This window comes from Myxine glutinosa, chromosome 6, assembly GCF_964187855.1.
Source record: "Myxine glutinosa chromosome 6, kmMyxGlut1.1, whole genome shotgun sequence".
NCBI lineage: Eukaryota > Metazoa > Chordata > Myxini > Myxiniformes > Myxinidae > Myxine > Myxine glutinosa.
Genome location: NC_136266.1, coordinates 96,432,123 through 96,493,070, shown reverse-complemented (window position 1 = coordinate 96,493,070; position 60,948 = coordinate 96,432,123). Strand labels below are relative to the sequence as shown.

The window sequence follows — 60,948 nt, the reverse complement described above, 5'->3', positions numbered from 1 at the left end:
TACATAACTAATAGACATAGTTCTGTACAGACAAACAGACAGACAAAAACAAACTAACAAGAAAGTTGTCGTGCATAACATGATACTTGTGAAATCCAAATAAACAACAGTTGCCATAGAAACAGCAATTCGGTGATTTGGAAAATTTGAACTATCAAGTGTTTTACATGATGGAATGTTGTGCTCCACAACAAATTTGGTTGATACATTTTCTAATTGTCTCCTAGTAGGTGTTTTACATGTTTTGGATGGCCTTGACCTTTGACTAGTTATGACCACATTTTACATACCTACAGTATAATACACATTTGTACAAATTAAAGTACGAATGTAATCTCTGTTCACCTTCACTCCTTCATTCCTCTTTACTCCCGCCTCTGGAACAAACTCCCTCACTCTCTTCAATCTCACTCCTCCTTCCAGGTCTTTAAAACAGCTGTTCACCACCATCTCTTATCTTCCCCCATCCAAAACCTTGATCTTTTCTACCCCCGTTAATTCACCCCAGATACACTTTTTTGAAATACCAACTTCTTTCCTGGAAGTCCTTGCAGTGTCCATGTGTTTTTGTTTTTTTTACCTCTCCCACCTCTCCCCCCCCCCCAAGCCCCCCCCTCCAAACCCTCCCCCCAAGCCCTCTCCCTCCCACAGATCTCCCGATGTCCCTGCTCTCAAATGTTGTGTTTATGCCTCCCCTTCTCTCCCCATATTGTCTACCACTACCCTTATTACATGTTTTGTGTGTCTGTTTGATTTTTCTGTGTGATAAATGTTAGCTCTTTCACGAGCAAATGTTCCATGTATACAATCCTGTATACAAAAAAAATTAAAAAAATAAAAATCGCTGATTTCATCACTATATTTCATCACCAAACACCAACACCAAAGGCATTATACATATATATATATATATATATATATATATATATATATATATATTATGAGATTTAGACATGAAATCCAAGTATCATGAGCTACAGTCACGTAAAAAAGTAAGTACACCCCATGTAAAGTTTTGACTTTTTCAACATATTTCAACATACAGCTATTTGATCTTCATTTCAACAATATTGATAGATAAAGGTGATATAATATAACAAATATCATGAAACATTTACATTTTGTAGTCCATTGTATCTATCCATAATTCCAGTAATCTCTGTGTGTGTGTGTGTGTGTATGTGTGTATGTCTGTGTGTTTGTCTGTGACCGCTGTTTCTCGACAACCACGGGTCCGATATACTTGAAACTTGCCAGGTATATTGCTGGGGACCCGAGGATGTGCCTTTTCAAGGTTTCATATTAATCGGACAAGTAGTTACCGAGCTATGTCCAAAAAACGATTCAACCAATCAGAGAGCAGCGAGTTATCACGTGTGCCGAACGTGGCGAACAGACTCTGCCTCGGACGGCACATTTGAGAGCGTATTCATTTATTTCACGTTGGCAAACTATGTTGGCGTTAAACTATGTTTTAAAACTAATTAAAACTAATTTGCGATTCTTTCGCTTTCCTGCGCGTTTGTGCACGCTATGGCGATTTCTTTACCAAACTCCGCAAGCCGTTCGCTTTGGACCAAACCATTTCATGTAAATAGAGGGGGGGGATTGTCACCGTACTCGCAAGCCGTTCGCTTTGGACCAAACCATTCCATGTACATAGAGGGGGGGGATTGTCACCGTACTCGCAAGCCGTTCGCTTTGGACCAAACCATTCCATGTAAATAGAGGGGGGGGATTGTCACCGTACTCGCAGGCCGTTCGCTTTGGACCAAACCATTTCATGTAAATAGAGGGGGGGGGGATATAATTTTAGATATACAGTATATATAGTACGGGCATGCCCTAGTAATTTAAATAAACATAAATGCAAATTTCGCATGTGGAAAAAGTAAGTACACCCTTGGCTCTAATAGGTGGTATTGCCCTCTTTGGCAGAAACAACCTCAAGTAGGCGTTTCTTATAACTGTCTACCAGTCTCTGACGTCGACTGCGAGAAATTTTTGCCCACTCCTCCATGCAGAATTCTTTCAGCTGTGCGATGTTTGAGGGGTTTCTTGCATACACAGCTCGTTTCAAATCCTCCCACAACATCTCGATGGGATTTAGATCCGGGCTTTGACTTGGCCATTCCAGAACCCTCCATTTCTTTCTTTTCAGCCATTCCTTGGTGGATTTACTGGTATGTTTAGGGTCATTGTCATGTTGCAAGGTCCACCTTCGGTTTAGCTTCAACTTTCCGACAGATGGCCTCACATTATCCTCAAGCACCCTCTGGTACAATGAAGAATTGATAGTGGATTCTATGATGGTGAGCTGCCCAGGCCCTGATGCAGCAAAGCTGCCCCAAACCATAATATTTCCACCACCATGCTTTACAGTTGGTATCAGGTTCTTGTGGTCAAATGCTGTCTTTGGTTTTCGCCAAACATATCTTCTGGTACTGTGGTCAAATAGCTCTACCTTTGACTCATCTGTCCAGAGCACATTGTTCCAGAAGTGCTGGTCTTTGCCTAGGTGTTCATTGGCAAACTTTAGTCTTGCCCTGATGTTCTTTCTGGACAGCAAAGGTTTCCTCCTGGCACACCTCCCATGTAGATCAAATTTGTGCAGCCTCTTTCTAATGGTAGACTCGTGCACTTTGACATCAACAGTGGCAAGAGCTACCTGTAGGTCCTGTGATGACATTCTGGGGTTCTTAGAGACTTCTTTCAGCATCTTGCGGTCTGCTCTTGGGCTGAACTTGCTGGGGCGGCCTGGCCTGAACAAGATGGCAGTTGTTTGGAATCTTCTCCACTTGTAGATGATCTTCCGGACAGTTGAATGATTGATTTCAAATTGTTTGGAGATCTTTTTAAATCCCTTCCCAGACTCGTAGGCATCTATAACCTTTTTTCTGAAGGCCTCACCGAGCTCTTTTGATCTAGGCATGGTGACGCCGCACACTTCAACAACAAAGAGCAAACCAAACGAAATGTCTGAGGTTTAAAGAAGACAGGTTCCTCCAAGATCCTCTCTAATGATGTTCTAATCATTTGCACCTGAGCTGGTACACCTGATTCTAATTTTAGGTATTTGAAGTAGTGATAAATGTAGGGGTGTACTTACTTTTACCATGCAAAATTTGCATTTATGTTTATTTAAATTATACAATGGACTACAAAATATAAATGTTTCATGATATTTGTTATATTATATCACCTTTATCTATCAATATTGTTGAAATGAAGATCAAATAGCTGTATGTTGAAATATGTTGAAAAAGTCAAAACTTTACATGGGGTGTACTTACTTTTTCACGTGACTGTATGTGCTTAGATGTGAGTGCCAAATAGGCAAAGCCAAATATATTATAATTGTTGGTTTTTTATTATTAATCTAAGGATTTCGATTTCGTGGATGATTAGTTTGATCTTCATTGGCTTCATATATCAATCATGCCAATCGGTGACATTTTAATATCCTGTTTTTCACTTGGCTTTGCCTTTCTACCATACTTTAGGAAATTTTCTGTTTGCAATTCTTTCGACATCTCTGGCATACATCTGCCTTTCCTTACTTGGCTTTACCTATCAGTTATGTTTTTTATTTCCTCCTCCCACACCACAGGGAACGAACATTGCTGCAGGAAAAGCTTTGGGCGTCGTGATAGCCACAGGTGTGTCCACCGAGATCGGGAAGATCCGTGATGCAATGGTCGGTACGATTCAGGAGAAAACGCCATTGCAGCAGAAGTTAGATCAGTTTGGGCAACAGTTATCCAAGGTCAGCTTTTTATGAGGTTCTTCCAAATTCATGATCAAAATATTTATCATCTATCTTTTCCATTAGAGTCGTTACCTTGGGAGGGAATAAAGGTGCACACGAAGTTTTATTTCACTATTCTTTCACTGTTGTTGTGACTTTAGTGTTTGCAATAATTGTTTTTAACTTGCATTTTGAACAGTTTTTTGAAATTCAACACTAAGTTTCATAGATCGTTCATTGTTTTGAATTATTCCAGTTTTCGTAAGTTTCGTAAATTATTGATGACTGTTTTGTTAAAAGAATATTTGCTTTTTTTCCCCCTTACATCTGTTTGCTCTGCTCCAGGTAATTTCGTTGGTGTGTGTCGCCGTCTGGCTCATCAATATCGGCCATTTTGCCGATCCAGTGCACGGCGGGTCATGGTTGCGTGGTGCTGTTTACTACTTCAAGATTGCCGTGGCATTGGCTGTGGCTGCTATCCCAGAAGGCCTGCCCGCAGTGATCACAACCTGCTTGGCACTTGGTACACGGAGGATGGCCAAGAAAAATGCCATCGTACGCAGTCTGCCATCCGTGGAGACACTTGGATGCACGTCCGTCATCTGCTCTGACAAGACCGGGACCCTAACCACGAACCAGATGTCTGTCCGACGAGTGAGACTGGGCAAATGGGATAAACCTTTTTTTGGGGCATGTGCCAGGGTTTAGATTGTATCTTTCCTGATTTCCCAGTTTGATTCTCCACTTGCGTAACATGCATGCCTTCCTTACACACTGCAACTGTGGCCTCGTTGGCTTTCGCCTCGTTGAGCAACATCATTACCTCTGCCACCGAAGGTGGATGGAGGTTATGTTTTCACCCCTGTCTGTCTGTCTGTCTGTTTGTCTGTTTGTCTGTTTATGAACAGGATATCTCAAAAAGTTGTGGACAGATTCGGACGAAATTTGGTGGAGAGGTTGGGTATGTTTGCCTTTGTTTTGTTGCCCGGCCTTCTTGTAGGAGATACATAAGATTGCAATCTAACTTTCATGGCAAGACTTGCTCACCTACAGGATGGCGTATAGAATGGTGACATTACATTTACACTTTTTCTCATGTTCCCCACCTGTAGATGTTTATAATGAAAGACACCTCAAAACTTCCCGCTGAACTTGAAGAGTTCATGGTTACCGGATCCACATATGCACCCGAGGGAGAAGTGTATGTACAGACATCTGGACAACAGCTGTCTTATCACTTGTCATTGCTTGTGCCCTCCCTGAATGCAGTTTGCAATTGATATGCTATTCTCTAGTCTCAAATCTCAATGACAAGACTGCAGTGAGTGTTTCTCATTCGATGTATTCAAAATCTTGTTGGTGTTAATTTTTTGGGATAGGGATATTTTGACTTTCTTCCCCAAAAAGACCTATGTGTTGAATACTGTATATATGGGCTCTGCCCACTTCCAATTGGTCTTTCTTTTGGAGGGAATCTTTTCTATGGCAGCTTGGTATTTGACATTGTTTAGCAGATAATCTTATCTGCTGAGCACTGCCATGTGAATGTTCTTTTTAGCTCACCTGGAACGAAGTTCAGGGGAGCTTATGCGATGGTGCGTCATCCGTCCGTCAGTCAGTCCATCCGTAAACAGTTGAAACTTCTTCTCCGAAACCGCTTTATGGGATTGCGACAAAATTTGGCACAAATTATATTTGTTGTGTTGTGACTAAAGTTTGTTCACGGCATTTAAAAAATCGTGGTCTAAGGGGGTCTACCGGGGGTCAATGTGCATCCAGGTTTGACCCCCAAAATAGGCATTTGCTTTTTTTCTCTAAAACTACACGCAATATTTCGATGAAACTTTACCACAACCTTCATCACTCGTGATGTAACAAAGTTTGTTCACGGCATTAAAAAAAACTCGGGCTCTGAGGGGGTGTATAGGGGGTTTGTCCCCCAAAATAGGTATTTGCTTTTTCTCAGAATATACACACGCAATTCTGATGAAACTTGACCACAACCTTAATCGCCCCTGTTGTACCAAAGTTTGTTCACAGCATCAAAAAAAATCGGGCCATGAGGGGTATATGGGGGGTTGCTTCTCAAAATAGGTATTTGCTCTTTTCTCTGTAAGAACATACACAATTTCAATGAAACTTCACCACAACCTTCATCACCCGTGATGTACCAGTGTTTGTTCAAGTCATTAGAAAAATTGGGGTCTGAGGAGGTATACAAGATGGGAAGGGTTCCCCCCCCCCCCCCCCCAATATATATATATATTGTTTGTTTGTTTAAAGTCTTATGATTATGCTAGTATGATTCTACATGCTGCGCTGTCTTCTAGAAACAATTCAAATTGGTTTAAAATACCTTTAGTCAGTGTAGTATACTGCTTATTCTACCAGGTGAGCGCCAGGGGTATTGCCCCCTTTTTAGCCGCGTCGCAGACGCTGGTCATAGAGTGCCCTCTGCTGTTGTTGTTGTTCTTCTTGTTCTTGTTCTTGCAGAGAAGACAAAACCTCAAAGCTCCACCCATTCTGGGAACCATAGCTCCACCCATTCTGGGAGAGGCTTCATATAAACAAATATCCACCATTTTGTTAACTCGCATAGCTTTGAGGCCTGTTTTGTAGGCCCGTGGTGTCTTCCTCTCTCACACAGTTTTATTTCAAATCAAATTCGATATATCATTTCATTTTTCACAGTCGCTAACATAGTTTTAGACTCGGTTGAAAAAAAACGGGAAGAAAATCCGATGAAAGTTGCCCTTTATAGAACGAAATGAATTCTCAAAGGCCTGTAACTTCAAGTCCATTGAGATTTTTTTTTTTAAATCGCGGCATGGTCAGTCATACACCGCCCGAAATAACAGACGGGAAAATGCCGAGATATATATATTTTGTTTAAATCGCGGCATGGTCAGTCATACACCGCCCGAAATAACAGACGGGAAAATGCCGAGATATATTAAAAATTCGTCCATTTGATGACAATCGTCACGATGAAATATTTAATTTATACGTCGTCACAATAATGTGGAGAGAGGAGCATAGCTTCGTTCACGTGTCGCCACACACAGGAAATTGCCGAGATATATATATTTTAAATCGCGGCATGGTCAGTCATACACCGCCTGAAATAACAGACGGGAAAATGCCGAGATACATTAAAAATTCGTCGCCACACACGGGAAATTGCCGAGATATATTTTCACTTTGCACAAAAATAACATCAAGTAATCGAATCAATAGGAATGTCCTGTGCCTATAACGTCGACGTTATAGGCACAGCTGCATCTAGGCATTGTGTAACATCGACGCGGCTTTTGTTTTAATTAAAACTTTTTGTACTTGTTTTTCCCTTAGATCGAAGAATGACCTACGAGTGAAAATTTCTGACTACCATGCCCTGAGAGAGCTTGCTACCATCTGCTGTCTGTGCAATGATTCTGCTTTGGACTTTAACGAGGTAACGGAATCTGGGTTTGGGGGATGCCAAGAGAATGCTACCTGCCCGAATGCATAGTGCCAACTGTAAAGTTTGGTGGATGAGGAATAATGGTCTGAGGCTGTTTTTCATGGTTCGGGGTCGGCCCCTTAGTTCCAGTGAAGGGAAATCTTAACGCTACAGCATATGACATTCTAGATGAGTGTGTGCTCCTAACTTTGTGGCAACAGTTTGGGGAAGGCCCTTTTCTGTTTCAATATGACAATGCCCCCATGCACAAAGTGAAGTCCATACAGAAATGGTTTGTCGAGATCTGTGTGGAAGAACTTGACTGGCCTGCACAGAGCCCTGACCTCAACCCCATCAAACACCTTTGGGATGAATTGGAACACCGACTGCGAGCCAGGTCTAATCGCCCAACATCAGTGCCCGACCTCACAAATGCTGTTGTGGCTGAATGGAAGCAAATTCCGACAGCAATGTTACAACATCTAGCGGAAAGCCTTTCCAGAAGAGTGGAGGCTGTTATAGCAGCAAAGGGGGCACCCACTCCATATTAATGCTCATGATTTTGGAATGAGATGTTTGACGAGTACATACGGGTGGGATGTTCGGGTGTCCACATACTTTTGGCCATGTAGTGTATATATTATATATATATGTGTGTGTATACTGTATATCCTGTATATTAATCAATGGGAAAATTTTATCTGTAATGCTTGTGTCAATACGTGCACCTTATGAAACTCTTTGTTTTCAAAATTTGAGACTAATTCTTATCAAAATGAATACAGTGCAGGTTTCTAATTGTTGCTGCTTGAATGTCTTATGCCATCTTTCTTTTTAATTGATGATCTCTGTTTCAACACCCTTTGTACATGAAAAAGTCTAAGAAGTGTTACGAGAAAGTTGGTGAAGCAACGGAGACAGCACTGACTTGCCTGGTGGAGAAAATGAACATATTTGGGACCAACACGGCAGGTTTATCGAAGATCGAGAGGGCGAGTGCTTGCAATGCTGTAAGTGCCTGCCCATGTGACCTGATGTTCATGCTACATGCAGCTGTTAATTAGTTTTGATATTTTTGGGGTTGTTGGCAGATTATAAAGTATTCAGGGAAGCTTATGATATGAGGCACACATTGACTGTCAGCATTCATCCCTCCCTCCTTATGGGTGCACAAAAAAACCCAAAGGCTTTGCCTTTCATCTCCTCAGAAAGAACTCACCTACTGCACTCCCACCTCCATTTGAGCCTGACAAAGAAACATTATAAGCGCAACACCAAAATTGGGTTTATTACACTAACTACTTGGAGAACTATGATGAAAATAATATGTTATTTTGTGTTGGTGCAGGATATAAAGAAACACTTAAATAAAGAGTTCACGCTGGAGTTTTCGCGGGACCGGAAGTCCATGTCTGTGTATTGCACTCCCAGGGATCAGGAGCTGGCTGATGGTGATAAGATGTTTGTCAAGGTCAGTTTACCAAACTGCAAAGAATCCTAAATTTGATGTGCTACCTTTACCTACGTGATTTCATTCAATTATATTATGCTTAATTGTTGAGTCATTTCCTTGTTATTTGGTCATGCTTTCAGGGTGCACCAGAGGGTGTGATCGAACGTTGTGAGTACATGCGTGTGGGATCAGAACGTGTACCGCTAGATCCACAATCGAGGCAAACCATCTTGGCTAAAATCAAGGAGATGGGAACCGGTCGTGACACTTTGCGGTGTCTTGCCGTGGCAACGAGAGACTGCCCTCCAAGTCCTAAGGATATGAAGCTTGAGGAATCCTCGCACTTTGCTTCTTATGAGGTTTGATTCATAATACACTAGCAGGAGTACCCGGCGTTGCCCGATGATGTTATAATCCTGTCGGCATTTTGAAATCATGAATTTGTTTTTTTTGTCTATTTCTCTATTTTTTGTAGGTACCTAAAACACTCCACTACCTACACCCAATAAGAAAAATATATATTCATTATGATAATATTACACACATACACACACATACACACCATGCACCACACACCACACACCACACACCCACACACACTAATCGGCGATACTTTAATATTTCCTTTCATATAGCTACAAAGGCTCAAGCACTATAGAGATTCTTTTTTCTTTTTTAATTTCCTAAAACACTCCCCGGCACTCATTGATGAGCCTCTGAAAGTTTGATGAAGATCCGTTCAGCCATCTGAGAAAAATGGCGACGTACAGACAGACAGACAGACAGACAGACAGACAAACTGCTCTCGTATAGCGTAGATACTTTTTCGTGGGGAGGGGGCAGGAGTGCGGCAGTTCCCCAGGCTATACAGATACATACTTACTGAATACATGTTGTAAAACATTATTTGTATATTACAAGTCATTGTCCGTCTACATGTATCAATCTCAATCAATAGCTTCCTGCTTAGACCTTTTAACCAATGGCACGAATTATACAATATATCTATTACACTGAAAATGTTTCGGCTGGATTTTATACTTTTTTCGCATGTTTTTATACTTTTTTATACTTTTTTCGCATTTTTCGCAAAATACCTAAGTATTTTGTTCATGCATGGGAAGGAATGGGGGGTAGGGGAGGTGTCGTGGTGCATAAATGTTTTGGAAAATGCCACTGAGTTTTTGTTCTCAGCTTTGACTTGGTGCGGCCCTTTGTAACGATATATGGGAGGCTACCTATCATAACCGTAAGGTTGTGTTTATTTGTCTTTATCCGCCCCCCAACCTTCTTTTTACGATTGAAACCCCGTTCCCCAAATCCAAACACCCCCACTGTATCTATTCCCGTCAATCCATTTGGGCCTGATCCGACTGGTGCGCAATTAGCGGGATTATTTAATAGGTCGCATGGACATGCCGTGGCAGGTGATGCGAGAGTACACCTTATGGGTTGATTTTAGAAGGGAAGCCCGTGGGTGTGGAGAGGGAATAGGAAGGGATGCCCAGGAGAATAAAGAGATGGATGCCTAAACAGGATGGATGATTGGCAGGCATGCTCTGTTGATCGGGACCTTTGCAGCAAGTGGCACATGATTCATGGTTCCCCAACAGTGAAGACTGTATACTAGTTGGATGTGGATTTTTTGGAACTGACAAGAGGCTCATTTGGATCCGTTTTCATTCCCTTTCCTTTGATTATTCCTCCGTCTGGCTCCCCTCGCAGAAAGAACTCACCTTCGTGGGATGCGTAGCTATGCTGGATCCTCCACGCAAGGAGGTGACTGACTCCATTCGTCTCTGTGGAGACGCTGGTATTCGTGTCATGATGATTACTGGTGACAACAAGGTAAGCGGATACATTGTTGTCTGTCCTTGCCCCTTTCTTCGAAGCTTCACTTTTTTTTTGCAGAATCCAAGATCTTTGTTTTATCTCAAATCATTGTTTTATCAGCTGAATACATTCTGAGTCCTGTATTGCAATGCGAAATCCTCCCAAGGCCGACTGAATTCGGTAACCCTTCATTTTAACCCCTATTATTTAACAGGGCACAGCTATCGCCATCTGCCGGCGGGTGGGCATTTTTGACGAGGACGAAGACGTCACGAACAGGGCATTCACAGGCCGAGAGTTTGATGAACTTTCCCGGAAAGAACAGAAGGAAGTGTGTCGCCACGCTCGCTGCTTTGCCCGCGTTGAACCTGCGCACAAGTCTAAGATTATTGGCTACCTGCAGGAACACAACGAGATCACCGCCATGGTGGGTGTGCTGTTAGTGGCAAGGAAGTTTTTGAATGTCCACTGATATACACATTTTAAAAATCGGTGAAGCCACTTCAATATTTGCCTATTCCCTTCCTTCCATCTGTCCATCCGTCCATCGAAAATGAAGAAGAACCTTTCTAACCCACCATGTTTAATTGTAAAGGTTCTAAAGTGTAATTATAGAGGGTTCTAAAGGGTAATTCTACAGGATAATTCTAAAGGGTAATTTTAACAACGGTTCTAAGGGGTTCTAAAGGGTAATTCTAAAGGGTAATACTACAGGGTAATTCTAAAGGGTAATTTTAACAACGGTTCTAAGGGGTTATAAAGGGTAATTCTAAAGGGTAATACTACAGGGTAATTCTAAAGGGTAATTTTAACAACGGTTCTAAGGGGTTATAAAGGGTAATTCCAAATGGTAATTCTGAAGGGGTTCATTCGTTTCTAGGTTTGGCCTATTTCATATTAAAAATGCCAAATTGAACCGCTTCCTTCAGACATGGGTGCGATTTTTAATTTCTGTGAAGACAAGTAAAAGTGTAAATGCTTTTCAATTATGGTTTCTGGAAATATTATATTATTTGAAAATCTCATTGTGGTGTAATTCTGGTGATCACTGATCGTTTTAAGGCCATTTTCCCCGCTAGAGTGGGGGTTGGCCTTGCGGGCCCCATGACAATCATGGTTCCTTGTTTGAGGCAATGTTTTTTTTATGGCCGGATGCCCTTCCTGATGCCAACTCTTGGTCACGCTATTACGATGCACAGGGATACCGTGTACCTATTCTAAATCGGGGTACACACTGTGGTCATTCATCCCAGCAAGCTGGTACTCAATTTGCCGACCTCGGAAGGATGACAGGCTGAGTCAACCCCCCTGGCGTTAATTCAGCGATCGACCGGGATTCGAACCCAGGATCCTAGGATCCCAAGCCAGCACCCTAACCGCTAAGCCAACACCAGGCTATATATTATATACATATATAAATGAATGATCGTTTTAAGGCCATTTTCCCCACTAGAACGGGGGTTAGCCTTGCGGGCCCCATGACAATCATGGTTCCTTGTTTGAGGCAATGTTTTTTTTTATGGCCGGATGCCCTTCCTGATGCCAACCCTTGGTCACGCTATTACGATGCACAGGGATACCGTGTACCTATTCTAAATCAGGGTACACACCGTGGTCATTCATCCCAGCAAGCTGGTACTCAATTTGCCGACCTCGGAAGGATGACAGGCTGAGTCAACCCCCCTGGCGTTAATTCAGCGATCGACCAGGATTCGAACCCAGGATCCTAGGATCCCAAGCCGGCACCCTAACCGCTAAGCCAACACCAGGCTAATTCTGGTGATTAAGATGAGTTAATTTTGATGATTTGGGAAATTTTAGTTTTAATTTTTGCTGAATTCTGCTTTGCTGAATTTTTACTGAAGGAGGCTGGGTAAGATAGCTGAGAGTTATGCACACTCGCTTTTGAGCTGTCTATTATGAGTTTGAATCTCGATAGAGCTATATACTGCCCCCCTGCGTGTTTCGCATGCAGGGTGAGGCATCAATGTGTGTGCCATCGACCAGAAGACGTTAAGCCGGAGGACCAGTCTGCAAGGACTGATTGATGTTAAAAATCCCTCGTTGTCTTTTGCAAAGAGTAGGCGAGTTATCGCCGGCACAAATTACAATTATTGCTCCAGCGCTCACTAACCCACACTTGGAAAACCTCGTGAGTTTACCAGTACCCCAAACGGAAGTTGAGGAAGGCCTTCATCCTGCAGTGGACTGAAAACAGGCTGATAATAATGATTATGTACAGAGAAAACAAACCATTCACATCATGCTTTGAGGAAGAAAATGATTTTGAGAAAAAAATTTATATACGAGATCATAATGACATTCCCACAGTATTTGTGGAATATCAAGTCTCTCCGTCTACGTGTGGTTTGGATGAAAGGGAATCAGAATATAAGTATACCTGTTTGGGCTGGAGGAATATAAAGAACCAGTAAAAAGCCCATAAAATATGATGGGTAGGCACAGTTTATTCGATGGTGCAGCCTCGTGAGCGTGCCAAAATCAGAAGCTTCAGCTTAATGTCAGGTGTACTTATATATTCTTTATTTATTACACATCATACGGATGTAAATGAACATTCGTTTTACTCTGTGCACGTTGCACATCACGTGCAGTGAATTTCACCTCCCTGTGCCATGTATTTATTGTTATAAAAAAAAAACACTTCTGTGCACCGCCCTTGAGGCTCGGTTTGCAAGCCACCGTCTACATATTCAAATAGAAGAGATATAATTACTCTTTTATGGAAAATCTTTTTCGAGTTTGTTTTATCCTCAAAAATAGACCTTAGTGAACAAACAGTTGTGCTAAAAGATTGGCCTTTAAAACCCACCATCATGAAGGGGGACAGACATCTGTACAAAGATACAAACATAAAAAACTGACATTGTGTTTCATATGGTAAATGGGGTATTTGCAAATGACAGGAAACGTTTAACTTCAACTTTATTGCAGAGACAGAGTCCATACAGGCTGATGAAATAGACATTTTTGTAAAGAATGCTTGAAATAAGTAATACTAATAAATAATATAATAATGATATTAATAATATTAACAATATTATTAATAATAATATGGTAATATAATCAATAATAAATGATATGTACCTTCTCTTCACACTGCTGCAACCACAGACAGGTGATGGCGTGAACGATGCTCCAGCTCTCAAAAAGGCTGAGATCGGCATTGCGATGGGCTCGGGGACAGCCGTTGCCAAATCAGCTGCAGAGATGGTTCTGGCTGACGACAACTTTTCTTCTATTGTGTCGGCGGTCGAGGAGGGTCGTGCCATTTACAATAACATGAAACAGTTTATCCGCTACCTGATCTCCTCCAACGTCGGTGAAGTTGTCTGGTACGTCTGCACCGATTGGAAAACGCATAAGATCCAGAATCGGTTTTCTTACAAAAACCTAAAGGAACAAAAAGTGTTTTTATTTGTTTGTTTGATTGATTATGCTTAGTGGAAAGTTTGATTCTGTTGTGCATCTTCTCCTATATATCTCACCAGCATCTTCTTGACTGCGGCCCTCGGTTTTCCGGAAGCTCTGATCCCGGTACAGCTGCTGTGGGTGAACCTCGTCACCGACGGTCTCCCAGCTACTGCGCTAGGTTTTAATCCCCCAGACCTGGACATCATGGAGAAACCACCCCGCTCTGCCAAGGAACCTCTCATCAGTACCTGGCTGTGCTTCAGATATTTTGCCATTGGAGGTGTGACATTTGCACGAAGGTTTAATCTGTTAACCTTTTGAGGGAATTGATCTTTTATTGCCGGCTTTAACGAAGAATCAAAAGGTTTCATGAATGGGATGCAAGCAATAGTCCAAGACATACAAAGGTCGTTTATTTTCAATATATGTGCATATAAACACTAAGCTTAGATATTTTTTTTATATTCCTACCTATACCATCTGAATTTTGAATGCATGATCAAACGAATGGTTAAATGATGCCTGTTTTGCATGACGTTCACATTGGGCTGGTATGCAGCCCACTTGATGTTCATCCAGAGCCACCAAACTTACTCATGACTTCTTCTATTGTTCCTCTTTTCTCAGCGTATGTGGGTTTTGCCACGGTCAGTGGAGCCGCTTGGTGGTTTTTGTATGCAGAGGATGGACCCCATCTAAATTATTATCAGTTGGTATGTTGCTGGCACATACGACCAAAGAACGTCCTTTGATTTTGATTGCATGTCATTCTGATTTTCTTCTCTTCCAGTATTTTGAGCCACGCTATTTTGATGGAGGTGTCGGGTGGTAGGAAAGGAGGGGAAGTGGTGGAAATTCTGAGAGAATAATTAAAACACACGGGAAATACCCCTGGCACTCACCTGGTAGAATAAACAGTATACTGCACTGACTAAAGGTATTTTAAACCAATTTCAATGTTTGCTAGAAGACAGGGCAGCATGTAGAACCATACTAACATAACCATAAGACTTTAAACAAACAAACAAAAAAATACCAATTTTGGGGGCAACCTCTCTGCCTACCACCTACTATTGTCCCCATTTGGCAGTACACAATTTTGATGAAACTTGACCACAACCTTCACCACCCGTGCTGTACCAAAGTTTGTTCACGGAATTAAAAACAATCGACCCCTTTGAGGGTCTACGGGGGATTTCCCCCCAAAATAGGTATTTGCTTTCTTCTCATAAAACAACACACACAATTTCGATGAAACTTCACCACAACCTTCACCACCCGTGATGTACCAATGTTTTTCACAGAATAAAAAAAAAATCTACCCCTTTGAGGGTCTACGGGGGGTTGCCCCCCAAAATAGGTATTTGTTTTCTTCTCAGAATCTACACATGCAATTTCGATGAAACTTCACCACACCATAATCACCCATGATGTACCAATATTTGTTCAAGGCATTAGAAAAATTGGGGTCTTAGGAGGTATATGGGGTTGGGGAGGGGGGTTGCCCCCAAAATAGGTGTTTTTTTGTTTGTTTGTTTAAAGTCTTATGGTTATGTTGGTATGATTCTACATGCTGCCCTGTCTTCCAGCCACCATTGAAATTGGTTTAAAATACCCTTAGTCGGTGCAGTGTACTGTTTATTTCACCAGGTGAGTGCCAGGGGTATTGCCCCTATGTTTATACTTAGTCTGTAAATGTCCTCAAATTGGATGAGACAGTGCCTTTGCATTTCCATAATGATACAGTGGTGTTCAAAAGTTTTCCAATGCCAGGATTTTGTTTGTTGTTACTTGTAACTGCATCACCCAACCAAACCTCGTCCTTGTTTACCAGTCTCATCCATGTACATTCTTCTTCATTCCACAGAGTCATTTCACCCAGTGTATTCCTGGAGAACCCGGATTTGAGGACTTTGAGAGCTGTGCTATCTTCTCTTCTCCTATCCCAATGACTATGGCACTCTCTGTCTTGGTGACCATAGAAATGTGCAATGCTCTGAACAGGTGAGTGGGTTTTGGTTTTTTAGCCACGTCGCAGACGCTGCTCATAGAGTGCCCTCTGCTGTTGTTGTTGTTGTTGTTGTTGTTCTTTTTCTTCTTCTTGTTCTTCTTGTTGTTCTTGCAGAGAAGACAAAACCTCGAAGCTCCACCTATTCTGGGAACCATAGCTCCACCCATTTTGGGAGAGGCTTCATATAAACAAATATCCACCATTTTATTAACTCGCATAGCTTTGAGGCCTGTTTTGTAGGCCCGTGGTGTCTTCCTCTCTCACACAGTTTTATTTCAAATCAAATTCGATATATCATTTCATTTTTCACAGTCGCTAACATAGTTTTAGACTCGGTTGAAAAAAAACGGGAAGAAAATCCGATGAAAGTTGCCCTTTATAGAACGAAATGAATTCTCAAAGGCCTGTAACTTCAAGTCCATTGAGATATATATCTATCTATAATTCCAGTAATCTCTGTGTGCATGTGTGTGTGTCTGTGTGTCTGTGTGTTTGTTTGTCTGTGACCGCTGTTTCTCGACAACCACGGGTCCGATATACTTGAAACTTGCCAGGTATATTGCTGGGGACCCGAGGATGTGCCTTTTCAAGGTTTCATATTAATCGGAGAAGTAGTTACCGAGCTATGGCGATTTCTTTACCAAACTCCGCAAGCCGTTCGCTTTGGACCAAACCATTTCATGTAAATAGAGGGGGGGGATTGTCACCGTACTCGCAAGCCGTTCGCTTTGGACCAAACCATTTCATGTAAATAGAGGGGGGGGGATTGTCACCGTACTCGCAAGCCGTTCGCTTTGGCTTTGCGAATGGACCAAACCATTTCATGTAAATAGAGGGGGGGGGGGGGGGGATTGCCACCGTACTCGCAAGCCGTTCGCTTTGGCTTTGCGAATGGACCAAACCATTTCATGTAAATAGAGGGGGGGGGGATTGTCACCGTACTCGCAAGCCGTTCGCTTTGGCTTTGCGAATGGACCAAACCATTTCATGTAAATAGAGGGGGGGGATATAATTTTAGATATATATATAGTACGGGCATGCCCTAGTATTTTAAATCGCGGCATGGTCAGTCATACACCGCCCGAAATAACAGACGGGAAAATGCCGAGATATATATATTTTGTTTAAATCGCGGCATGCTCAGTCATACACCGCCCGAAATAACAGATGGGAAAATGCCGAGATATATTAAAAATTCGTCCATTTGATGACAATCGTCACAATGAAATATTTAATTTATACGTCGTCACAATAATGTGGAGAGAGGAGCATAGCTTCCTTCACGTGTCGCCACACACAGGAAATTGCCGAGATTTATATTTTTTAACTCGCGGCATGGTCAGTCATACACCGCCTGAAATAACAGACGGGACAATGCCGAGATATATTAAAAATTCGTCGCCACACACGGGAAATTGCCGAGATATATTTTCACTTTGCGCAAAAATAACATCAAGTTATCGAATCAATAGGAATGTCCTGTGCCTATAACATCGACGTTATAGGCACAGCTGCATCTAGGCATTGTGTAACATCGACGCGGCTTTTGTTTTAATTAAAACTTTTTGTACTTGTTTGTTGTTAAAATGGGGCAGGGGATAGTATATCTGTTCCTCCAACACCCATTCCCACTCCCATATTAATACCTTTCCTATCTGCCCCACCATCAGCCTTTCTGAAAACCAGTCCCTGTTGAAAATGCCTCCTTGGATCAACCCCTGGCTCCTCGGTGCCATGTGCCTCTCGCTCGCTTTGCACTTCATGGTTCTCTACGTCCACCCATTCCCGGTTGGTTGGACCCTTTGCTGCTCATTCCTTCCATTTCTTATGATTTAAATTGATGGATTGTTACAACGATAAACGTCTCAAGATAAGAAGACGTCATGCAGAGCACGATTCTTGCAAAATCCAACCACTTCCCCCAAAAAAGGTTGCCATTAATCCAGCAAATTGTCCATTTCATCAGATTAAAATTGACAATCTTGATCAAAGCTCGGGTCAATAGGATGAAAAGTAACGATTTTTCAGATGAAAATTGATGATTTTAGAAGTTTGACCTTGAGTTGGGACCTTTTGACTTTAAATAGTTGGTTTCCCAATTCAGTGAGGCACTATGCAAATGCTGTTAAATTTTCAAGCCAATCGGATGAAAATTGATGGGTTTTCAGATGAAAATTGATGATTTTGGAAGTTTGACCTTGAGTTGACCTTTTGACCTCAAAATAGTTGGTTTCCCAATTCAGTGAGGCACCATACAAATGCTGTTCAATTTAAAAGTCAATCGGATGAAATTTAATGGTTTACTGATGAAAATTGATGATTTTAGAAGTTTGACCTTGAGTTGGGACCTTTTGACTTTAAATAGTTGGTTTCCCAATTCAGTGAGGCACTATGCAAATGCTGTTCAATTTTCAAGCCAATCGGATGAAAATTGACGGGTTTTCAGATGAAAATTGATGATTTTGTAAGTTTGACCTTGAGTTGACCTTTTGACCTCAAAATAGTTGGTTTCCCAATTCAGTGAGGCACCATACAAATGCTGTTCAATTTAAAAGTCAATCGGATGAAAATTGACGGTTTTCTGATGAAAATTGATGATTTTGGAAGTTTGATCTTCAGTTGACCTTTGTTTGACCTTTTGACTTCAACAATAGTGGGTTTCCCAATTTAGTGACTCAATGTGCAAATACTGTTCTATTTCCAAGTCAATCAGATGAAAATTGATGGTTTTTCAGATGAAAATTAATGATTTTATCAAATGCAAAATAGGCCAACAACAAAGGTCAACAACAATTTCAAATTTCTAAAATCCTCAATTTTCATCTGATTCACTTGAAATTTGAATGGGATTTACATATCAGCTAACTGAATTCAACCACCGACTGTTTTTTAGATCAGTATAGGCCAAAAGGTTAACATAGGCCAAAGGTCAACAACAATTTCAAATTTCTAAAATCCTCAATTTTCATCCGATTCACTTAAATTTGAATGGGATTTACATATCAGCTAACTGAATTCAACCACCAACTGTTTTTGAGATCAGCATAGACCAAAAGGTTAACATACGCCAAAGGTCAACAACAATTTCAAATTTCTAAAATCCTCAATTTTCATCCGATTGACTTGAAATTTGAATAGGATTTTCATATCAGATAACTGAATTCAACCACCTACTATTTTTGAGATCAACATAGGTCATAAGGTTCACTTGGACATAGGCCAAAGGTCAACCACTTTTTCTAACTTTTCTAAAATCCTCAATTTTCATCTGATTGACTTGAAATTTTAAGAGGATTTGCATACCAAGTCACTGAATTCAACCACCAATTATGTTTGAGGTCATCATAGGCCAACAACCTATTTTTTGGATTTCGCAAGTATCATGCTATGCATGACATATTACTTGTTTGTCTGTTTGTTTGTTTGTTTGTTTGTCACTCGCCCACAGGTCACAATTCTAAACCAATCGTCATGAAACTTCACCAAATTGTAGAGGTTGTCAGAATTGAGAAGCCCATTGATTTTAAGGTCAAAGGTCAAAGGTCGTCTGGAGGTCAAATTTCTTAAATTCCCATTTTTCATCTGATTGACTTGAAAATTGAACAGTATTTGTATATTGAGTCACTTAAATGGGAAACCAACTATTTTTCCGGTCAAGAGGAAAAAGGTCAACTCAAGGTCAAACTTCCAAAATCATCAATTTTCATCTGAAAAACCGTCAATTTTCATCTGATTGACTTGCAAATTGAACAGCATTTGCACATTGAGTCACTAAATAGGGAAACCAACTATTTTGAGGTCAAAAGGTCAAAGGTGAACTCAAGGTCAAACTTCCAAAATCATCAATTTTCATCTGAAAAATCATCATTTTTCATCCGATTGACTTGAACATTTAACAGCATTAGCATAGTGCCTTACTGAATTGGGAAACCAACTATTTTTGAGGTCTAAAGGTCAAAGGTCAACTCTGGATCAAACTTCTAAGACCTAGAGAATCGTAAATTTTCATCTGAAAAATAGTCGCTTTTCATCTTGTGATGAAAGTTTGTCCTCAAGCTTTGATCAAGATCATCAATTTTAATCTTGATGAAAATGACAATTTGCTGGATCAATGGCAACCTTTTTCTTGGGGGGAAGGGGGTGGATTTTGCAAGTATCGTGCTCTGCATGACGTCTTCTTGTTTATCTGTTTGTGAGCAGGATATCTCAAAAAGTTGTAGACGGATCGGTTTAAATTTTGTGGACAAGTTGGATGTGTCGCAAAGACGAATTGATTAGATTTTGGTGAAGATACGGATACTATCATTTATAAAGTGATTCTTCACCATTGAGAGATAGGGCAAAAAACGATATATAGTACGATATCTCAAATAGTTATGGACGGAATCGGATGAAACTTTGTGGTCAGGTTGGGTTTGTGACAAGGAAGAACTGTTTTGAGTTTGGTGAAATCCAGATCTGGATATCAAAATTTTTAAAAAGTGATTCTTCACTATTGAGAGATGGGGCCACAAACTATACATAACATCATATTTCAAAAGGTTGTGGATGGATAGTGGCAAAACTTGGTAAATGCGCTGCGTAGCTGACCATAACAAGCCGATTAGAGTTTGGTTAAGGTTCGGATGCAGATGCAGCCTATCGGTGGGATACAAAACATAAAGTGTTCAGCCTGGTGGAGGTATGCACTTTACCGAGTGCCTTTGTAGTTATCAAATGCTTTGTTCCTGCGTGAAATGGAATGAGGTACGCTTAAGCACTCATATTTTCTGTGGAATTGGGGAAAACATACAGAAATCGGAATTCTGAAGAATTGCTCGATAATAATGTGGCTAAGACGGCCAGGGGGTCATGCGCTTTCACTCCTTTTACCTTAATTATACATTTTCTCACACTGTGATGTCTGAAAATGATGCTATAGATTCAGCCGGGAGGAGGGGAGGGGCTTTTTATTATCCTTACTGTTACTATTGTTGATATTATTGCAGCATGTGAGGCCTATTATTTTGTAATAACGTTGATAACATCTCAGATTATTATTATGCTATGATCATTATTGCCAACGCACCATTTTGAATGGCAAAAATGTGTTCTGAAGATGAAATGCTTCATGTCCTGCTTCTTCTTCACGTGAAATACTTCTTCTGCTTCTTCTACACATATCGACATGTTAAAAAATTATTATCCTTAATATTATGCCATAATCATATTGTTGTTATTACTTTTGTTATTTTAAGCGGCCTTGGGAAAACGTCATGATTAGCTATCGTAACATGGATATACACCTCAACACGAATTTCGCTAAGGCAGAAAACCCCCTTGGGGAGAGTGGCAAATGAAGTCGCTACAACCTCCTTCGCATGACCCTCAGTCCTCCTGTCAAGTTTGGTTGAGATTGGATAAGTAATGGCCGAATGTGCTGCAGTCAAGAATACAGATAGACAGACAGACAACAAATTGTGTATTTTAGTATAATGTTAGAGCACGGACAGACAACTCTGGGAACACAATGGAAAAACTACCCAGTATAAGCCTCGTCTTGAAACTGCTTTGGCAGCACAAACGCTCAGTGAAGAGTATCATCATATATCACCTGAATGATGCCTGTGCCTCCTCCACTGTTCTCATCCCCAACCTTTCCCCATCCCCGACATTCATTCAGGTTCATACACCGTTAGATTGAACTAATGTGGTGTTAATGTAGTGCAAGTTAGATATGGGTCAAATGGCTTCCGTTGCATCAAAATTCCTTGGATATCCTTGTGTAAATAGTTGCCACTTGCGTCATTGGCAATAATCTATGGTTTCAAGCAATCTTGGTGGCCATCTTTAAAACAACCATTTTGAAAAATTCAAGTGAATTCAGATCCAATATTGTTGATTTGGTCATGGTCTATCTTTATGCCAATTTTTGTACTTTTCCCAGAAAATCCACAATTATTTAATCTTTCTTTCGGACTGTTTATAATTTGGTAAAATGTATGTCGAATTAGATTTGGTAAAAATAAAATGTAGCCCAGATCAATGTGAAAAATTACTAGCAAAAGCTCCTTTGAATGAACTACATCATTGTAATGATATTTTGTGAAAATTGTATTTACATAAAATTGCATCAGGATTTTAAATGTTTTTTTCATTCACTGAAGCACTACCGCACTTCGGATGCAAACCACAACCCATGAACAATCCTTCATTTCTCAGTGTCCTCATTCTTCTTTTACTGTTTACAGATGGTGTTCCACGTGCTTCCCCTGACCGGTGCTCAGTGGGTGATGGTACTGAAAATGTCCTTGCCGATCTTGCTCGTGGACGAGCTGCTCAAATTCATTGCCAGGAACTACATTGAAGGTAGTTTTGTACTGATAATTGGTCTGGAAGCTCATTTATTTTCTGCTTTTGGGTGTTTTTGTGTCATACGGGGAACTGAATCTGTTTGTGATGCATCACTGATGGGTCCACCTTCAATATTCTCTGTCTCCATGTTTCTCTCCAGTCCATGACACTTCTGTTGCAAGAAAGAAGCAGCAGTGAATGTGCAGGAAGTCAATGACACCGTCTTCCCACTGCCCTTCGCAAGTGGTGTTGATCATTGTCTTTGAGGGAGTCCGTCCCTTTTTATTACTTCAGTTCTTTTTGTTTTTAGCCTGTACTTCTTGTGCATATCTACAACTAGGTTTGTTTTTGTTTTTGTTTTTGTTTTTTTTATTTTTTGTTTGCTTGGAATCATCTTTGACATTACTTTGCCTACAACCCTCTATAGGAGAGTAGTGAAAATATCGAAAGCATGTATTTACAGATTAAACATTTTGTGGGCTTGCTTGCGCTGTTAATTGAACTTTGGGATAGCTGCTGGCACGGCATTCATCTGCAGTCTTGAACACGTGACCCTTGTAATTTAAGTACCACCAAAACTTTTTTTTCTTTCTTTCCCTGCTGCAGGTAAAGCAGTACTTGCATCCCACTGTCCAATTGCATGAAACTGTGTCCACAAGTTATTTCCTGGAAGCCCTAGCTGTGTCCATGTGTTTTTTTTTTTTTACCTCTCCCACCCCTTCATATTCCCCACCGCCCTTCCCACGCCTCCTCCCCCCAAGCCCTCTCTCTCCCACAGATCTCCCGATGTCCCTGTTCTGTACTGTTGTACTTGTGTGCTTCCCCCTCTCCCCATCTTGTCTCCCGCTCCCTTTATTATGTCTTATGTGCCCGTTTTTTTTTTGTCATTAATGTTAGCTCTTACACGAGCCTCGATCTTGTATACAAAAAGAAAAAAAGAAAAAAGTTCATAAAGTGAGACAAACTGTTTCATAACCATAGTGCATTAAATATACACTTCTTTCTATCACCATATATTGTTGTTCTTCTGAAATATACTTGGTATGCGGTCATATTGGCGACTAGTTTTATTATTCACTTTTAATCCTGTTAGAGGTATTTTATATTGCTCGGCCCGTTTGGCTGATTGCTGCTTTAATTAACAAGACTGCTGATTGCAGTAGAATAATAAAAACAAACCATAAGTTGCCTTAATTGTGGTAATTCAGTCAGTGCAATTCATACCTATTGACAACTCAAATTTTCAAACTCTTCCAGGTATCAAAATGTGTATCCTTTGGTAACAAGGTCCCACAACTGTTTTTTCACTTGCTCTGACTGTGCGTGTGTATTGACGTGTTTCCAACAGCTCTGTATATTGAACCAAAGTGGGGAATTGTATGATCAGCTAGTCAAGTTTGCGATGGTAATACAAATTAGTTATTAAGTGCATGTTTTGTATATTTCTTTTCTATTTTTGAAATGGAATGGGGGTTGAGTAGGGGACTTGTAATTTGTTTGCTTGTTTCTTTACAATGTTAGTGAGCACTTTTATATACATTTGTGACATGACTGAAAACACTTTCTGGGAAAACTTTTTTTATTGCTCTTGTTTGTAAGATCAAAAGCAGGATTATTCTACGTCGTTTTATAAGCTTTTTAGCACTGATGAATAGCGCTGATACCCACTTGAGTCCAAAATTTTGGATTTATGGGATACGTATATAAACGTTCAGTTGATGTTAAGATGTGTGTTGATGTGTCAATTTAGCTATTTTTTCTTGTGCTGCCACTTACTGATGGAATATTAAATGAATTGGTGTGTTGCAGTGTACGACGGATGCGGATTGTGTGTATGGAATGTTTGTCCACCAATATGAATAAAGAATTGCTAGGAAAAAAGGACATTTCACCATTAATTATTTAATGTTTGTTTTAGTATCCACAAATGGATCTTAAAATTCTTCCTCTTTTTAAAGCAAGCCATTTTAGACCTATGAAGCCAAATATTAGGGGAAGATCTCTCACTCGAATCAGATGAGGGGGGTAATAGTAATTGAGATTACATACTACGAGTAACCCAGACTTTATAATAGGGATGGAAATTCGCCAATTCAACACAACTAAGTACGGTTTGGCACAGAAAATTGGATGAAAACACAACCAGCAACACGGGAATAAAAAAACATAGGGGCAATACCCCTGGTGCTCACCTGGTAGAATAAACAGTAAACAGACTCTCCTTGAGTTACGATGGGGTTACGTTCCGACAAGCAAGTCGTAAGTCGAAGTAGTCGGAAGTCGAATCACCCCTCATGGACCTATTATATATTACTTATTACATATTTCCAAGTCCATATTCCACCATATAATGATTTGTTAAAAGTCATACAGCCTAAATCCTATAATCCAATCCAATCCATACACTACAATCCATACACTGTATCTTGGTGATGATGGTAGGTCCCATGGGTGCCGATCCCTTCACAGCTTCTCGAATGCGGTGTTTATCATTCAAGATGGTGGACACCGTCGAATGTGAGAGGCCTAAGTCACGTGAGATGGCGGCCACGCTTTTACCGTTTTCGGGCTGCACGATTATTTTCATCTTTAACTCCAGGTCGATCGCCTTCCTCTTCTTTTTCTCCGATCCATCAGAGGATGCACTCTTCCTCTTGCTAGACATGATGATAGCTGTACGGTACACACACACTCATAGGTGATGGAGCGTAAGGGATGTTGTCAGCGCGAGGCACAAGGAGCAACTGAGATTTTTGCGACGGTCGTAAGTGCGAGTCGTCGTAAGTCGCCTACGTCGTAACTCGAGGAGAGTCTACTACACTGACTAAAGGTATTTTAAACCAATTTGAATTGTTTCTAGAAGACAGGGTAGCATGTAGAATCATACTAACCTAATCATAAGACTTTGAACAAACAAATAAAAAGGTACCTATTTTGGGGGTCCTCATCCTGTATACCTCTTCAGACCTTTCTAATGCCTTGAACAAACATTGGTGCATCACGGGTGATGAAGGTTGTGGTGAAGTTTCATTGAAGTTGTGTATGTAGTTTCAGAGAAAAGAGCAAATACCTATTTTGGGGGGCAAACCCCCAGTGGACCCCTCACGGCCCCATTTTCTGTTTAATGCTGTGAACAAACTTTGATACAACAGGGTGATTAAGGTTGTGGTCAAGTTTCATCAGAATTGCAGGTGTATATTCTGAGAAAAAAGCAAATACCTATTTTATGGGACAACCCCCCCCCCCCCCCCCATACACCCCCTCAGGGCCCGATTTTTTTTAATGCCGTGAACAAACTTTGGTACATCACGGATGATGAAGGTTGTGGTCAAGTTTCATCGAAATGGTGTGTGTAGTTTCAGAGAAAAAAGCAAATTCCTATTTTGGGGGTCAAACCTGGATGCACTTTGACCCCCCAGTAAACCCCTTAAACCCCAATTGTTTTTAATGCCGTGAACAAACTTTCGTCACAACTTCGTTCCAATAAAAATATCACTTCGTTCCAGGTGAGATAAAAAGCTGTGTGTGTAGAACCTTCTAACTCTCCAGTTGTTTGCAAAGCCCTTTCACATCTGAGCATGCATCACAAGCAAGATTCAGTAGGCTGCTTGCTGTTTAAAGAATGTATGTATGACTGAGGTACACTTGCTTTCTATTCGTCAGTGCTTCTTACTTTCACTTGCATCAACCTCCTTCTGCAGCGAGAGGATCCCAGTATATACCTGGTAGCTGATGCAGTTCAAGTCTTCTTCAAAAAGCAGTTTAGTATGCTTGCTACATTGGATGTCATTAAACGGTTCGATGATATCACAAATGTGGACTTTGATAATACTATAAGCCACCTAGATGACCCCAAAAACTCACAGCTGAAACAGCAACGTAACAATAAAATTGTTACGGATCTCAGAGACGGCACTCCCCTTAGCAAGGGGGTGGGGGGGGGGGGTTAATCCCCATGGCCTGTTAAGCTGGCCGTCTCTGGTCCTGGTACCTGTAACGCTCCTTTGCGGGGTGGAATTGATCAGGGTTATTGGTCCAGGTGTTCTCCCGAATACCTTTATCAATCCCTCCGCAAAACAGGGAGACAAGTACCGCTCGAACCACGGACAAGATGGTATTTGCCGAGCGGTTTAGCAATCCGCGGTTCGAGCCGTTATCAATTGACTAAACCCGATTCCGAGCGTTGGCCAAATCGTGCCACAGGTATTCATTCGAAAGAAAAGACTAAAGCGATCGGGGAAGAATGAAACCAAAAGGGTAAGTGAAGGCTGAAATAACTTATCAATGAAGTTGGCATTTGTGTTGCTGATGAAAGGAAGTTCTGCATTTGTGTTCCTGATGATCACAATATGTCGAAGTATGTCGAGACAATTTTCATTGTAAACCTTCCATTCTGCAAGGTGTATGCGATACTCTTATCCCTTGTTAAACCTTTAAATCTTTTCTTCTGTTATCTGTCCTATAAATGTTTATTTTAAAGCACACACAAGCCCTTGAGGCACAAGGTGCTTACTAACGGCATGACGGTTAACTTCACTGACAGTTAACATCATAGGCGTAGTTTGACTTGGAGGTTATGGCGAAGATGGATGGAGGTTATGTTTTCACCCCTGTCTGTTTGTCTGTCTGTGAGCAGAATGTCTCAAAAGCTTGTGGACGGATTTGGACGAAATTTGGTTTACAGGTTGGGTGTGTTACACAGATTAATTGATACGATTTTGGTGACGATCTGAATGTGGATCTGGATACGAAAATTTAATTTTTAAGTGATTCTTCATCATTGAGAGATGGCGCCAAAATGATATACAATCTTATTATAATTCACCAAATGTCCGTCCGTCTGTTCGAAGGTACCGTAAAAACTGCTTAACCGATCGCAAAGATATTTTTGGTGGGTAATCCTGGGACCCCTGGGAGTAAAATAGGCTATTTAGTTTTCCCAATTTCAGCTTTGGTCTCCAGCATTCTCAGGTTTGGATTCCCGCATAACATTCACGTTCGCATAACGTCCATTGTGACGATGTTCTCATTGTGACGATGTTATGTGTTCACGGTAGTGTTTGACGTGACGGTGTGAATGTAATTTGGTAATGTTTTTCGTTTCGTAATCCTTTAATGAACGTTTAATGTTTAGTGAACGTTTAATATTTAATGAACGTTTAATGCACTTCGATGTCCGGGGCCGCACGCGCCCTACACTGGACGGGCCAGCGTGTTCCTTGCCTTTCACCATCAGGCTCGGGTAAACCGCTGAACCCCATCCTTGATGGGGATTGGGGCTTGAGACAGTGTCCTTCATTAAAAGTAAAATAAACGCTGTCTACATCAATCTTACCAAGGCCGCAACAGCCATAACGTTTAATTTCTACATGAGAGAATTCCACATAGCTATTTGGGCGGTGAATACGCCAACAGATCGCTTTCTCTATCGATCTTGCCAAGGCCGTAACAGCTATCGGCTCAAAATCCTTTTAACTGTTGATTTGGTACAGTTACACGTATCGGGAATTTGGTACACGTATCGGGAGTACATACGACATAGCGATTGTGAACACGATTATCGATCACGATTCACGATCACGATCATCACGATCATAGTGTATCGATCACGATTTGAAACACAATGGAATAATATTTACCGATATGAACAGTGATGTGGATTTTATTGAAATTCTAAAGATACTGTTTAGATTTTGATGATTTGCGTGTGATATGATTCAACGGATGTTTATATGAATCGTTTAAAATAAAATAAAAACCTTCAATTTCTGATATTTTGCCTTTTCATTTGGGCTTCCCAATTGGAGCCCCGCCCATAGGGCTGGTACAGTTGCTAGAATAGCATAATTTAAAAAGTTGCGGACAAGTTATGACAAAATAAAAAAACAAAAAGTTGCGGATTAGTTATGACAAAATAAAAAAACAAAATGGGCAATACCCCTGGACGCTCACCTGGTAGAATAAAGTGGTATACTACCCAGACTAAAGGTATTTTAAACCATTTTCTCAATGGTTGCTAGAACACAGGGCAGTATGTAGAATCATACGAACATAAATCATGTCTTTAAACAAACAAACAATAAAATACCTATTTTGGGGGGCAATCCCTCCAGTGGACCCCTCAGGACTCGATTTTGTTTAATGCTGTGAACAAACTTTGGTACATCTTCTGAGTGTAAAATCGAGTTTCTGCCACATACGAGTTTACCCACCTTGGGAGAAGCAAATGTGCCAGTTTTCACTCCTTCCAAATGTAAAAACGACTTTTAGCCACATGCGAGTTTTCCCACCGTGGGTGAAGCAATGTGAGAGTTATAATTTGTTCTGAGTATAAAATCGAGTCTCTGCCACATTCGAATTTGCCCGTCCTGGGAGATGTCATGTGCCATTTATCACTCGTTCCGAATGTAAAAACGACTTTTCGGCAGATACGAGTTTGCCCGTACTGGGAGAAGCAAATGTGACGGTTATCACTCGTTCTAAGTGTAAAAACGAGTTTCGGTCACATACGCGTTTGCCCTTCCTGGGAGACGCACTGTTCGAATTATCACTCATTCGAAGTGTAAAAACGAGTTTCCGTCACATAGGAGTGTGCCCACCTTGGGAGAAGCAAATGTTCCAGTTATCACTCATTCTAAATGCAAAAACGACTTTTGGCCACATACACTACCAGTCAAAAGTTTTAGAACGCCTCAATTTTTCCAGTTTTTATTGAAATTTACGCAGTTTAATGTCTCTATGTACTCTGAAATTAAGCGTAGAACAAATAAACAAATGGAGATTAAAAAAAAAATCATGGAATCATTTTGTTTAACAAAATTTCATATAAATTTTTGACTCAGCAAAGTAGCCAACTTTTGCAGATATAACCACCAAACACACTCGTAGCATTCTTTCTACAATGGAAATCAAACATTGTTCGGGAAGTTCTTCCCAACACTGTTGCAGAAGTTCCCTCAAATGTGTTGCACTTGTAGGTTGCTTTGCTTTCACCCTTCTGTCCAGTTCATTCCAAACCAGCTCGATGGGGTTTAAGTCTGGAGACTGTGCTGGCCATTCCATGATTTGAAGCCTACTGTCTTGTTCTTTTCCTCGAAGGTAGTTTTGACATAGCCTTGAGGTGTGTTTAGGGTCATTATCTTGCTGCAGGACGAACCCCTGGCCAACTAGGCGTATACCAGAGGGTATTGCATGGGGCTGCAAAATGCTGTGGTAGCCATTTTGGTTCAGGGTGCCAGTCACTCTGTGCAAGTCGCCGACTCTGGATCCAGCAAAAGAGCCCCAGACCATCACGCTTCCTCCTCCATGTTTGACAGTTGGTGTCACACTCTGAGGAACCATCCTTTTCGCCTACTCGACGGCGTACAAAAACCCTGTGTGATGAACCAAATATTTCAAATTTTGATTAATCGGTCCATAAGACCTTCTTCCAGTTAGTCAGGTTCACTATGTTTTTTCGTTCAAAATTTTGGTAGATTAGCAAAACTATACATTTCTGGAATACTCAGAGCATGAGGAATCCAAAAATTAATGTTTACATTTGCGTAGACACCTTTGCGAAAATGACCCTCAGGACAGTGATGAAGATCTGTAAAAGCATATTCCTGAACGGTGTAGACCTAGTACATCCTGTGTATAGGACTTATAGTTCAATCTGATACTAACAAGGCTGCTTTCTTGCTTTATAAACCCATACCTATAACTTCAAAGGACTTGCAATATCATGTATTATGTAATACAGTTATATCACAAATATAAAGACAATGGTTTTCAATTACCTTTGTTTATTGCTTTTCTATAATCCTGAGCACTATTTTGAGGCCTTTATTGGATTCCTTGACCCAGAAAACATAGGATTAGCATATTTAATTAAGTTTCTAGGTTGACTAGAAGCCGAAATAGCGCAAAATATGTATTTTATGGCGGCCATTTTGAAAATCCAAAATGGCGGCCATGCAGGTGTCTGTGCAAATGCCAACATTGATTTTCGGATTCTCCATGCTCTGATGATTCCAAAAATGTACAGGTTTGCTAATCCCAAAATTTTGAACGAAATTATATTTGCTAACATAGTGAACCTGACTAAGTCTTTTTACTTACATTGCTGCATAACAGCTGTGAGTTGTTAACCCATTACTTGTTCCCTGAAGAAGGCCTTTTTTTTTTTTTACAATATAACTGTGCAATTTACATTATTTTCCCGTTTTTGCAAACCTAAACTTTTTTTTTAACCTCGAGCAGTTTACTGCTTACCTTTGTACCATTTCAGGTTATTCACTGGACATTAAACTGCGTAAATTTCAATAAAAACTGGAAATATTGAGGTGTTCTAAAACTTTTGACCGGTAGTGTATGAGTTTACCCACCTTGGGAGAAGCAAATGTCTTAGTTATCACTCGTTCCGAATGTAAAAACGACTTTTAGCCACATGCGAGTTTGCCCACAGTGGGTGAAGCAATGTGACAGTTATAATTTTTTCTGAGTGTAAAATCGAGTCTCTGCCACATTCGAATTTGCCCGTCCTGGGAGATGTCATGTGCCATTTATCACTCGTTCCGAATGTAAAAACGACTTTTAGCCAGATACGAGTTTGCCCGTACTGGGAGAAGCAAATGTGACGGTTATCACTCGTTCCGAATGTAAAAACGACTTTTAGCCACATGCGAGTTTGCCCACAGTGGGTGAAGCAATGTGACAGTTATAATTTTTTCTGAGTGTAAAATCGAGTCTCTGCCACATTCGAATTTGCCCGTCCTGGGAGATGTCATGTGCCATTTATCACTCGTTCCGAATGTAAAAACGACTTTTAGCCAGATACGAGTTTGCCCGTACTGGGAGAAGCAAATGTGACGGTTATCACTCGTTCCGAATGTAAAAACGACTTTTAGCCAGATACGAGTTTGCCCGTACTGGGAGAAGCAAATGTGACGGTTATCACTCGTTCCGAATGTAAAAACGACTTTTAGCCAGATACGAGTTTGCCCGTACTGGGAGAAGCAAATGTGACGGTTATCACTCGTTCTAAGTGTAAAAACGAGTTTCGGTCACATACGAGTTTGCCCTTCCTGGGAGACGCACTGTTCGAATTATCACTCGTTCTGAATGTAAAAACGACATTTGGCCACCTAGGAATTTGCCCACCTTGGGAGAAGCAAATGTGCCAGTTATCACTCGTTCTAAGTGTAAAAACGAGTTTTGGCCACATTGGAGTTTGCCCGTTTGGGAGAAGCAAATGCACTACAGGCCTCTTACTCTCCTCTAGCATCAGATGGTATTTCCCTCCCAGCTTTCCAGTCCCCTCAAACACATCTGCAAATTCCTCCAGCAGCTGTCTCTTGTTGAGAGGGAAACCTTCTTCCTTTCTGGCATGTACACTCCTCAGGTTCTCTGTGTGCACTGGTATCAACACCATTTCCTGTGCTGCCCTGCTTCCAAGAATTGGTATGCAGTCCTCTCCTATTACTACAAATTCTGCTTTGTATTTTCTTCCGTTTTTTGGATTTTTTATCTTGAGGTTGGATTTCCCCAGTGGGACTACCGTCGTACCATTGTACATAGATAAAACTTGGTTAGTCTTCCACAGCTTCCTGGCATACTTCCTTGGAATAATATTGCATGTTGCACTGCTGTCAACCTGAAAGCGGACCTCTCTTCCTTCTACTTCCATTGTCACATAGATCTGCCTTGGGTATTTTGACTCCTCCAGGCTGTTAATTTGCTCCATGTCCACTCTCTCTGGGTCTAATGTCATGACCTTTATCTGTTCATACTCAGGCATCTCACTAGAGCTGTCGCCTACTCGATCCACAGTGTGGACTGGTCTCCCTCTGCATCGAAATGAGAAGTGGTTCTTCTTACCACATTTGTGGCACTTGCGTCCAGTGGCGTACCTAAGGTATGGCAGGTATGGCACGTGCCCTGGGCGCCACTTGAAGGGGGGAGCCACTGAGCAGTTTCTATTAAAGTCAGACAAGCCATCCTTGGATCGTGAAAAAAGAATTTTCTTCAGATGTATGATCTGCCTTCGATTATCATGGGTGAGAAGCACTAGGATGGCTAGATTGTTAAACCACTTATATAAATTATTAGGTAAAAATACAGTGCTGGGAGCTACATGACCACATACCTCACAGTACTACTGCTCAGTGCCAACTGGCAGTAAGACCATTCTCCTGCGCAAACTAGGGAGGTAGTCTAGAATTTTGTGCAAAATCTGTGAAATTTAATGTTCTTATTAAAAGTGCCATCACCTTATTTCAGAGCATTGTGCAAGAAGATCATGAAACGTTTCTTCACGAAGAAGAAGGAAAGTGGAGCTGAAGGACAGAAGAGACAAAAGTTGGAGATGGAGGAAGCCAATAAGTCGAGCAAGTTCTTTATGCCCTTCTTTGAAAAGCCCGGAACAAGTTGTTCGACACGTTCCATGGAGTCGCCTGCACCTGCTACAAGTTTGTTAGAATCCGAAGGTGGATCAAGCACAAATGCGTCACAAGCCGAGGAGGAAGTCAAGTCAGATAAATCAGAGTATGACGAGATTAAAAGTGAGGCTGCCAGAGAGAACGTGGACATGACAGGAGGGGAAGACGATGGTGGTGGTGGTGATGTTGAGTTTATTGATGAGATTTTACCTGACGAGATTGAACCTGACGACACTGAACCTAGTGAACTGGATGGTGTCGAAGAGCCTCGAACTGTCATACCAGAAGTGATTGAACAGCATGACATTGGACTTCTGAAGTTCGACAAGGATACTGGAAAAGCAATTCTGCCTGACGCATTGAGAACAGCAATAATAAAGCTGGGTTCAAAGTATTTCCAGAACAGTGAGGGGCCTTTCCTACCAACAAATAACCACTCAATGAACAAAACTTGGTTCAAGAAGAAATTGAGAAATGGTCGTGGTGAGGAAGGAAGGTCCTTTTGGTCCTTTTGTCCATCCACATACCTCACCAATAGTCTGTTGGGAGCCGTTGGTGAGGTATCTGGATGGACAAAAGGACCACCGAGGCACTCGGAAACATGGTGGTGGGATGATGAAGTTGGAAAGAGGATTGACGAGAAGAGGAAGAAGTTCAAGGAGTGGCAGAAGGCGAAGGGTACGGGAGGAGAAAAAGCAGAGCATGAAAGTTATAAGGCAGCCAGGAAGGCTGCAAAGAAAGAGGTAGCAAAGGCGCAGGAGGCATGTAGGAAAATGTTCGGAGAACGCTTGGATTTGGAAGAGGGTCAGAGAGCGGTATTCAGGATTGCAAAGCAGATAGCGAAAGAGAGGTGTGATGTGATGGGGGTGAGATGCTTCAAGGATGAAGTGGGACAAATCGTTGTGGACCCAGATGGAATTAAAGGAAGATGGAAAAGATATATGGAAATGCTGTTGAATGCAGAGAATGAATGGGATGGCATCATAGAGAGTAACCCAGTTTTAGGACCGGCAGAGAAGATAACTGAGAAGGAAGTTGAGGAAGCGATAAAAGCAATGAAGAGTAGAAAAGCGGAAGGGCCGACGGGAGTTGTGGGAGATATGTTGAAGGCAGCAGGAAGTTGAGGTGTGAAGAGAATGACAGAGATCTGTAATCTGGTGGTGAAAGAAGGCCGCATTCCAGTGGATTGGGAACTGAGTACCCTTGTCCCTCTATACAAGGGGAAAGGTGACCCTCTGGAGTGTGGCTCGTACCGAGCGATAAAGTTATTGGAGCATGGAATGAAGGAATTGGAAAGGGTGTTGGAGAGGAGGATAAGGAAGAAGGTGAAGATCGACGAAATACAGTTTGGATTTATGCCAGGAAGAGGAACGACAGACGTGCTCTTTAATGTGAGGCAGTTGCAGGAGAAGTACATGGAGAAGAGGAAGAAATTGTTTCTTCGGTTTGTTGATCTGGAGAAAGGATTCGATAGGGTTCCACGCGAAGTATTGACATGGGCATTGAGGAAGTTAGGAGTGGAGGAATGGTTGATCAGAGTAGTGATGGCAATGTACAAAAGAGCACGCACAGCTGTAAGGACAAAGGACCGGAACAGTGGTGAGTTTGATGTGAAGGTGGGAGTGCATCAGGGGTCGGTACGAAGTCCACTACTATTTGTAGCTGTGATGGAAGTGCTGGCTCAGAACGTAAAGGAGGGTTTACCGTGGGAGTTGTTGTATGCAGATGATCTGGTGTTGATTGCGGAAAGTATGGATGAACTGAAGGAAAAGATGAACAAGTGGAAGGAATGTATGGAGACAAAAGGTCTGAAGGTGAATATCGGAAAGACAAAGGTGATGGCAAGTGGAAAAGCATGTGGTGAGGTGGAAAGAAATGGGAAGTGGCCATGTGCTGTGTGCAGGAAGGGTGTCGGAGTGAACTCCATTCAATGTACAATGTGCGCTGAGTGGGTTCATCAAAAATGTAGTGGTCTGAGAGGGTCATTAACCAGTGTGGCAGCGACATTCAAATGTAAGGTGTGCACAGAGGGAGCTGCAGATGGAGGAAATGTTGAGTTGGATCTTGGAGACGGCGTGAAGCTGGAAGGTGTGAAAACATTTTGCTACCTCGGAGACATGCTGAATGGCGAAGGTGGATCAGACTCGGCAATGGTGTTACGTACTCCTCCCCAAACCCTGGTCACGGTCTACATCCGAGCCCCAAAAGGAGTCACGGCAGAAAGATGTGTTATAATGTGTGTCAATGACCAATGGTGAAACCACACCAACCAATTGTTACCAAAAACGAGTATTGTATTAAGGTCACACAAGTATAACAGCACAAGTACAATATGTTTCAATTGCACCACAAAAATACCATATAATTCTGATGATGGTACCATCAGTTTCTTATTCAATAACTCACTGTGCTCCAAGTGAGCGAAAATAACATTCCCAAAGTCATTGTCCCAGCACCAAGCCAAAGTCGATCCATGCTCTAGTGATCGCAAGAAAAATGTCGAATTGAGACCAGAATCCAAGTCGGCTGACAGTCAACGCTGCCAAAGAGGCGCAAAGGTGCACCCAAAAGGCGACTGGGAAATCACACCTTCGGGTATGAACGTTCAGCAGCTCCCAAACGGAGAACCACAAATTCCCAATCAAAATCCACGTTACACTCGCAAACCAGGCTAACGGCTGGGTGTGGTGAAATGGCTGGAGCGAGGTGAAAAGGCTGGAGCGATGCAAAATGGCGGGAGCGAGGCGAAATGGCAGGCGGGCCCGTACTGGAGGCGTACCTGCTCTCCAACTATTCTCTTCGGAATCAACCGCAAAACCCGACACGCAGGTTTATCTGTCACAGCGATAACCATTCTGTCACAGGAATCCCAAAGTTCGCTCGTGACCACTGTTCGCCAGCGTCTCCTCGAGACCTCAAAGCAGCTCGGCTTTTCTTCCCGACCTCACTTGCTATGCCTTTTTTTTTCTCCCTCCTTTTCTTCTTCCTGTTTCTCCCGAACCGGTTTCCGGTTTCTTTTAAAACACTAATTTTTTACCTTTTGAAAACAGTTATCTCCATTTCACTTCAACGATAACAATAAGAGTACATGGAACCAAAAATGCTTACAGTGGATGAAAACCACAACGACGGAAGTGACGAATCCGTAACACTCCCCACCCTCAAGAAAGAAAGTTGGAACATAGTGAAAACTTTCTTTTCATGCAAAAACTCTTTTTAACAAACAAAAGTAAAACTCACACCCAAATGATCAATTCACGTGAGCAACAAGAATTAATATTCCCCAGAAGAAAGCAACAAAACTTCCAAACAACCTGCAGGAATTTTCAAAGTAGGTTTACTCTGGATAAAGCATCAGCAACGACATTGTTCCTGACCTTTACATGCTCAATTTCCAAGTTGAACTCCTGCAAAGACAAACTCCATCTCATCAACCTCTGATTTTTATTTTTCATTTTTTGAATGAAGGTTAAGGGGTTGTGATCAGTGAAGATTTTATATAGGAAAGGTAGTAGTTCCCAGATACACCTCATAATGCTGAAGTGCTAGCAGAAGAGGAAGGGTCTCTTTTTCTACAGTGGCATAATTTGCCTGATGTTTGTTAAACTTTTTGGAATGGTAACACACCGGGTGATCCACACCATCATCATCTTCCTGTAATAGCACTGCCCCAGCCCCCACATCACTTGCATCAATGGCCAACTTGAAAGGTTCTTGAAAATCCGGGGCTGGTAGGACAGGAGAGCTCATTAATATCGCTTTGACATGGGCAAAGGTGGCCTGGCATTTGTCATCCCAAACAAACTTGGTCTCTTTCCTCAGCAAATTCGTTAAAGGGGCTACCACATCAGAAAAATTCCTACAGAACCGCCGGTACCAACCAGCCATATCCAAGAATCTCATAAGCTCCTTCTTCCCTTTTGGAACTTGGAAGCGATCAATGGCTTCTATCTTGGCTGTCACCGGTTGCACCTGACCCTGACCTACTACATGGCCTAGGAACACCACGTGTGCTTTTACAAACTCACTCTTAGATAAGTTGATGGTCAACCCTGCCTCGGTCAATTTCTTGAAAAATGCCTGAATTGGTTTAATATGATCTTCCATGGTCAGAGTGTAGATGATGACATCATCCAGATAAGCCTCCACCCCCTCAAGGTCTGCAATAAGCTTATTAATCAGCCGTTGAAATGTAGCAGGCCCGTTTTTCAACCAAAGGGAAGGACCTTGTACTGATACAACCCATTTGCTGTGACTAAAGCCGAGATTTCCTTGGCTCTATCAGTAAGAGGAATCTGCCAATACCCTTTCAGCAAGTCAAATTTAGTTACAAATTTAGCTGGGCCTATTCTATCAATACAGTCATCAATCCTTGGGATGCGATACGAGTCGGTCTTGGTCACTGCATTAACCCGTTTTAAATCCGTACAACAGCAAAAACTGCCATCGGGTTTTGGAACCAACACACATGGTGAGCTCCATTCACTGCTGCTTGGTTCGATGATGTCATTCTCCAACATATACTGAACCTCCTTCTGAAGATACTCCATCTTCACAGGGTTCATCCGACAGGGGTGTTGCTTCACAGGAGTGGCTTCCCCCACCTCAATATCATGATATACCAAGTCAGTACGACCAGGTACATCTGTGAACAAATGTGCAAACTCAAAAATTAGGCGGGATAGTTGTCCTTGTTGTTCCCTCATCAAATGACCTAATTTCTCACCTAAATGACTCAACACTTCCGTATTCGTCAATCTCGGACAAGCCTGGTCATCAATGTTGTCAAACTTCACACCGGCCTCAACCTCTGGATTCTCTTGCACCCCGACTACAGGCACGACAGGTGAGACAGGAACCTTTTTTTTCACAGGCCTCCTCATAATATTTCTTCAGTCGGTTGACATGACACAGCTGCCGCTTTTTCCGTCGGTCGGGAGTTGTCACCACGTAATCTGTTTCATTAACCCTCCTTTCGATTGCATAGGGACCAAAATATCTAGCCTGTAGTGGCTGACTTGGAACAGTAAGCAACACTAACACTCGGTCCTCAGGACTGAAATTTCTTGTCATGCCTCACTTTCATTTTATCCTGTGTCACTTTCAAGTTTTCTCTCGCAACTTCACAAGCCTTTGCCAATCTGTGCCTAACCGTTGACACATACTCTACCACTGTCGACTGCGACTCCTCCTGTAGCCACTGTTCTTTCACCAATTTCAATGGTCCTCGCACTGCGTGTCCAAACACAAGTTCAAAAGGACTGAACCCCAATGACTCCTGAACAGATTCCCTCGTAGCAAACAACAATAAGGGTATTCCTTCATCCCAATCCTTGTCACATTCAAAACAATACGTTCTGATCATATTCTTCAATGTCTGGTGGAACCTTTCCAAGGCCCCTTGGCTCTCGGGATGGTAAGTACTTGATCTTACTTGCTCCACTCCCAACAGGTGTACCACTTGCTGAAAAAGCGTTGACATGAAATTGGAACCCTGATCAGAATGGATGACCTTAGGTAGGCCAACCAAAGTGAAAATTTTAATCAAGGCCTTCGCAATAACTGCCGCAGTAATTTTTCTAAGAGGCACTGCTTCTGGGAACCTCGTGGAAGCACACATGATGGTCAATAAATACTGATGTCCAGCCTTAGTTTTAGGTAAAGGGCCGACACAGTCAATAATGACTCGGCTGAATGGCTCTTCAAAAGCTGGAATTGGTTTTAAAGGGGCGGATGGGATTTTTTGATTAGGCTTTCCCACCAGTTGACAAGAATGGCAAGATTTGTAGAACTCCGCCACATCCCGGCGCAATCCTGGCCAGAAAAAATGTACCAATATTCTGTCACATTTCTTGTATACTCCAAGGTGCCCGGCCAAAGGTGTCTCATGCGCCAAACTCAATATCTCCTTCCGGTACGGCAGTGGCACCACAATTTGGTCATGAACTTTCCACTCATCATTTGCTGGCACCTCTGGTGGTCTCCATTTCCTCATGAGTATTTCCCCTTTCATGAAGTAACCAACGGGTATCTTCATAGCCTCTTCCTCTGTAATGGCTTCATCAATCAAACTCCGGAGCTCCGAATCTCTGTGTTGTTCTTCAACAAGTCTCTTTCGGACCAGCACCGTTTGTTCAGCCTCGTTCTCAGATGTCTCCGACGGACACTCCATTTCCTCTTTTGGTCCAGATGCCACCTTTTCCTTCGGTTCCTTGATGTCACTCCCTTTCCTATTATCTCTTCCAGACTTTTCCTCCAATATGTCTATGGAACCCAAATCCACATCGCCTTCCTTCTCCTTCTCTTCAGAGCACTTCCTACCCATAGCACGAGTCACTGCACAGGATGGAAAGATACCAGGAATCTCCTGCTCTAACTGTGCTGTGTTATTTTCCATACTAGGCTTTTCAACCAACATCGGATTACCAGAAACTCGACCCTCGGCCAAATCATTCCCGATAATAAAAGAGATTCCCTCTACAGGAAGAGTGGCTTGTAACCCCACAGTGACCGGTCCTGACACCAAATCAGACTTTAAATGGATGACATGAAGAGGAGCTTTGACATAGCCACCAACCCCCTGTAAAAGAACACTAACACCCGTTGCCGTCTTCTCCGACAATGGCAAAATGCCCTCAAGCATCAAAGATTGATGTGCTCCTGTGTCCCTCAATACCCTAACAGGTCTCTGGTTAGTTAAGTCCCCATCCAGTGACACAAACCCCTCGGAAATAAAAGGTTTGTACACCCTCTTGGACAAGGTCGTTCTGTGATGCCGTAACTTTGGCACGGGAACCTTCACAAGGCACTGTCCTCCAAGGACGATTTCTTGCATTGGCCAACGCATTCGGAGTTGCACTAGTCTGACTCCGCTCCTGATTTTTCCTTTTCCCGGGCGTGACATTGGGACATCAAATGCCCAGATTTCTTGCAAAAAGCGCAAGTCGGCCCGGAGGAAAAACTCGTGGTCTGCCTCGGGCCCCCCGGAAGATAGGTATGCCTTGGAACTGCAGTCTTCTGATCCCGAAATGTCACAGTGTTGTGGATATGAGAATTGTGTTTTTTTTTTGTTGTTGTAAAATATCACCCTCCTTCCTCCATTTGGTGTATAAAGGTCAAAGGTCGTGCCCGTAGTTATTCCATATACAATCACGTAGCAAATCATAGATTTCCTCCTTGTTCAGTAGTTATCTCCTTATTATGTGTATTAGATTAACGCTTTGTCTTCCATTAAATAACACTCCATTGCACCGAATTCAAACAAGGTAGATTCCCTTCACATTCCCCTTTTGTCATGCCAACTGCATTGGGCGGTTTTCTGCATTCCGCTGCTGCTTTGGAGTTGTGGTTTTTCGCTGCAAGACTCCATTACGCACGAGGTCATCTCGGAGCAGAAGGTGGGAGGAGTCAGCCCAGCGCCAGGAACAAGGCGTGGCCTTGCAAACGCCTCCTCTAGGGGCGGGATCGGTGAGCCCTCGCGACCAATCAAGGCCGAGGCGAGCTCACCGATGGGCGTGTCGTGGAGGCCGGCGGCTTGATCGCCCCAGGGGCAATAAAAGCACGCGCAGGGAGATCTTTGAGAGAGTCGGCAGATGCGAGAGAGAGAGAGAGAGAGAGAGAGAGAGAGAGAGAGAGAGAGAGAGAGAGAGAGAACCCATCACGCAACGCCCCCAACGTCAGATGCGGCACACCACAGCAGCTTGAACAAAAGGAGCTTTGAAACCACCGCAGTTTTTGACCATGGCAGCTTTGAGTGGTGAACCAAGTTGCAGCCTCGAAGCAACGTCGCCATACGAGAGACGGTTGAGGAGAGCCGGCGGCTGCCCAACTCGAGCCGCGATCATCCCAACCACCCGGACCCTTCCCGCCATTCGTTCCTGCGATCATCCCCCGTGTAAGTCTGATTGTTCGTCCGTCTTCTGTGTTGTCCTGGGGTTTAAGTAAGACTGTTAATAGGTAAGCTAGTATTTGCACTGTGTCTCTTCTTCTTCTGTATTTTATTTTATTATCTTTCCTCCTCCTTGGTTACTTTTCATCGTGTACATAATAGGTAGCAATAAATCATATTCGTATTTCCTACTGCTGTCTTCCTCTTCTTCACATCCGTCGTCTTTGTCTTTTCCCCATTGAAAACCTGTGGCACGATTTGGCCAACGTTCAGGATCGTGTTAGTCCCTGCTAATGGCTCGAACTTCGGGTTGCTAAAACCGCTCGGCAACTAGTCCATCTAAAACCGGGGTTCGAGCGGTACTTGTCTCCATGTTCTGCGGAGGGACGGATAAAGGTATTCGGGATAAACCCTGGACCCATAACCCTGATCCGTTCCATCCCGCGGGAGGGCGTTACAAGTACCAGGACCGGGGAGACGGCCAGCTTAACAGGACAAGGGGCTAATCACCCCTTGCTAACGGGAGAGCCGTCCCCCGTATCCGTAACAGCAGTATCAGATTTGTCCCCATAGTCTTCTCTCGGCCGCCTCCATGAAAATTTGTTCTCCGATCCTGATTTACCATGACTCCCCTGGCTAACTCTAGGCGGGAAGTTAGGTTTGTGGAACCCCATCCTGTGTGTCAAGGCATAGTCATCTGCCCCTGTTGCTGCCTCATACAACTCCGGTACCTTTTTTTCATCCAGATGTACTTTAATGTCCACGTGGACACACTGTTTGAATTCCTCCACCAAGATCAATTGTCGTAAAAGGTTGAAGTTTTCCCAATCTCCTTCGAGTCACACCACCTATCAAACATAGTTTCCTTCATTCTGGCAAACTCCACATGGTTCTCACTCTCCCTCTTCCTGGCATTCCTGAATTTTTGTCGGTAAGCTTCAGGGACCAATTCATAGGCTTTGAGAATGGCTTTCTTCACGATCTCATAATCTGCACATTGGTCAATCGGTAAAGCCGAATGGATATCTTGAGCTTTACCCACCAGAACACTTTGCACTAACATAGTCCAGGACCCCACAGGCCATTTTAACATTTGAGCCACCTTCTCAAAGTGTAAAAAAAACTTGGCTACCTCCTTTTCATTGAAGGGTGGAACCAGCCTCACATGCCTACCAACATCCCAAGAGTTCTGACTAGTTGTCGAACTAGCTGGCATGGATACTACTTCTCTCCGTTCTCCCAGTAATTCCAGCTCCTTGAGTTTAAGTTCCCTCTGATCCTCCATGTCACGTTCCTTCAACTCCCTTTTGGCTCTCCTTTCCTCTGCTCTTTCCTCTGCTCTTCTTTCCTCTTCAGCTCTCCTTTCCTCTGTTCTTCTCTCCTCAAGTTCTCGTTCCTGTTCTGCTCTTTCCTTTTCTGCTTTCCTTTCCTCTGCTCTTTCCGCTGCTCTTCTCTCCTCGAGTTCTCGTTCCCGTTCTGCTCTTTCCTTTTCGGCTCTCCTTTCCTCTGCTCTTTCCTCAGCTTTCCATTCCAACTCTTTTAACCTTTCCTGGCTCCACATTTCCTTTTTCCTCTGGTAACCAATCCAAGGCTACCTCTTCCCATGTGCCTTGTCCCACCAGAGATTCTACCACCAATGTCTGAATCTCTGCTTTCTTCACACTAACTCGGACCTCCAAGTTACAATAATTGGCCAATATCATGAGTTCCGATCTTTTTAACGCCTGGAACTGTGCCTCCTTAGGGGACGTCGCAAACTTTTCTGCGTCAAACACCATGGTGACTATTAGTTAGCACCTGTTAACCTTCACACAAAAATTCAAAAATTTTTTTGAAAAATTTGGGAATGTTAGAAAATTCCAAATTTGGGAATTTTGGGAATGTTCGGGAATTATATCCCGGATGAGCCCCCAATTTCTGTTACGTGCTCCTCCCCAAACCCCGATCACGGTGTACCTCCGAGCCCCGAAAGGAGTCACGGCAGAAAGATGTGTTATTATGTGTGTCAATGACCAATGGTGAAACCACACCAACCAATTGTTACCAAAAACAAGTATTGTATTATGGTCACACAAGTATAACAGCACAAGTACAATATGTTTCAATTGCACCACAAAAATACCATATAATTCCTATGATGGTACCATCAGTTTCTTATTCAATAACTCACTGTGCTCCAAGTGAGCAAAACGAACATTCCCAAAGTCACTGTCCCGGCACCAAACCAAAGTCGATCCATGCTCCGGTGATCGCAAGAAAAATGTCGAATCGAGACCAGAATCCAGTTCGGCTGACAGTCAACGTTGCCAAAGAGGCGCAAAGGTGCACCCAAAAGGTGACTGGGAAATCACACCATCGGGTATGAACGTTCAGCAGCTCCAAAATGGAGAACCACAAATTCCCAATCAAAATCCATGTTACACTCGCAAACCAGGCTAACGGCTGGGTGCGGTGAAATGGCTGGAGTGAGGTGAAAAGGCTGGAGCGATGCGAAATGGCGGGAGCGAGGTGAAATGGCGGGCGGGTCCGTACTGGAGGCGCACCTGCTCTCCAACGATTCTCTTCGGAATCAACCGCAAAACCCGACACGCAGGTTTATCTGTCACAGCGATAACCACTCTGTCAAAGGAATCCCTTCCCAGGAAACCCAAAGTTCGCTCGTGACCCCCGTTCGCCAGCGTCCCCTCGAGACCTCAAAGCAGCTTGGCTTTTCTTCCCGACCTCACTTGCTCCGCCTTTTTTTTTTCTCCATCCTCTTGTTCTCCCGGTTTTTCCCGATCCGGTTTCCGGTTTCTTTTAAAACACGAATTTTTTACCTTTTGAAAACAGTTATCTCCATTTCACTTAAACGATGACAATAATAGTACATGGAACCAAAAATGCTTGCAGTGGATGAAAACCACAACGACGGAAGTGACGAATCTGTAACAACGGTTGCTCGAGTGAGATGTGCATGGAAGAAGTTTCGGGAACTGAGTGGCGTGCTGATGAGGAGGGGAGTGTCGTTGAAGCTGAAGGGAAAGGTGTATGCTGCATGTGTGAGAAGTGTTATGATTTATGGGAGCGAGACATGGGTAATGAACGTAGAGCAGCAACGAAGGCTGGAAAGGGTGGAAATGCGAATGGTTCGGTGGATGTGCGGAGTATCGTTGCGAGAGAGGAAGACAAATGATGAATTGCGAAAGATGATGGGAATAGAGCCTGTGATTGATGCTGTGAAGAGGAACAGGTTGAGATGGTTTGGTCATGTGTTGAGGAAGGATGAAAGTGACTGGTTGAGAAGAGTGATGGAAATGAAGGTAGAAGGAAGTAGAGGACGGGGAAGACCGAGAAAGACTTGACTAAAGATGGTGGAAGAAGAAATGCGGGCAAGGGGGTTAACAAGGAGAGATGCAGAAAATAGGGCAAAATGGAGAAGATTGTCATGGGGACCGCAAGGCTAACCCCCGCTCTCGCAGGGAAAATGGCCTTAAATGCATGTTGTTGTTGTTGTTGTTGTTGTTGTTGTCGTGGTGAGGAAGTGACTCGCTCATGGCTGGTCTATTCCCCTTCTAAAAAGTGTGCATTTTGTATCTGTTGTCTTCTCTATTCCCGTTCTCCGTCAGACCATCAATCCTCATTGGAGCAGGAAAGTGGATTCAACCAGTGGAAAGCACCTGAAAGGCTTAGTGTTCATGAAAATGCTAAGAATCATCGGGAGTGCTACACACAGTGGAAAGAAATGGAAAGAAATTTAGCTGAAAACAGAGGAATTATTGATGCGGAACTTCAGTCACAGATTGAGAAGGAAAAGCAGAAGTGGCGTGATATCTTGACGAGAATCCTTCACTGCATAAAATTCCTTGCGACTAAGAACCTGGCTTTGTGAGGACACAGGGAGTCACTTCAGCTGGACGATGACTCCAATGTGGGGAATTTCCTTGGCTTACTGAAACTACTGGCCATCTGTGACCCTGTCATGAAAGAACACCTCACTCGTGTGGAAAGTCATCCTGGATCCACGTCTTATCTTTCACCGGGTGTCCAGAACGAATTCAACCACATGATGGCATCCACTGTTCGCCAGAGTTTACTGAGAAGCATTCGTAAAGCCAAGTACTATGGTCTCATGTTCGACTCGACTCCTGATCAGGCACACCGTGAGCAGATGTCAGAAGTAGTGAGGTACGTGGAAGTTGATTTTGAGAGGAAAACAGTCCGTGTTAGAGAGTCCTTCCTTGGTTTTATCCAGACAAGCCAGAAGGATGCTGAGAGCTTGGTTGAAGACATCTTGAAACAGCTAGAGAAGGACGAAATGGAGCTACAAGATTGTCGGTCACAGTGCTATGACAACGCTGCTGTGATGGCTGGACACAGAAGTGGTGTTCATCAAAGAATAAGTGAGAAAAACAACCTGGCAGTGTTTGTGAATTGCAACAATCACTCACTCAACTTGGTGGGTGTACATGCAGCCAAGCAGGATACAATGATGGTCACGTTTTTTGGAACCATCGAAGCTCTCTACGTGTTCTTCTCTCGTTCAACACAGTGCTGGGAAAAACTCAAAAACGCCGTGCCTGTGGTTGTTGAGTCGGAGTCCGAAACCAGGTGGAGTGCAAGGACAGAAGCAGTGAAGCCCGTTAACAAGTACCTTGAGGAGATACTTCAAGTTCTCCAGGACATGATTGACAATGAAAACGAGACCAGTGAAACAAGAAGTGACGCAAGGCAGCTGTATAACCGCATGTTGAGTTACGATTTTCTGACTTTGCTAGGATTTTGGAACAAAGTACTCATTCGCATTGACCGTATTCAAAAGAGGCTGCAGGATCCTAGCATGAACTTCCACGATGCTGCCCTGGATTTGAAAGCCCTCCGAGATCATTTTGATGATGAAAGAGAAGTGTTGGTCAGTTAGTCACTCGAAGAAGGACTCGGTCTCTGTCAAGAATGGAATATTGAAGTTGAAAGATGTCAGAGACGAAAGAAACAAATGGCTGATGAGAACTCGAGAGACGCTGGGTTACCAGCCAAGGAGGAAATGGAAAGAGTCATGAAGGGAACACTCGACTGTCTTCACAGAGAAATGGATGAAAGGTTTGCTCATTTGCATGACACTGACGCCAAGTTTGGGTTCCTTCTCGATGTCGAGGGACTGTGTTACGGCGCCGACAGTAACGATCGAAAGAAGAAGTGTGAAAATTTGGGCGAATTGTACAGCTCTGATGTTGATGGACAGCAGCTATATGAAGAAATTTTGGATTGCAGAATGTTGCTATCAAGTCGGGCCAACATGAAAATATCAAGACCTGAAGAGCTTCTTGAATTAATTGTTCAGTATGGAGATGAGAGCGTCTTCCCCAATCTTCGCATTGCTATTCAGATAATGCTAACCATCGCAGTTTCCATCACCAGCTGTGAGAGATCATTCAGCAAGTTAAAACTAATACTTTCGTATTTGAGAACCTCCATTGGTCAAGGCAGACTCTGTGATCTTGCTCTGCTGAGTGTAGAAAGAGAAGAAACTGAAAAAACTGACTTTGAGCATATCATAGACCAATTTGCATCAGTGACAGCAAGGAAGATGCAGTTGTAATTTTTATGTAGTGCCATCATTTGTTAATTAAAAGATTAACGAGCTTGACTTGTATTTTTGAGCTGATTTCATGGTAAAGTTATCTAAAAGATGGGTGTCAGATGTTTGGACAGGGGCGCAATTTTAGTGCTTGCCATAGGCGCTATTTTCCGTAGATACGCCTGTGGCGGACACAATGCCAGCGGTTCATAATTCCACGCACCAGTGGGTGATGCGAGCGACCGGGCGTGGAAGCAAGGCTCGGGCCACGCCCGGAGCAAAGGAGTCATGAGGCTCAGGGTTGAACTGGATTACATGCCCCGCCTTTCGGCCGACCGGCCACGCCCGAGGGCAAGGCGTGGCCTCGGGATATATACGCGGGATCGAAAGTCTAGCCCGCCGAGTGCTTACGTACGAGCATAGAATAAAGTGTTTGGTTTTGTTCAACGCGTGGTGGCCTACCTTCTTGGCAAACGAGTTGTGTGTGCATAGCACCACACTGGTGACCCCGACTGGTTCAGCCGTAGCTGACCCCTGAACACGCCATGGCTACCAACGCTGTCGCCATCAAACTCCCGGAGTTCTGGGAAGCACAGGCCGACGTTTGGTTTGTGCAGGCCGAGGCCCAATTCCAGCTCCGGGGCATCACAGCGGACGACACCATGTACTTTCACGTGGGCATCGCCCTCGGGCCCAGCACTGCCGCCCGCGTCGTGTCCTTCCTTCGGCACCCGCCGGGTGCCCACAAGTACGCGTCACTCAAACGACTTCTCCTCACCACGTTCGGGCTCACGGAGGCCGACAGCGCCGACCGCCTCCTTGACCTTCCCGCCCTCGGCGACACACGACCGTCCATTCGGATGGACTATATGTTGTCCCTTCTTGGAGACAAACGCCCGGATTTCCTTTCCCGAGCGCTTTTCCTCCGCCAGCTACCTGCGCAGGTGCGGCTCGCGCTGGCCGGTTCGGCCATAACGGAACCCCGCGCCCTGGCCAGAGAGGCGGACAAATTTTTCGTGGCCTGCGACACGCGGCCGACGTATAGTGCTGCCGTAGTGGATATCGGTGCGGAGGCTTCAGCGCCCCCTGATTCCCTCGTGGCCGCTGCTACGCCCCGCCCACCACCGCCGTCACGACCGACGCGGCAGCCACCACAGGGGCAAACCTGGTGCTATTATCATGCCAGGTTCGGCTGCAAGGCCAGGGCATGCCGCCCGCCGTGCTCTTTCGACAGGTCGGGAAACGAGCGGGCCGGCGCTCACTTGCGGCCATGAGCGTCGGCCATTCCGGCAGCCTTCCCCCTCCTCAAATAACACCTCACTGCACCTCACCCAAACACCATCAAACCTTTTGTCCGCCCCATTCTTCCCTTTCTCCAAGCTATTCTGTAATCTCTGACACACCTGCAACAGCTCTCCCTACCTCTTCCTCCTCTTCCACATCCTGCCCGACCGCTCCCCCCCCCCCCCCCTGTTCTGTATCCGATGCTCCCCCTTCCTCTTTCTTAACAGTATGGACCTCAAACATCCGGGGCCTTCGCTCAAACTTAACTGGTCTCTCCATACAGGTTGCTTCTGACAAACCAGACGTGATCTGCTTAACAGAAACCTTCCTCCTTCATGATGTCTCTGATTCCTTGGTATCTCTCCCAGGTTACTCCCTCCTCCGGTATGATAGACCTGAGCCTCGTCCTGGAGGTGGGGTTGCTATCTTTATAAAAAAACTCTCTTCCTCACTCGCCCTGCACTGCCCTCTCTCCACCTCACCCCCAGGAATACCTTTGGCTACGGCTTCCCCTTCGCTCCCACCTTTTGTTCATATGCGTGTTGTACCGTCCACCAAACAGTGATGACTCCATCTACATCTCGCTGTCTGATAATATGGACCAACTTCTATCTACCCATCCCAACTCTCTCTTCCTCATATGTGGTGATTTCAACTGTCACCATGCCAGTTGGCTGGGGGTGGGTACCTCTCTCACCAGCCATGGCTCTTCAGCAAAGGACTTCTGTGACTCACTGGGACTGACACAATCTGTCAATTTCCCGACCCGGATTTCAGTCAACGGAGCATCTTCTCTTCTGGACTTGGTTATGACTAACTTCCCTGAAAATGTCTGCTGCTCTTCTTCTGCTCCAATCGGCTCTTCTGATCATGTGCTTGTTAAAGTGGACATCTCTCTGACCATTCTCAGAGAGCCTCCTCAGTGTCGACGAGTCTGGCATTTCACTCAGGCCAACTGGCACGGTCTTCAAGCAGCCATCAATCATCTGGACTGGTCTCCCATCTCTACTGCCTCTGACATCAACTCATCCTGGGAATTCTTCCAAAGTAAATTGCTCTCTCTCATACACAGATTTATCCCTTCTCGTCTTCAGTTGTCATACCCTTCCTCCCGTCCATGGTACACGGACTCTTGTGGTGAGGCTATTGCCCAGAAACAACTTGCTTTCGTCTCCTGGAAAGCAAATCCAACGGAAGGAAATCTCATTTCCTTTCACAAAGCCCGAAACAAGTGTGTGTCCACCCTCAGGAGAGCCAGGAAACAATATCTCTCCGTCCTCAGGACCGAACTCTCTTATCTGTCTCCCTCTTCCAAATCCTGGTGGCGTCTGGTGAAATCTGTTTCTGGTGTTTGTTCCCCCTCCATCCCCTCCCTCACCTTGAATGGCCACACGGCTGACTCCACACGTGAAAAAGCTGAATGCCTCAACTCTGTGTTTGCCTCTAAATCTTGTGTCCCAAACCCATCCCTCTCTGTACCCACCATACCCAGTCGTACCCAGCTGCTCCTGGACTCTGTGTCCTTTCCTCCTGACAAGGTGGAAAAGTTTCTGTCAACCCTCGACTCTGATTCTGCAACTGGACCTGACGGCATCAGCCCACGGGTCCTAAAATCATGTTCTTCCGCTCTTTCACTCCCCCTCTCTGTTCTCTTCACCCTCTCTTTTGCTCAAGGTCATCTTCCATCTGCTTGGAAATCTGCCAACATCACCGCTTTGCACAAAAAAGGTGCAAAAACAGATCCCAGCAACTACAGACCAATCAGCCTTCTCCCAATTATCAGCAAAGTCATGGAATCCATCATTGCTTCAGATATGAAATCTTTCCTCTTCTCCAATGGCTTGATCTCTGATCATCAATTTGGTTTCAGATGTGGACACTCCACTCTGGACATGCTGCTTCTGCTTTCTCAACAATGGATGGAGGTCCTCAATGCCAAACAGGAAATTAGAGCAGTCTCCCTTGACATATCACGTGCCTTCGATACGGTCTGGCACCCCGCTCTGCTCACCAAACTCTCCTCTTTTGGTATCCATGGAAATCTCCACGCATGGCTGGCGGACTTCCTCTCTAGTCGTAGTCAACGTGTGGCCCTGAATGGGTTTCTCTCATCTCCTCTTCCTGTTCAGGCTGGAGTTCCCCAAGGCAGTGTTCTGGGCCCTGTGCTTTTTCTGGTCTTCATCAATGATCTCTCTGACTCTCTTGAAAATCCTCTCTATCTCTTTGCTGACGACTCTACTCTCTGTCGCTCCATTCTTCATCCCTCAGATCGGCAGTCTGCAGCCTCCTCACACTCTGCAGACATTGACAAAATCACAGACTGGGCAAACAAGTGGAACATGTCTTTCAATCATGACAAATCTCACACTCTTACGATGTCTCTCCGAAAAGACCGACTGGACAACCCTCCCATCCACTTTCTGAATAATCCTCTCCAAGAAGTTCTGTCACTCAAGCTTTTGGGTCTCACTATCTGCCATGATCTTTCCTGGAAAAACCACATTTCAAATCTGGCCTCCAAAGCCAGTCGCCGACTGGGCATCCTCCGTCGTGCGAAGTCCTTCCTTGGCACACCTGAGCTCCTCACCACATACAAGGCTTTCATCCGCAGCTCAATGGAATACTGCTCTCCCCTCTGGGCTGGTGCTCCTGCCTCACACCTAGCTCGCCTTCACGCTGTTGAAACCAAAGCATTCAGAATCATTGGAATCTCCCGCGATGAAGCTAACTCCAAGGGCCTCTCACTCACTCACCGCAGGCAGGTTGGTGGTCTTTCCGTCTTCTACCGACTCCTCTCTGGCCTTGCCCCCCCCAGCTCTCTCTGGGCTCTGTCCCGCAAATATTCCTACAGGTCGCACAAGATCTGCCTGCAACCCTCTTTTGGTTAAACTGCCAAAATCAAGACTCTCTGCTCACCTTCACTCCTTCATTCCTCTTTTCTCCTGCCTCTGGAACAAACTCCCTCACTCTCTTCAATCCCACTCCACCCTCCAAGTCTTTAAAACAGCTGTTCACCACCATCTCTTATCTTCCCCCATCCAAAACCTTGATCTTTTCTACCCCTGCTAATTTCACCCCAATTCCACTTTTTGAAATACCAACTTTTGTCCTGGAAGTCCTTGGTGTCCTTGTGCTTTATACTTCTCCCTCCCCCCCCCCCCCCTTCCCACGCCTCCTCCCCCCGGGCCCTCTCCCTTCCACACATCTCCCTGCTCTCGGGTGTTGTGTGTGTGTGCTTCCCCTTTTCTCCCCATCTTGTCTTCTGCTCCCTCTTTTTGTGTATTTTGTTTGTCTGGTCGATTTGTTTGTGAAGTTAATGTTAGCTCTTTCACGAGCCTCGATTCAGTATACAAAAAAAAAAAAAAAAAAAAAAAGATTCCCGCACATTCAGGACTTTTCCGCCTGGTTGGCGAAAACAACCATTTTTTCCAAGGTGGACCTCATCCGGGCTATCACCAGGTCCCCGTACAACCGGAAGACATACCGAAGACGGCCGTTATAACACCTTTCGGCCTCTTCAAGTTCTTGCGGGTGCCTTTTGGGTTGAAAAATGCGGCCCAGGCGTTCCAGCGGCTCATGGACAGCGTCTTGCATGACTTGTCCTTCGTCTACGTCTACCTGGACGACATCACAGTCACGAGCGCATCCCGGGAGGAGCACCTGCTCCATCTCCGCACACTCTTCGAATGCCTGGGCCAGCATGGCCTGATAATCAACCCCGCGAAGTGCCGGTTCGGCGTCACCGCCATCGACTTCCTGGGGCACCGCATCACCAGGCACGGGGCCATCCCTTTACCGGCCAAGGTGGAGGCGGTCAGGAGTTTCCCGTGCCCCCGCACGATCAAGGGGCTCCAGGAATTCCTGGGCATGGTGAATTTTTATCACTGCTTCGTGCCCCGCGTCGCCCAGCTCCTGCGCCCCCTGCACGAGGCCCTCCGGGGGAAGCCGGGCAAAGGTGATATCGCTTGGACGGAGCAGATGGACGCGGCGTTTGCGGGCGCAAAGCTGGCCTTGGCCAACGCCACCATGCTGGCGCACCCGGCGCCCGATGCACCAATCGCCCTCACCACCGACGCGTCGGACTACGCAGTGGACGTGTTGCACGAAAAATAGGTGAATGGTGCTTGGCAGCCGCTGGCGTTTTTTAGCCGGCAGCTCCGCCCGCACGAACGCCGGTACAGCATCTTCGACCGCGAGCTTCTCGGGCTCCACCTGGCGGTCCGACACTTCCGCCATCTTCTCGAAGGCCGCCCGTTCACGGCCTTCGTCGATCACAAGCCCCTTGTTTTCGCGATGGCCAAGGTCGCCGAGCCGTGGTCGGCCCAGCAGCAGCGTCACCTCTCTGCCGTGTCCGAATACACGACGGACATCCGACACGTCGCGGGTCAGGACAACCCGGTGGCGGATTGCCTTTCCCGGTCCGTCGCACACGCGGTCCACCTCGGGATCGACTATGCCCGGATGGCGGCGGACCAGACCGCCGACCCTGACGTCCAGGCTTTTCGGACCGCCGTCACGGGCCTCCGCGTCACCGAGGTACCGTTCGACGTCGTGGGCACTGCCCTCTTGTCCTACGTCTCCCTCGGCCGGCCTCGCCCCATCGTGCCTGCTGGCTGGCAGCGCCCGGTTTTTGACGCCATCCACGGCCTGTCCCACCCAGGCACGAAGGCCTCCCAGAAGCTTGTCGCGGAAAAGTTCGTCTGGCATGGCCTCCGGAAGAACGTCCGCGACTGGGCCAGAACGTGCCTCGCGTGCCAGCGCGCAAAGGTCCACCGCCACAACCAGGCCCCGTTGGCCCCGTTTACGGTGCCCGAACGTCGGTTCGACCATGTACACGTCGACTTGGTGGGACCTCTGCCCACCCCCCCCCCCGCGGGGTTTCACCCACCTCCTCACCATGGTGGACCGCACCACCCGGTGGCCGGAGGCCATGCCATTGGCGGCGACGGCTGCGGCTGACGTCGCGCAAGCTTTCATCGCCACTTGGGTTGCCCGGTTCGGCGCCTCCTCGGACATCTCGTCCGACCGCGGCCCCCAGTTCACCTCGGAGCTCTGGGGAGCGGTGGCGCAAGGGCTCGGCGTCAAGCTGCACCGCACCACGGCCTACCACCCCCAGGCCAACGGCCTGTGCGCGCGCTTCCATCGCTCGATGAAGGCCACGCTCCGGGCCAGCCTCCACGACGGCAGCTGGGCCGACAGGCTCCCCTGGGTCATGCTGGGCCTCAGGACGGTGCCCAAGGACGACCTGCGTGCGTCCGCGTCGGAGCTGGTCTTCGGACAACCGCTGCAGGTACCGGGCGAATTTATCCCCAACTCAACGGCACCTTGGTCCACGACACAACAGTGCTCCACCCTTCAGGAGACCGCCAGGAGGTTCGCCCCGGTGCAGACGGCACACCACGGTTGCCCGTCCTCACACGTCGCCCCGGAGCTTCCCACGGCGGAGTACGTTTTTGTCCGGCACGACGCCCACTGGGCACCGCTGCGGCCCCCGTACGACGGGCCCTTCCGCGTGCTGGAGACCGGGGACAAGCACTTCACCGTGGACATCGGCGGTACTCCAGATCGCATCTCTGTGGACCGCCTCAAGCCGGCCCACCTCGACCTGGACCACCCCCCGCAAGCAGCTCTGCCCCCGCGTCGAGGCCGTCTCCCGGTGGGCAGACCCCTGGCACCCCCCACCCCCGCCATCCCGCCACCCCCCAGCCCTGCACGCATCGCCAGAGGGCGTTTCGGCCGGGTCATCCGGCCTCCCCGCAAGCTCACCCTTCAGGTGCGCGGGAATTCTGGGGGGGGCGCGTGTGGCGGACACAATGCCAGCGGGTCATAATTCCGCGCACCAGTGGGTGACGCGAGTGACCGGGCATGGAAGCAAGGCTCGGGCCACGCCCGGAGCAAAGGAGTCATGCGGCTCAGGGTTGAACTGGAATACATGCCCCGCCTTTCGGCCGACCGGCCACGCCCGAGGGCAAGGCGTGGCCTCGGGATATATACGCGGGCTCGAAAGTCGAGCCCGCCGAGTGCTTACGTGCGAGCATAGAATAAAGTGTTTGGTTTTGTTCAACGCGTGGTGGCCTACCTTCTTGGCAAACGAGTTGTGTGTGCAAAGCACCACACGCCACTGCTTGCGTCCATACGCTGGGCACTTCTCTTTGACGAATTAATGTGCGGTTCCACAATAGCGACACTTGTGTAACTTCAAGCGAGCTTGATCATCAGATGAAGACGGTTTCTGTGTGCCATTACCTTTCCTCCTCGTGGGCATGTGATTCACTGTATTTACTGCCTGTCCATTAATGATCCCAAGCGGGTTCTTTGACAACTCCGATGCGTGACAAATCTGCACGCATTTCTCCATTGTGAGGTCAATTTCTCGGAGGAGCCTCTCTCTCAATGCTGACTCCCTGCTTCCGCAGATCACTCTATCCCGAATCACACTGTCTTGTAAATTTCCGAAGTTGCAATTTATTGCCAGTAATTTTAGCTATGTGAGGTATGCCTCGAAGGATTCTTCCTCTTACTGATTCCTTGTAAAGAATCTGTAGCGATCCACCGTCTCATCCCTGGGTGGGTTAGTGTGTATCAAATGTCTTTACCACATTCTCAAACGTTTCCAAGCTTGGCTTTATCGTCTGATACAACTCCTGCCCTTTACTGCCAACCAGATACAATAAATCTTGATCTTAGTGTTATCATCTTGGGCCGCCATAGCTAAATCGAGATACAATAACAGCCCTTCCTTCCACAGCCTCCATGCCTGTGGTAGGTTTCTGGCCTCCAAATCAAGTTGTTGCAGTGGCTTAAGCAACTCTATAATCAATTCACATAACCTCTAACATTCAGTGATCAAGATCACTCTACTGTGGGTACGTACTCTAAAAAAAATAGGCTTTTACACACAATTAATGAGGGGTAAAACCCATCCCCCAGAGAGAAACGTCAACTCGAACATGAGTACCTCAGAACAAGGCCAGAGAAGCCTCTCACCCTTTTGTTTGGTATCCACAGTTGACGCCACTCGAAATGATTGCTCCTACCACTTCTGACACCATGTAATATTCCTCGTCTTGCTGGATAGAAGAGTCATGGACAACTTGTTCGGTTTCACATACATGGAGCAACCTTTATTCCTCGGTTTGCATCCCTCGACAAGATGGAGCTCGTCGCCCCGACACTCCCTCTCTAGCGCCCCCTGGCGCTATCCCTCTTACTGTGCCAAGTTTCAAATTTTTCCATTCCGCAGTTTCAAAGAAATATATATCTATATAATAATAGCGTAAGGACTCGACTTTGTTATCCCTTTTACGCCGCACCCAGTGACCCGATGCCCATGGCACTAATGGATTTACGATCTACGAACCGCGCTCTTTGTTTATGACATACAGCCATACTCGAAAAATCTGAATTAGCCGACGTTGGGGCCCAAAATCATCCGATTAACTGCCGATACGACGCCATCTTACGACGCCATCGTATTGGCGTCTGCTGGGCGAAGGCGAAGCAAGCCGTCCGCTGATTGGACAGGCGAAGGCGAAAGCAAGCCGTCCACTGAGTGGACAATCCAGAGCATGCATTTGTGCCGGTGTCGGCGATCGTTGTTCATATACGCACTCTTCATTCTCATCTTTCTTCCTAACTCTTACTCGGACAAGCAAATCCCCTATGCCATCCATTAATCTATATAATAATAGCGTAAGGACTCGACTTTGTTATCCCTTTTACGCCGCACCCAGTGACCTGATGCCCACGGCACTAATGGATTTACGATCTACGAACCGCGCTCTTTGTTTATCACGTACAGCCATACTCGAAAAATCTGAATTAGCCGACGTTGGGGCCCAAAAGCATCCGATTAACTGCCGATACGACGCCATCTTACGACGCCATCGTATTGGCGTCTGCTGGGCGAAGGCGAAGCAAGCCGTCCGCTGATTGGACAGGCGAAGGCGAAAGCAAGCCGTCCACTGAGTGGACAATCCAGAGCATGCATTTGTGCCGGTGTCGGCGATCGTTGTTCATATACGCACTCTTCATTCTCATCTTTCTTCCTAACTCTTACTCGGACAAGCAAATCCCCTATGCCATCCATAATGGTACACTCTATCCATACACCACATCCTCCCTTCCGTGGATGTTCCACGGGTTTCGGCTAGTTTAAATGATTTCCGTTTGATTCAAGATGGCTGCCATACCACGTGACCTATGACGTCACAATTATCATAAAACACATTCTGCATGGGTGTCACTCCTACCCTGAGGCTGAAGTTTCGTCTCAATCGGAAGTGTCGTTGCTGAGAAAAACGAGGTTTAGCCCGTACGGACGGATGGACGGACAACCCAAAAACATAATGCAGGACGGGACCTTGGGGGGCGGAGGCACCATAAAAACAACTAGAATGACATTCGGCAGCGAGAAAACCCCCGCCATGCTGAACAGTTTACGTTTTGCGTCCCACTGATAGGCCGGATCTGGATTCAGACCTCAATCAAAATTATTCGGCTTCTTCTTCTACACTACGAAACCTCCTATTTTTGTCACAATGCGTCTACAACTTTTTGAAATATTTTAATAGAAGCTAATAAAAAGCGACACCCGATTTGTTTGTGGCAACAAATGTAAGGATTGAATAAGATTAAATTCGCCATTGTTGGTATCGAGGGCAAAATATATATGTTTTACCTCCCAAGTTAAAGATTGGTGCACCCTCAGCATTTAATCATTCATGCCATGCTTCAGGCCCGTTGACGTCATTACGTCATTACGTCATTACGCATTAAACCAGCTTGACTGCAATCATTTCAAAAACGGTTTTAAGATTTAAACAAACCCATTAAGCTTTATTAATGTCTTTTACTCAAAATTACTACATATAGTATCGCTTCAGCCTCAAGTTGTGGTAAAAGCAATATGTCGTCGTTTTAAATTAAAAAAGATTACAACAACCGCAACACGTGATGGAGTAACGAATTTTAACTGCACGTCTGCACTTCCCTAGTTCCCTTATTTTCTTCGCCTCTTAAGGAAAGCTCAGGAGGCGGGATGAATGTTGTACAGGTAATTCGAAGTTTCGACTCTTTTGCTCAGTCTTACCTGTGTGTGTGTGTAATTCATTTTCATTATTAAACTAACTTGGATAATTGTGACAGGTTTACCTCATGTTTTACTTGGTTATGTTACCTGAGGTAATTTATGGCATCTGTATAGTGTACGAGAAGAGCCCGCGTGGCCGTGTGGTAATCGTGTGGTGACATTGTGGGGGGTTGTTGGTGTTTCCTTCTCGTGCAGAATTGTGAAGACGATGTGAACCCCAACCCCAAGCCCAACCCAAACTATCGGCGTCGACAACCCCTTTCTGCTGATGAAGTTCCCGACACGGGCGTATATTATGGACAGGTAATCTGTTTACAACCCATGGGTTTTACCTTTCCTTCCTTCCTTCATTTTAACGTGCCTTCAGGTTACTGCACCTCACCCAAACATGTATATCCCTCGCGTCTTTTTCGCCATCACGTGGACTCGGCCTTTTAATTTATTTATTGTATACCGAGTCGAGGGTCGTGAAAGAGCAAACACATTAAACGTGAAAACATGCACGGAGGGGTACACGGTATAAAGAAAATGAAAAAAAAAAACAAAAAACAACCTTTAGAGGCCATTTTTCCCCGCAAAGCAGGGCCTTTGGCCTTTTTCGGGTTGGCCTTTTTGTTGGCAGTTGGCCTTTTTCGGGGACCGTGGTTGTTGTTGTTTTTTGGTCCCCTTTTGAAGCAATGTTTTACGGCCGGATGCCCTTCCTGCCGCCAACCCTTTTTGTCGCCTTTTTACGACAAACAGGGAATTACCAGTGAACTGGTACTCAATTTGCCGACCTCGGAAGGATGACAGGCTGAGTCAACCCCCCTGGCGTTAATTCAGCGATCGACCGGGATTCGAACCCAGGATCCTAGGATCCTAAGCTGGCACCCTAGCCGCTAAGCCAACGCCAGGGATTATAAAACAAATTATAAAGATTATAAAGCAAATGAACACTACTAGGAATTTCAGGAAAGAAGTTGCATATTGAAAGAGGTGGATTTGGGGTGTTTTAACGGGGATAGAAAAGATCAAGCTTTTGGATGGGGGAAGATAAGAGATGGTGGTGAACAGCTGTTTTAAAGACCTGGAGGGAGGAGTGGGATTGAAAAGAGTGGGGGAGTTTGTTCCAGAGGTGGGAGTAAAGAGGAATGAAGGAGTGAAGGTGAGCAGAGAGTCTTGATTTTGACAATTTCACCAGAAGAGGGTTGCTGGCAGATCTTGTGCGACCTGCAGGAATATTTGGGGGACAGAGCACAGATAGAGCTGGGAGAGCAAGGCCGGATAGGAGTCGGTAGAAGACAGAAAGACCACCAACCTGCCTGCCTGCAGTGAGTGAGTGAAAGGCCCTCGGAATCGGCTTCATTCCGGGAGATTCCAATGATTCTGAATGCTTTGTTTCAACCGCGTAAAGCCGAGCTTGGTGTGAGGCAGGAGAACCAGCCCAGAGGGGAGAGCAGTATTCCATTAAGCTGCGGATGAAAGCCTTGTGTGTGGGGAAGAGCTCAGAAGTGCCCAGAAAGGACTTCGCATGACGAAGGATGCTCAGTCGGCGACTGGCTTTGGAGGCCAGCTTGGAAATGTGGTCTTCCCAGGAAATATTATGGCAGATAGTGAGACCCAAAAGCTTGAGTGACAGAACTTCTTTGAGAGGATTGTTAAGAAAGTAGATGGGAGGGTTGTCCAGTCGGTCTTTTCAGAGAGACAAAGAGTATGAGATTTGTCAGGATTAAAAAACATGTTCCACTTGTTTGACCAGTTTGTGATATTGACCAGGTCTGCAGAGAGTGAAGAGGCTGCTGCTTGCTGATCTGAGGGATGAGGAATGGAGCGGCAGAGTGGAGTCATCAGCAAAAAGATAGAGAGGATTTTCCAGAGAGGCGGAGAGATCATTAATGAAGACCAGAAATAGCACAGGGCCCAGAACACTGCCTTGAGGAACTGCAGCCTGGACAGGAAGGGGAGATGAGAGAATTTCATTCAGGGCCACACGTTGACTGTGACCGGAGAGGTCGTCCGCAAGCCATGCGTGGAGGTTTGCATGGGTACCATAGGAGGAGAGTTTGGCGAGCAGGGCGGGATGCCAGACCGTATCGAAGGCATGATATATGTCAAGGGAGAGGGCTTTGATTTCCTGTTTGGCATTGAGGACCTCCATCTGTTGTTGAGACAGCGGAAGCATCATGTCCAGAGTAGAATGACCTTGTCTGAATCCAAATTGATGATCTAAGATCAAGCCAATGGAGAAGAGGAAGGATTTGATATCCGAAGCGATGATAGATTCCATGACTTTGCTGATGATTGGGAGCAGGCTGATTGGTCTGTGGTTGCAAGGATCTGTTTTTGCACCTTTCTTGTGTAAAGCGGTAATGTTTGCTGATTTCCAAGTAGATGGCAGATGACCTTGTTCAAAAGAGAGGTTGAAGAGAACACAGAGAGGGTGTGAAAGAGCGTCAGAGCAGGATTTTAGGACCCGTGGGCTGATGCCGTCTGGTCCAGTTGCAGAATCAGTCGATGTTTGACAGAAACTTCTCCACCTTGTCGGGAGAGAAGGACACAGAGTCCAGGAGCAGCTGGGTTCGACTGGATAAGGAGGGTACAGAGAGAGACGGGTTTGGGACACAAGATTTGGAGGCAAACACAGAGTTGAGGCATCCAGCTTTTTCATGTGCAGTGTCAACTGTGTAGCTGTTTGAGGTGCAGCACACATATGAATTAAAGGTGGGAGTGGAGGGCAAGCCATAGCCAGAGGTACTACTGGAGGTGCAGGGAGAGCGAGGAAGAGTTTTTGATAAATATAGCAACCGCACCACCTGGACGAGGCTCAGGTCTATCGTACCCGTACCGGAGGAGGGAGTAACCCGGGGAGAGATATTAAGGAATCGGAGACATCTTGAAGGAGGAAAGTTTCTGTTAAGCAGATCAAGTCTAGTTTGTCGGAAGTAACTAACTATCATCCTTACGTGTGTTACAGGTAGCCGTCATCCTTTGAAATAAAGAAGATGAAGGAAGATGTTGATTCTCATTTATGACGGCTACAAGAGTACCTCCAGCCAGCAGTGAGCAGACGATCGAACCGCCCTGCACGTGACAGACCTCCAACATGCCGAGCCTACAGTGCCCCGTGGAGGGATGCGACTGGCAGTCCCAGGACATGGACGCTGCCTTCGCGGCAGCCTTAACCGCAGCAATGCAGATCCATGACAGGACCGTACACGCTGTGCGGCCCCCACCAGCTCCGCCAAAGCTCAAGTTAGACCCCCCAACCATCTCTGCCGGATGTGACCCTGAACATTGGTCCTCATTCACTAGACAGTGGGACATGTACAAGGCCGGTATGGCGATCTCCGGCAACATTGTACCCACGGCCCTATTCTATTGCTGCGACCATGACCTGAGGGCGGACATCATGCGTGATCTTCAGGGTGACGTTGGCAACATGGCGGAAAAGGACCTAATGGCCGCCATCAAAAGACTGGCTGTCAAAGACGAGAGCATCCTCGTCCATCGCATTAAGCTGAGCAAGATGACCCAATCACCTGGAGCAGGCATCAGAACATTTCTGGCCAGCCTCCGAGGCCAGGCTGCCCTCTGCCAGTACACAGCCAAGTGTAAGGTACCAGACTGCACTCACATATTTGACTTCAGCGAGGAAATAATCAAAGATAACTTGGTGAGGGGCATTGCTGACCCCGAGATTATGTCCGACTTGCTAGGTGACACCAAAACAGACAGAACCCTGGAGGAGACAGTCTCTTTCATTGCCCAGAAGGAGCAGGGCAAGGTGACCAGAGGGGCTGTGGGAGATTCGGCAGGTGCCACGTATAACAACCCCAGACCACCTACAGCCCCAGGACCTAGTAATAATAGTATGGCGAGATGCTGGGCATGTGGCAACCCCACTCATGGGCCCAGGAATGACCGAAGGACCAGATCAAGATACTGTGAGGCCTGGTCATTTACATGTGCCAAATGCGCAGTTAAAGGTCACTATACCAAATCATGCAACAAATGTACCACCTGTGGCACCTGGGGCCATCGCGACAAGTCATCCAGATTTTGCCACCAAGGAGCAGCCCGCAGGTACACGCCTAAGGAACACACCCCACCGGGGGTGAGCAAAGATGCGCCACATGACTCTGCTACTTACATCTATGACCAGTTATGCACCACATCGGGGCACCAGGAGGCCGCAGGCCTTGCTCACCATATGTTTGATGGACAATGGGTGGCCCGCCCCTCTAAACCCCACCCAATGCTGTTGGTTACTATGACCCCACTCCCCCTGGAACATTCATCACTAGGACACCCCATACAGGATATCAGTCACCTGACACCGATCAACATGTCAATGGTTGCTGACACCGGGTGCCAAAGTTCTATAATACCCTTAAAGTCTGCCTACAATATGGGTTATAAAGAGCACGACCTCCTTCCCGTTAAACTTGTCATGCGCGGGGCGATTAAAGAAGACCTAGG

The 60,948-nt window shown here is 45.0% G+C and overlaps 2 protein-coding genes across 3 annotated transcripts in view; both read left to right on the top strand.

Moving 5' to 3' along the window:
• The first annotated feature begins 3,616 nt into the window (after positions 1 to 3,616).
• LOC144892628 (sarcoplasmic/endoplasmic reticulum calcium ATPase 1-like) lies at positions 3,617 to 24,139 on the top strand. Its single transcript, XM_078780173.1, has 16 exons — positions 3,617 to 3,766; positions 4,094 to 4,402; positions 4,861 to 4,949; positions 7,100 to 7,202; positions 8,069 to 8,200; positions 8,539 to 8,661; positions 8,784 to 9,002; positions 10,369 to 10,491; positions 10,691 to 10,903; positions 13,612 to 13,832; positions 13,989 to 14,191; positions 14,539 to 14,624; positions 15,779 to 15,915; positions 17,593 to 17,710; positions 22,153 to 22,270; positions 22,416 to 24,139. Exons 1-16 carry the CDS (start codon positions 3,695 to 3,697, stop codon positions 22,451 to 22,453), a joined length of 2,304 nt encoding a protein of 767 aa, XP_078636299.1. The 5' UTR covers positions 3,617 to 3,694; the 3' UTR covers positions 22,454 to 24,139.
• Positions 24,140 to 56,335: 32,196 nt separating this feature from the next.
• Positions 56,336 to 60,948, top strand: part of LOC137430054 (NFATC2-interacting protein) — a 23,318-nt gene continuing 18,705 nt past the window's right edge. Inside the window, exons 1-3 of one of the 2 annotated variants that reach the window (XM_078780212.1) lie at positions 56,338 to 56,454; positions 56,686 to 56,793; positions 59,444 to 60,085. In XM_078780212.1, the coding sequence (XP_078636338.1) occupies positions 59,573 to 60,085 (513 nt within the window). In that variant the 5' untranslated portion in view covers positions 56,338 to 56,454; positions 56,686 to 56,793; positions 59,444 to 59,572. Of the gene's footprint in view, positions 56,455 to 56,685; positions 56,794 to 59,443; positions 60,086 to 60,948 lie in introns of both variants that reach the window. The other variant, XM_068120559.2, reaches the window with a different exon arrangement.

Coding starts and splice junctions, on each gene's coding strand:
- LOC144892628 (XM_078780173.1), top strand. CDS start 3,695: ATGGTCGGTACGATTCAGGAGAAAACGCCATTGCAGCAGAAGTTAGAT. Junction 4,403..4,860: donor ACCAGATGTCTGTCCGACGA/GTGAGACTGGGC, acceptor CCCCACCTGTAG/ATGTTTATAATGAAAGACAC. Junction 10,492..10,690: donor TGATTACTGGTGACAACAAG/GTAAGCGGATAC, acceptor ATTATTTAACAG/GGCACAGCTATCGCCATCTG.